This window comes from Chiloscyllium plagiosum, unplaced genomic scaffold (genome assembly GCF_037043375.1).
Source record: "Chiloscyllium plagiosum isolate Xiang-an unplaced genomic scaffold, Cpla_swu_hap1 HiC_scaffold_35, whole genome shotgun sequence".
NCBI classification, from domain to species: domain Eukaryota; kingdom Metazoa; phylum Chordata; class Chondrichthyes; order Orectolobiformes; family Hemiscylliidae; genus Chiloscyllium; species Chiloscyllium plagiosum.
In genome coordinates this window covers 11133379-11205467 of record NW_028270173.1, presented here as the reverse complement: position 1 = coordinate 11205467, position 72089 = coordinate 11133379, and the positions used below count along the sequence as shown (strand labels likewise).

The 72089-nt window shown below is 45.7% G+C and overlaps 2 protein-coding genes across 2 annotated transcripts; both read left to right on the top strand.

Annotated features, from left to right (window-relative positions):
- Window positions 1-4756: 4756 nt before the first annotated feature.
- LOC122541556 (nuclear factor 7, brain-like) lies at window positions 4757-15587 on the top strand. The gene is made up of 6 exons (XM_087979228.1): window positions 4757-5418; window positions 5509-5604; window positions 5695-5928; window positions 6808-6830; window positions 6928-7052; window positions 14883-15587. Exons 1-6 carry the CDS (start codon window positions 5008-5010, stop codon window positions 15395-15397), a joined length of 1404 nt encoding a protein of 467 aa, XP_087835354.1. The 5' UTR covers window positions 4757-5007; the 3' UTR covers window positions 15398-15587.
- Window positions 15588-46375: 30788 nt separating this feature from the next.
- LOC148140058 (zinc-binding protein A33-like) lies at window positions 46376-60737 on the top strand. The gene is made up of 6 exons (XM_087979233.1): window positions 46376-46806; window positions 46897-46992; window positions 47085-47318; window positions 47902-47924; window positions 48025-48140; window positions 57615-60737. The coding sequence occupies exons 1-6, from the start codon at window positions 46396-46398 to the stop codon at window positions 58124-58126; spliced, it is 1392 nt and encodes a 463-aa protein (XP_087835359.1). The 5' UTR covers window positions 46376-46395; the 3' UTR covers window positions 58127-60737.
- The last annotated feature ends 11352 nt before the right edge of the window (window positions 60738-72089 follow it).

Here is a 72089-nt window from a genome sequence, read left to right as displayed (position 1 = left end):
ATTAGGGATAGTCAACATGGCTCTGTGCGTGGGAAATCATGTCTCACAAACTTGATTGAGTTTTTTGAAGGAGTAACAAAGAGGACTGATGAGGGCAGAGCAGTAGATGTGATCTATATGTACTTCAGTAAGGTGTTCGACATGATTCCCCATGGGAGATTGGTTAGCAAGCTAAGATCTCATGGAATACAGGGAGAACTAGCCATTTGGATACAGAACTGGCTCAAAGATAGAAGACAGAGGGTTGTGGTAAATGGTTGCCTTTCAGAATGGAGGCCTGTGACCAGTGGAGTACCAGAAGGATTGGTGCTGGGTCGACTACTTTTTGTCATTTACATAAACGATTTGGATGTGAGCATAAGAGGTATAGTTAGTAAGTTTGCAGCTGACACCAAAATTGGAGGTGCAGTGGACACCAAAGAAGGTTACCTCAGATTAAAATGGGATCTTGATCAGATGGGCCAATGGGCCAAGAAGTGGCAGGTAGAGTTTAATTCAGATAAATGCGAGGTGCTGATTTTGGGAAAGCAAATCTTAGCAGGACATATACACTTAATGGTAAGGTCTTAGGGAGTGTTGCTGAACAAAGAGACCTTGGAGTCCAGGCTCATAGCTCCTTGAAAGTGGAGTCGCAGGTAGATAGGATAGTGAAGAAGGTGTTTGGTATGCTTTCCTTTATTGGTCAGAGTACTGAGTACAGGAGTTGTGAGGTCATGTTGCGGCTTACAGGACATTGGTTAGGCCACTGTTGGAATATTGCATGCAATTCTGGTTTCCTTCCTATCAGAAAGATATTGTGAAACTTGAAAGGGTTCAGAAAAGATTTACAAGGATTTTGCCAGGGTTGGAGGATTTGAGCTGTAGGGAGAGGCTGAACAAGCTGGGACTGTTTTCCCTGAAGCGTCGGAGGCTGAGGAGTGACCTTATAGAGGTTTACAAAATTATGAGGGGCATGGATAGGATAAATAGGCAAAATATTTTCTCTCGGGTCGGGGAGTCCAGGAATAGAGGGCATAGAGGGTGAGAGGGGAAATATATAAAAGGGGCAACGTTTTCACTCAGAGAGTAGTACGGGTATGGAATGAGCTGACAGAGAAAGTGGTGGAGGCTGGTACAATTGCAACATTTAAGAGGCATTTGGATGGGTATATGAATAGGAAGGGTTTGGAGGGATATGGGCCGGGTGCTGGCAGGCGGGACTAGATTGGGTTGGGATGTCTGGTCGGCGTGGACAAGTTGGACTTGAAGGGTCTGTTTCCATGCTGTACATCTCTATGATTCAAAGACTCTATAACCCTGTGGCCTGCATGTGACTCCATACCCACAGTAATGAGGTTGGCTGTAAAGTGACTCTGGGATATTAGGGATAGGCAATAAGTGCTGAAAAAGGCAGTAATGTCCAAATCCCAGAAACAAACCTTGGTTCAGTGGTTAGTCCTACTGCTTCACAGCGCCAGGGATCTGGGTTTAGTTCTACTCTCGGGTGGCTGTCTGTGTGGAGTTTGTGTGCTCCACTGTGTCTGTGTGGGTTCCTTCTGGCTGCTCCAGTTTCCTCCCACAGCCCAAAGATGTGTAGGTTAGGTGGACTGGCCATGCTAAATTGTCCAAGTGTCTGGGGATTGCAAGTAGGTGGATTAGCCAAAGGAGATACTGGGTTACAGACATGGGGTGGGTTTAGGTAGGATGCTCTTTGAAGGGTCAGTGTTGACTTGATGCACTGAGTGACCTGCTTCCATACTGTGGAGATTCTGAGATTCTGAAGGAAACATCCAGGATTTTAACCCTAGGAACTCCTGGAGTTAAACTGATTTGCTGTCAACCACAGCCATCTTTCTTTGTGGGAGCTGTGAGACACCCACACCTATACACGCACACACAGACAGACAGACACACAACACACACAGACACACACACAACACACACAGACACACACACAACACATACACACACATACACTCTCATTCTCAAATGGATAAAAATGGGTGTTCTGGACAGAGGAAGATTGGGAAACCAGTCAGTGTATTCTGTTCACAGGATTTGGTGAGATGACTCTTGTTCTGATCAGAATGCTGTGTCTCAGTCTTTCTTCTCCGCAAGCTCACAATTGTTTGCAGGAGGCACTGGGTGGCTGGTTAATATTTATTAAAAACTCCCTGACTTTTCAGTTAAAAGGCACAGCTTGCAGCAGCTGCTGAAGGAAACTAAGCTGGTTTTATTTCAGATTTAAGTGGCTTTTCCAGCAGAGAACAGAGACAGCTCCTGAGTAGGTGGGTGTCTGTTGGTGTCTCACTATCGTGTTTGCAGCCCCAGCTCTTCCTGATGAAGAGCTTATGATCAAAACGCTGATTCTTCTGCTCCTCGAATGCTGCCTGACCGACTGTGCTTTTCTGGCACCACACGTTTTGACCTGCATTCCCAGGATGTTCAGTGACTTGAGAACCAATCACAGAGTTGTTGTCAGGCAAAATGTCTTTGTCATCAATAGCTGGTGACCAATCTGCAGACCAAATGACCTACTTGTTGCCACCCAAATCTTTATTTAATCAAGCTCCTGGGCTCCTGATTTGGAAGGTAGAGTTAAAGAAGCCTTGGCAAGTATTGCAGTGCATCTTGTAAATGACACACACTGTGGCCATGTACAGCAGTATTGGAAGGACTGAATGTTTATCACAGTGTCTGGATGCTGGTAAGGCAGCCTGCTTGTTCCTGCTTTAAATATTCTGACGTTTGAAGGAAAGATGTTGGAGCTACACTCATCCCATTAATTGGAGAGTTTCCCATCACACTCCTGACTTGTTCCATGTAAATGGTGGACAGATTTTGGGGAGTTTCTCACTGTAAAATTCTGAACCTCCAGCCTGTTTTTGTAGCTGCAGTGTTTCTGTGGATGTTCAGGTTAACTTTCAATGTGATGGTAGGATCGAGGACAGTGGGGGGTATTTTGAAATGATGATGTGGGGGAAAGCCAGATATTCTCCTCTTATGTCAGTCTCTGCCATTTGGTGGTGAAAGTGTGAATTACTATGTTGTCAGTCCAAGCATGAACATTGCCCAGTTCCTGCCACATACTGACACAGGTTACTTCAGTGTCTGAGGGGGTGCAAATGGGACTGAACTCTGTACAATCATCTGTGAACATTTCCATTCCCATCCTGTGACCGAGGGATGTTCATTGATGAAGGGGGTGAAAGTAGCTCTTCGTAGGACACTGCTCTGAGGAACTGATGGGTTCTTCTAGTGGAATGGTTGTGTCCCACCTCTGATCCAGGAGGACTGTGTTCAAACCCTCCAACTGCAGGGGTGTGTAATGATGTCTCTGAACAGGTTGTGTAATAATATCTACTCTGAGGAGGTCCTCAAATTAAATGGAGTGACCTTCAACATCTATTTTCTTTGTGCGAGCTGTGAGGCAGAAGAGAATCTCTCTCCTGATTGCCATGGACTGGATCTCCTTGTACCAGCCTCAGTCAGAAGCTGCCATGACACTGGGGGCAGTTACTCCCACCTTGTGGAATTCTGCTCTTTAGACCAATGATCTAATGAGGTCAGAGGTAAAGTTGGTTTGGTGGAATCTAATCATAGCCTCAGTGAGTAAGATATCACTGAGTGAGTGCAGCTTGCTCTCTCTGTGAATGGTTCCTGCCATCACTTTACTGAGGATCGAGAGGAACCTGATGTGCCGGTGATTATCCGGATGGGATTTGTCATGTTGCTGTTTTATGGACAGGACACACCTGAGAGAAAGAATAGAATAGAAAAGAATAGAATCGATAAGACAAGCCTTTATTGTCACGTGCACCGGAGTGGGTGCAGTGAAACGTTGTAATGTCATCTCTTAGCACCATCTTAGGTACAGGGTACATTAGTACAGATACTTTAAATATTGTTGCAGAATTGAAATAGTGAAAAAGAGTGAACATGGGAATACAGGGTTTAAAAAGTCCAGAACGTTAATAAAAAGTATCTTTAAAATACTCAAGTTATAGTCCTTTCTCTCTGAGTCTATGCCCACCAGGATTCAGACCACAATGCCTTGCTGCCTCCACACATTGGTGTCTTGTCCTAGACTCATCTCCAGGACTCATCCTCCCAGCCAGTGTAAACACCATGGTTACAAGAACGTGTCAGAAGCTCAAAACAAGCTTCTCAAAGCCTGCCCACCATCTACAAGGCACAAATCAGGAGTGTGATGGCACACTCCCCACTTGCCTGGGGACAACACTCAACAAGCTTGACACCATCCAGGACAAAGCAGCCCATTTGAAGAGCATCACATCGACAAGCATCCGCTCCCTCCACCACAACACTCAGTAGCAGCAGTGTGTACTATCTACAAGATGCACCACAAACATTCACTAAACGTCCTCAGGCAGCACCTTCCAAACCCAGAACCACTTCAATCCAGAAGAACAAGAGCAGCAGGTACATGGGAACAGCACCACCTGCAGGTTCCCTCTGAGCCTCTCACCATCCTGTATCGCTGTTCCTTCACTGTTGCCTGGTCCAAATCGCAAAATTTGCTTCTTGATGGTGTTGTGGGTAAGCCCACTGCACATGGACTGCAGCGGTTCAAAAAGGCAGTTCACCACCAACTTCTTCAGGGCCCAGCCAGCAATGCCCACATCCCACACGTGAATTAATAAAAGAAATCACTGAGAGGTGTTAGTATGTGAAAGACAATTGTGGCAATCCTGTCACTTACAGGGTTAAAATATAAACTCCTCCCCTCCTTCCAGCCCCTCCCTCTACCAACATTCCTTGGACTTTTATCTCTATGGATTTTCACCTTCCGTATCTTCTCCTTCAGAGTTCTCACTATGTTTTTCCTGATCTCTACCCTACATTTCACGTTGACAAAGAACAGTGAGTGGGAAATAGATTGGTGCTCAATAATAATTTCTTGAGTCTTCTGTCAAATTTCCTCAGGAGTCACTGAACTGAACGTGTTCACAAAAGCAATAACAGCAAAGTAAAAGTGGTTGGAATCAGGAAGTGCTGAGGGTGGACATGGATTCCAGACAGCAGGTCCAGAGTTTGACCGAGGAGGTAATCTGTCCCATTTGTCTGGATTTCTTCACCGATCCGGTTATACTGGAGTGTGGACACAACTTCTGCCGCTCCTGTATCACCCAGAGTTGGGAAAAGCAGGAGAGAATCGTCTGCCTGGAATGTAGACAGGAGATTCCGGACAGATCCCTCAGAGGCAACCGGGCCTTAGCGAATCTGGCCGAGAAAGCTCGAACATTAAATCTGAATCCACAAGAGAAGGAAAGTAACCATCACTGTGAGGAGCATCAGGAAAAACTGAAGCTGTTTTGTGAAACTGACAAGAAATTGGTCTGTGTGATTTGTAGAGATTCCCGGGAACATAAATCTCACAACTTCATGCCGATTAAAGAAGCTGTTGGAATCTACAAGGTAAAAGGAAACAGATTCCACCCCCTGATTATTCCACCATATTTTCATGGTCTAACTCTTTAAGTTTCTTATTTTCTCTCCCAATCCCAGGATCGGGTGAAATCTTCCTTAGATTCTCTCACAGGGAAGAAATCAACGGCTCTAGGAATGGAGCAGCAGCAGAAACAGAAGATCTCCCAAATTCAGGTAAAATCTCCCTGGGTTCGGCTTCAACATTAGATTTGACCATTTGTGTTTTTTCATGGAAAAATATTGTGTTGATGTTTCATTTCACAGGAGGAATCCAGAAATCTTCAGAGCCACATCACATCTGAATTTGCTCAAATGCACCAGATGCTGACTGAGAAAGAGCAGAGTATACTCCAAGATCTCAGGGAACAAGAGGAAAACATTCTCAAACCAATGGAGGAACATCTTCAAGAAATTCAAGAGAATTTAAAGTCTATTCAGCAGAAACTCTCAAAGTTGGAGAAACAGCTGGAACAAACAGACGGAGTGATATTTCTGAAGGTGAGGGATTATATTTCAGTGAAAGTGTGACTGTGAACAGTCCCAACATGATGCAGACACCCATCCTCCTTCATTCCCCTGTCACTATCTCCCTCTGCTCCTTTCTCCCTCATGGGTTTCTCCACATTCCTGTTCAATACATTTGTCTCAATCACACTGTGTCAGTGGATTCCACATTCTCATCACTTTCTTGACAAGAATTTGGTTCTGAACTTCCCTTTGGATTCATTTGTCCCATGATTACTTTTACAGATCCGTATTTTCAGATTCCCTCCAAGTGGCATCATCTTAATTGAATCCAGCAAATCCACTCTGTCATCTTTTCAACATCTGAATCAGATCTTCTGTTTTATCGAGTCGCTTAATATCACCAATTAACTTTTGCACTTGTTGCTTTTTAAAATATTTTCTCCCAATCTTCAATATCCTTAATGTAATATCCTCTTTCTATTCCATGTTCGCAATGAGAACAGGGGAGATGGTGGGTGTAGTGGTAATGCTGCTGGACTAGTTTTCACAGATGGTGAAAGTTAACTTCACCAAAAAATACCTGACATTTTTTAGAAAGGATCACCTAATGGTGACCATGTAAACATTGTCGATTGTTGTAAAACCATTTGATTCACTAACATCCATCAGGGAAGACAATCTACTGTCCTTCCCTGGTCTGGTCTCCATATGCCTCCAGACCCACAACTTAGATCACTTTTGGGATGGGTAAGGAATGTTGGTTAAGCCAGTGACACTCATATCCCATGAATGATTTTTTTTTTAAAATGATAGCTCTTAATAAGATGTAACAATGTGAGTGTAATTGCTGCTTGCTGGATATAGACAGTCAGTCTCTGTCAACTCAGATTGGTGTTTGGTTTATTTCAGGAGGAAGTTTCTCGGAGGAGGAGGTAGGACAAGCACTTTACTGAAACTGATTGAAAATTGATGAAATTATTCAGGAAAGTCTTTCTGGTGAATTTATGATAAACTGTTTAATATTTACAGGATTAGCGATGAGCTTGGTCATGACCTGTCACGAACAGACAGTGTCCTGTCGACTGAAAAATCCAACATGCTTTTACCTTTTACAGTGTGGACAGAAATAGTGGAGGCCATTAAATTGAATAAAGGTCAGATAAGTTCCTTTGTGCTGATTATAATTTATAATTTAAATTGTTATGTATATAAATATCAAAGAGAGTATATTTAAGCACTCAATTATCCAGAAACCTGGATTAATCTGGCCTTGAATGTCATTGACATCAAGGCAGCATGTGACCAAGTGTGACACCAAGAAGCCCCAGTGAAACAGGAGTCAATGGGAATCAGGCGGAATTCTCCATTGGTGGGAATTGTACTGAACACATTGGAAGATAGTTGTGATTATTTGGAGGTGGATCATCTCCACCGCTGGCCTTCACAACAGCAGCTCCTCACGCCTGTGTCCTCGGCCCAACAACCTACTTCAGCAGGAATGCTCCCCCCAGCATCATGTCAGAGATGGGGCTGTTTGATCATGATGCATTGGTCAAATGGGCAGATCAATAGCAGATGGAACTTAATCCTGAAAAGTGTGAGATGATGCTCTTTGGAAGAAGTAACAAGACAAGGGGGTAGTCAATGAATGACAGGACACTGTCCAGCTCAGAGGGATCTAATGGTGCTTATCCATAGATCAGTGAAAATGGCTGTATATGTTAATAGGGCAGTTAACAAGGTGCTCCCCTTTATCAGTTGAGGCACAGATGATAAGAGCAGGGAGGTTATGTTGAAGCTGTACAGGATTTTGGTTTGGCCACAGCTGGAGTACTGTGTGCAGTTCTGGTCTCCTCACCAGAAGGCTTGAATGGTGAAAAATTGCAGCATGCTGCTGTGCAGAGGGATCTGGGTGTCCTTGTGCATGAACCACAGAACGCTGGTGTGCAGATGTAAAAGGTAATTAAGAAGGCAAATGACATTTTGTCCTTCATTACTAAAGGGATTGTCTTTAAAAGCAGGAAGTTTAAGTTGTAGTTGTATAGGGTATAGGTGAGGCCACATCTGGAGTACTATGTGCAGTTTTGGTCTCCTTATTGGAGTAAGGATGTACTGACACTAGCGAGGTTGCAGAGGAGGTTTACCAGATTGTTTCCGGATTTGAGCGAGTTGGCTTATAGGGAGACACTGAGTAGACTCGGGATTATATTCATTGCAATTTACAAGAGTGAGGAGAGATCTTATAGAAATATATAAAATTATGAAGGGAATAGATAAGATAGAAGTAGAGAGGATGTTTCCACTGGCAGGTGAAGCTGGGACAAGAGGACATCGCCTCAACATTAGGGAGAGCAGATTTAGGACTGAACTGAGAAGCAACCTCTTCACCCAGAGGGTTGTGAATCTCTGGAATTCCCTGCCCAATGAAATAGATGTGGCTTCCTCAGAAAATGATTTTAAAGCTAAGATAGATAATTGTTTGGACAGAAAAGGAACTAAAGATTATGGTAAGAGGGTGGGCAAGTGGAGCTGAGACCACAGAAAGATCAAGCCATGATCTGATTGGTTGGTGGAGCAGGCTCGAAGGACCAGGTGGCCTATTCCTGCTCCTAGTTCTTATTTTTGTAAGTCCCCAGAACATTACCTGGGAATCTGGGTTAACAATCTGGACTACCTCCTCCCCTCACAGGAAACTCAGTGTCGATCAGTTCATGGATGGATCTGTGATAGCTTTGTCCTGGAGCTACCACACATCCTCAAAATACTCGGTTTAAATAACCTCTCCTTGGGTTTCATCCCAATATTGTGGGTCTGGGACTGAAACTAACTTTTCACTCCAATATAATGTGACTTACAAAGTGCACTATTCACTTCTCAGGAGCACTGCTGTACACAGCCATCCTGTTCCAAGGTCTTCTCAGATCTAAAATACAACCCAAAGTTAAAACGAAAGCAATAGGTTGTTCTTCCTCAGTCAGGGGGTTGAGCAATGGTGTCATCCGCCCGAACCACAGTGGGTAGCACTTGTCCCCTAGGAACCAGCTTGTAGGGCACCTGGACCCTCAGACACAGCAGGGACATGAGAGTGCTCCAGGGTGTAGAAACCATGGCAGCTCCCACGGTACTGGGGACACAGCTTCAGGAAGTGGAACGGGTGATTCCAGACAATCTGCATATTAATGGTTTGGAAGCACTTCCTATTGATGAACTCCACTGCATTGTCATATCGCCCTCTCAATGGAAAATAGCAACAGCTGATGGTTCCCTGTACCTGGGGGAAGACAGTGATGTTCCTGAATCCTACTGCCTGGGGCTGAAAGACTGACCTTGACATGGGGAAACGAGAGGAACTGCTGAGATCTTGTACAGATAGTACTGATCCATTTGTGGGTGGGTGACTGAGAGATCCCGCACAGATCCCCAGTGGCTCCCTGGAAGAAGCCAAACACATCACGGCTCCACACAGCTGTCCCCTTCTCAGACACCAGAAGAGGATGGGCCCCCACTTCCTCAGCTCTCAGGGCCCGATCCAGCAGCTGGGACAATTCAGTCACGAGGTCCCAGGACAGACAGAGGCTGCATTGTCAGGTTCCAGGCCTCACAGATTGTTTGGAAGTGGTGCCAGTCCTGTATCGATTATGACCATACCCACCTTTGCTTTGCCCCTGCCTGCCTTGACTATTTGACTTGCTCCTTACCTCAGCCTCAGATGGATCCTTCTTCTCATTCTCTGTCTGGCTCTCACACACAGTGCGCTCCCCAGCCCCCCCCCCCCCCACCCTTAGTTTAAACCCTCCCAAATTGCTCGGATTGAGTGGTTTTGAAGAACTTACCGAAATGATTAATGAAGGCTGGACAGTGCATGTTATCTGTGTGGACGTCAGTGAGGCATTTGACAAGACTGCGCAGAGTAGACTGGTTAACAAGGTTACATCATGTGGAATACAGGGACAAAAAAGTCAAAACAACAGCAGTTTTAAAAGGGAGAAGAACAAACAAAGGAAGCACATGGTGAAGTCATTGAATTAGAGAGAGAGAGAAAACCTGCACAGTTACTGCCTCTGCAGTTTGAATTCATGTATTGCTGGACATCGGAGTGCATCTGGGAAAATTAACAAACAGTGAAATTCACAACTGATCTTAGAGGAACTCTTGGGCGAAGTTCACAGCACAGAATCAGATAAGTTAATTGTTGTTTTAAGTGTGGCCTACAGAGAATCTGCAGTAGTAAGTAGAGTGGGTTCTTTCTTGATTATATGTTTTTGGAGATATGTCTCTTGATTAAACTTAAAATATAAACCATAACTATTTACCCATGGTCGGCATGGACGGGTTTGACTGAAGGGGCTGTTTCCATGATGTACATCTCGATGACTCTATAACTCACTTTTTGGGTACAAAATTGGCTCAATCTGAGGAGACAGAGGGTGGTAGTGGAGGGTTGCTTTCCCTGTAGAGGGCAGTGTATCGGGAATCTGCAATCTGCTGCTGCTGTCATTGGAACTTGAGGCTGGAGTGGTGACACTTGTTGTAACTGAGTGCAGCTGGGTGAGGCCGAGAGCCTGGGGCCTCTGGTGCTGCAGCCTGCCTGCCTGGAGGGACTCAAACCTGGGATTCTGTTGCTGCTGTCTTTGGGAGCCTGGTGGTTTGTGTTTCTTCTCAGTGAGTTGAAGACTGATGTAATCACACCTGCTGTTCTGGGGAGAAGGTTTTTTTTAAATTTATTTGTGGGACTTGTGCATTGCTGGCTGGGCCCAGCAATGATAGCCCATCGCTATTTGCTCTTGAGAAGGTGGTGGTGAGTCCACTAGCTGGGGGTTGACCCACAATGGCAGTAGGGAGGGAATTCCACGATTTTGACCTGTCAACTGTGAAGGAACAGCGGTATATTTCCGAGTCAGGCTTGATGGGGAACTTGCAGGTGGTGGTGTTCCCAAGTACCTGCTGCCCTTGTCCTTCCAGTTGGAAGTGGTCGTAGGTTTGGAAGGTGCTGTCACAGGATCTTTGGTGAATTTCTGCAGTGCATCTTGTAGATAGTACATACTGCTGCTACTGAGCGCTGGTGGTGGAGGGATTGAATGTATGTTGATGTGGTGCCAATCAAGTGGGTTGCTTTGTCCTGAATGGTGTCAAGCTTCTTCAGTGTTGCACCCATCCAAGCAAATGGGGTGTAATCCACCACACTCCTGACTTGTGCCTTGTAGATGGTGGATAGACTTTGGGGTGTCAGGAGGTGAGTTGCTCGCTGCAACATCCCTAGTCTCTGACCTGCTTTTGTAGCCACTGTGTTTATGTGGTGAGTCCAGTTGAGTTTCGAGTCAATGGTAACCCTAAGGTTGTTGACAGTGGGGGATTCAGTGATGGTAATACCATTGAATGTCAAGGGGTGGTGGTTAGAGTGTCTTTTATTGGTGATGGTCATTGTCTGGCATTTGTGTGGTATGGATTTAACTTGCAACTTGTCATCTCAAGCCTGGATATTGTCCAGATCTTGTTGCATTTGAGCTTCAGTATCTGAGGAGTCTCGAATGGTGCTGATGACAGAGGGAAGGGCATTGATGAAGCAGCTGAAGATTGTTGGGGCTAGGACACTACCCTGAGGGACACCTGCGGAGATGTCCTGGAGCTGATATGACTGACCCTTCACACCACCACCATCTTCCTTTGTGCCAGGTATGACTCTAACTGCTGCGGAGGATTGGGGCCCAGTGCCTGTGGACTCAGGTACTGCAGCCAGCCTGACTGTCTGGAAGGATTCAGCTTGGTACATGCTGCTGCCGTAGCCCTGAGAATTGTGGTGGCCTGCACTTCTGTTCGGCCGTTGCCCAGGAGGCCTGTTCCTGGAGCCTGGACTTATACTTTCAGTTGGGGGATTCAGGCCTGGACATTAATTGTTGGGTCCAGAACACTTGCAGTGAGTGGCGGTATTTTGGAGTCTGTGTCCTGGAACTGTTCGGTGCCTGGGCCATCTCATTATTATTAAGCTGTGACTATTTGCTGTCAGTGACTATTGCCACTGGGTATTGGGGATCTCTTGTTTTGGACCTCTGGGTTGGAATGGGGGGGGGGGGGGCGGGGGGCGGTGGGTAGCGCAGTGATGTCTGAGGTGATGGATTGGCAGGTGAGGTCTTACGGCTCTCTCTCAGTTTTCTTTACCTACTATTTGTGTGTGGGGGTGCAGGGGTGTGTTGGTCCTGGTCTGGGAAGGAAGATAGTAACTGCAGGCAGTTGAAACTAACTTCCGAACTACCACCTTCACTCTGTGGGGGAGGGTTCAGGGGTCAGATGTGATGACCTGGAGGAGGACTGGGCATTGGTCAGGAGCAATGCCGAGTTAGACAGGATGGAGGGAGATGTGGTGCTCACGGACAAGATCCCCCTCATTCCCATTGGAGAACTCCAGGAGTTTTTCAAAGTGGTGCTCTATCAATGAGACAGAGTCCAGTTGGATATGGACTGGTGGACTTCTCTACTGTTGCTGGTCATGTCTCCCTGGCAGCTGTTGGCAGCTCCAGGAATGGACAAGAACACGAAGAGGCTGTGCGTGGGATTCCTTTGCATTGTCCTCAGGGAGTGAAAGGGAAAATGAGTCCCTCCACCCCGCTCACTACGTTGGGTTTCATTATTTTAACTGGTAGTGGCAGCCGTGAAGACATCCATTGCTAACCTCAATGTTAACGGTAGTGGGAAGGCTCAGCACAGATTCTGTATCCTCTCCCTCCTCAGGGAACAGAGGTACACGGTGAGCCTCCTGCAGTAAATCCAGACCGTTTCAGGAGACGAAGCTATGTTGCTCCTGGATTGGCGGGGAAGGGTCTTCATGAGTCACCTGACCTCTAATTCTGACGAGTGGCCATCTTGTTGACCCCTTTTTTCCAGCAGGAGATGGTGAGGGTCAAGGAGCACGTGCCAGGCTGTGTGCTCCAGCTCACAGTTTATTTCGGAGGCACGGAGCTTCACTCTGGGAACGTATACGCACCTTGGATGGGCCCTGAGCAGACCTGCTTCTTCGGGGAAGTCTCTGTTCTTCTTAGCTCCATCAGTGAGGGTGAACCCATCCTTCTCAGGGGGAGATCTCAGATGTATCCTTGTGGGGTGGGACCAGGGTGGTACCCAGAAGAGATCAGTGTGGGTGGGGAGGTTGAGGGACTTGGTTAAGACCTTTGACTTGGTAGTTGTCTGGTGATCTCTCCATCCTGATTCCATTGCCTTCCCCTTTGTGACGCCTGGGGTCGGAGTGACCAGAATTGACCGTCTCTATATTTCCAGGGTGTACGCCTCCCGTGTTCCGAAGGTCTGCATGTGACAGGAACTGCTCTCTGATCACAACCTACCGTTCAGCGTCAGGGTTGGGTCGGAGGTGTACTGGCCCTTTAACAACGTGCTGATGTAGGACAAGCGGGTTCAGGACTCGTTTTGTCACTTCCAGACCAGCTAGAGAAGGAGAGTGGTGGGGAGGGCTTCCTCTCCCTGAGGCTATAGTGGGATGTGGGCAAGGCTCATGCCCGTCTCTCTGTCAGCAGTTCACGTGGGGGGTCAGTGAGGAAGAGGTAGAAATCCAGGATTGAGGGGTTGGAGAAGGAGCTGCTCAACCTGGAATCATGTCTCAGTCAGTCTGATGTGGACCCGGCCCTGTGGGGGGTTGTATGAAGAGAAGAAGGCTGCGCTCCGGGATCTACAGCTCACTGTGGGAGAGGAGTGTGTCAGGTCTGGCCCCTGTCCACCCAGCTTTATTCTCTCTGTGTGGAGCCATTCCTGTGCCTCTTGTGTAAGCAGCTTTCGGGTTTGGCTCTGCGCAGGCCGGGGCTGGAGGGGATTTTTCCGGCTTACACCGACACCGTGTTCCTCGTGGTCACAGACCCAGCTGACCTGCGGAGGATGTGCGAGTGCCAGGAGGTCTACTCTGCAGTGTCCTCCACAAGGATCAACTGGAGCAAGTGTTTGGGAATTCTGGTCGATCCGTGAGGATGGAATCTCCTGCCGGAGGAGTTCCGGTGCTTCACGTGGAGTCCCCCTCCCCTCCTCTACCTGGGAATCCACCTTCACCGTGCTGAGGAATCCTGGCCGGGAATTGGCACGTGTTGGAGACTAAGATGACCACTCCCCCAGCTCGCTGGACAGGAGTGCTCCGAGTGATGTCCTACAGGGCGCGAGTGCTGCTCAGAAACCAGCTGGTGGCCGCCATGTTGTGGGACCGGCTGGTCACTTTGGGCCCTCCCCCGGCTTTGTCACCGCCATTCAGAAACAGCTCCTCGGGTTTTTCTGGGACAAGGGGCAACACTGAGTTGCTGCTGCGGTTCGGAGTCTCCCGCTTGAGGAGGGTGGTCAGGGGCTGGTGTACCTTCACACCCAGGGAGTGACTTTCCACCTTCAGACCCTGCAGCGATACCTTTCCATCGAGCCTCCTCCAGGGTGGGGCACCTGATGACATATTGCTTCCATCAGGTGCACGGCCTCCATTACGACACACAGTTCCTGTTCATGGAGTGGTCCCGGCTTTGTGTCTTCTTCCAGGAATTGCCTGTCTCCTACCTGGCCCCCAAACACACATCCCCCTCCCCACCCCCACACACTCCCCCACACACACTTTCCCCTCCCCCCCAAAACACACATTTTCTCCCCCCCACACCTACACCCCCTCCCCCTGCACGCACATATCTCCCTCCCCCTTTAACACACACACACACATCCCCATCCACACACACTCCCCCCACCCACACACATCTCCACCCACCCCCACGCACACATCCCCCTTCTCCCCCCACACACATTCTCCCTTCCCCCGCCGCACACACACATCCCCCCCGCACACACACACCCCATTTCCCCCCCCACACACATCCCCTCTTCCCCTCCCACCTCCCACCCCCACACATGTCCCATTCCTGCCCTACTCCCACCCCCTACCACACGCACATGCACACGCACGTCCTCACACTCCCAGACCCAGGGACTGTCTCTAATTCTCTGCGTTTTTCTCCCAGTCTCAGTGACCCTGGATGTGGAAACAGCCAATCCCTGGCTCGAGATCTTTGAGAATCTGAAGAGTTTGAGACGGACCGAGACTCGGAGGAATCTCCCTAATACTGGGAAGAGGTTTACAACCCGTCTCTGTGCCCTGGGCTCACAGGGATTCACATCGGGGAGACATTACTGGGAGGTGGACGTTGGGGGGAATCAGTGTTGGGGTCTGGGAGTAGCCTCAGAGTCTGTCCAGAGGAAGGACTGGGTCAGTGTGATCCCAGGGAATGGATTCTGGACCATGGAGCGGAGTGGGAATCAATTTTATATAAACTCCTCTCCTCGATCCCCTCTCCCTGTTGGTCAGATCCCTAGGAAGGTGGGAGTTTATCTCAGTTATGAATGTGGGACAGTTTCATTTTGCAACGCGGACACCAAGTCCCATCTCCACACCTTCACTGGGAATAAATTCACTGAGAAACTTTATCCTTTTTTCGGGACTTGGGATTTAAACCAGTTTCTGAGAATCAGCTGTTAAAGGGGCGGGGCCTCCCTGACGTCACAATGACCCCCGGGTTTAGGGTCTGGGTCAGGGATTGGGGTCAGAAACCTCCCATTGACAACAGGATGTTACTGAATGTGTCATTGAATTCTGAGATTATACTTTGTAACATCACAACCAAACTGTCAATAAATCAGATACAAATGTACACCTGAGATAGTGAAAATAAAAAGTAAATTAAATATCTTGTGTCTCTCCTTCATTCATAGGAGTTCAAAGAAGGCTTATTAAGCAGGCTTATAGGAATCTTGGGCATAGAGAAATGATGCTACATCTCTACAAATCATTGTATTGTGCTCAATTCTGGGCACCTTATTTAGGGCAGGATGTTAAAGCTTTGGAGGGAGTGCAAAGGAGATTTTTGAGATTGATTCCAGGAATGAGGGATTTTAGACATGAGAAAAGATTAGATAAATTAGGCTCCTTCTCTTTGGAACAGTGAAGGTTAAGAGGGGACACATTGAGATGTTCAAAATTATCAGCAATTTTGACAGGAGGAAGACGGATAATCTGTTTTCACTAGTTATTATGTCAGTATGTAGGGCCCACAATTTCAAGATTGTCATCAAGAAAGTTTGGAGTGAGATGAGGGGAAACTTCTTTCCACAGAGATTTGTTAGGATTTGGAATGTGCTGCCTCAGAGAGCGGTGAAGGCAGAATCCATAGGACGTTTCATGAAATCTGGAAATCGAGTTGAAAGGAATGAATTTAGAGACAGGACTGAGAATGGGACAAGCTGGGTCGCTCTTTCAGGAGCCAGTACAGACACGATGGGTCAAATAGCCTCTTTCTGGACTGTAATAGTCTATGAACATAGAACATAGAACATTACAGCGCAGTACAGGCCCTTCAGCCCTTGATGTTGCGCCAACCTGTCATACCAATCTGAAGCCCATCTAACCTACACTATTCCATGTGCGTCCATATGCTTGTCCAATGACAACTTAAATGTACTTAAAGTTGGCGAATCTACTCTCGTTGCAGGCAAAGCATTCCATACCCTTACTACTCCATGAGTAAAGAAACTACCTCTGACATCTGTCCGATATCAATCACCCTTCAATTTAAAGCTATGCCCCTCGTGCTCGCTGTCACCATTCTTGGAAAAAGGGTCTCCCTGTCCACCCAATCTAACCCTCTGATTATCTTATATGTCTGTTAAGTCACCTCTCAACCTTCTTCTCTCCAACGAAAACAGCCTCAAGTCTGTCAGCCTTTCCTTGTAAGACATTCCTTCCATACCAGGCAACATCCTAGTAAATCTCCTCTGCAACCTTTGCAAAGCTTCCACATCCTTCTTATATTGCGGTGACCAGGACTGTACACAATACTCCAAGTGTGGCCGTACCAGTTTTGTACAGCTGCAGCATAACCTCATGGTTCCGGAACTCGATCCCTCTATTAATAAAAGCTAAAACACTGTATGCCTTCTTAACAACCCTGTCAACCTGGGTGGCAACTTTCAAGGATCTGTGTTCCTGGACACCGAGATCTCTCTGCTCTTCTACACTACCATGAATCTTACCATTAGCCCAGTACTTTGCATTCCAATTACTCCAACCAAAGTGAATCACCTCACACTTGCCCGCATTAAACTCCATTTGCCACCTCTCAGTCTCGCTCTGCAGCTTATCTATGTCTCTCTGTAACCTACAACATCCTTCATCACCATCCACAACTCCACCGACCTTTACTAACCTACCCTTCTACACCCTCATCCAGATCGTTTATAAAAATGACAAATAGCAGTGGACCCAACACCGACCCTTGCGGTACACCACTGGTAACTGGAATCCAGGGTGAACATTTCCCATCAACCACCACCCTCTGTCTTCTTTCAGCAAGCCAATTACTGATCCAAACTGCTAAATCTCCCACAATCCCATTCCTCTGCATTTTGTACAATAACCTACTGTGGGGAACCTTATTGAACACCTTGCTGAAATCCATAGACACCACATCAACCAGTTTAGTCTCATCTACCTGTTTTGTCACCTTCTCAAAGAACTCAATAAGGTTTGTAAGGCATGACCTACCCTTCACAAAACAGTGCTGACTATCCCTAATCAAATTATTCTTTTCTAGATGATTACAAAATCCTATCTCTTATAACCTTTTCCAATACTTTACCAACAACTGAAGTAAGGCTCACTAGTCTATAATTACTAGAATTATCTCTACTCCCCTTCTTGAACAGGGGAACCATATTTGCTATCCTCCAGTCTTCTGGCACTATTCCTGTAGACAATGACAATTTAAAGATCAATGCCAAAGGCTTGGCAATCTCCTCCCTGGATTCCCTGGGTATCCTCGGATTAATCCCATCTGGCCAAGGGGACTTATCTATTTTCAAACTCTGCAGGATTTCTAATACCTCCTCCTTGTGAACCTCAATCACACCTAGTCTAGTAGCCTGTATCTCAGTAATCTCCTCGACAACATTGTCGTTTTCTAGAGTGAATACTGTCGAAAAATATTCATTTAATGCTTCCCCTAACTCCACACACAACTTCCCACTACTATCCTTGATTGGTCCTAATCTTACTCTCGTCATTCTTTTATTCCTTAAATACCTATAGAAAGCCTTAGGGTTTACCCTGATCCTATCTGCCAACAACTTTTCACGTCTCCTCCTGGCTCTTCTGAGCTCTCTCTTTTAGGTCTTTCCTGGCTACCTTATAACCCTCAAGTGCCCTAACTGAGCCTTCACATCTCATCCCAACATCCCAACTTCTTCCTCTTGATCAGAGATGCCAGTTCCTTCGTAAACCACAGCTCCCACGCTCTACAGCTTTCTCCCTGCCTGACAGATACATACTTATCTAGGACACACAGTAGCTTTTCCTTAAATAAGCTCCACATTTCTAATATGCCTATCCCCTGCACTTTCCTTCCCCATCTTATGCTTCCTAAATCTTGCCTAATTGCATCGTAATTGCCTTTCCCCCAGCTGTAACTCTTGCCCAATGGTATACACCTATCCCTTTCTATCACTAAAGTAAACATAACAGAATTGTGATCGCTATCACCAAAGTGCTCACCTACTTCCAAGTCTAACACCTGGCCGGGCTCATTACCCAGTACCAAACCCTTGTTGGCCTGTCTACATACTGTGTCAGGAAGCCCTCCTGCACACAGTGGACAAAAACTGACCCATCGATAGAACTCATACTATCGTGTTCCCAGTCAATATTTGGAAAGTTAAAGTCCCCCAGATAACTACCCTGTCTCTCTCACACCTATCGAGAATCATCTTTGCTATCCTTTCCTCTACATCTCTGGAACTATTCGGAGGCCTGTAGAAAACCCCCAACAGGGGGACCTCTCCTTTTCTGTTTCTAACTTCAGCCCGTACTACTTAGTTTACGAGTCCCCAAACATCCTTTCTGCAACTATAATAGTGTCCTTGACCCAACAATACCACACACACCCCTCTTTTACCATCTTCTCTGTTCTTACTGAAACATCTAAATCTTGGAATCTGCAACAACCATTCTTATCCCTGCTCTATCCATGTCTCCGAAATGGCCAGAAACATCGGAATACTAGGTACCAACCCATGCTGCACTTCACCCACCTTATTCCAGATGCTCCTGGCATTGAAGTAGACACACTTCAAACCAACTTCTTGCTTGCCGGTGCCATCTTGCGTCCCTGAAACTTGATTTTGGACCTCCCTACTCTCAACCTTTTCTGTACTTGAACTACAATTTTGGTTCCCATCCCCCTGCTGGATTAGTTTAAACTCACCCCAATAGCTTTAGCGAAATTCCCCCCCAGGATATTGGTACCCCTCTGGTTCAGATGAAGACCATCCTGTTTGTAGAGGTCCCACCTACCTCAGAAAGAGCCCCAATTATCTAAGAATCCAAAACCCTCCCTCCTGCACCATCCCTATAGCCACGTGTTCAACTCCTCTTTCTCCCTATTCCTTGCCTCACTAGCACGTGGCACGGGCAACAAACCAGAGACAATAACTCTGTTCGTCCTAGCTCTAAGCTTCCATCCTAGCTCCCTGAATTTCTGCCTTAAATCCCTATCTCTCTTCCTACCTATGTCATTGGTGCCTATGTGGACCATGACTTGGGGCTGCTCCCCTTCCCCCTTAAGGATCCCCAAAACATGATCAGAGCCATCACGAACCCTGGCACCTGGGAGGCAATACACCAACCGTGTGTCTGTCTCGTCCCCACAGAACCTCCTATCTGTCCCCCTAACTATGGAGTCCCCACTGATTACTGTTCTGCTCCTCTTCCCCCTTCCCTTCTGAGCAGCAGGGACAGATTCTGTGCCAGAGCCCTGTGCCCCACTGCTTTCCCCTGGTAAGTCTCCCCCCGAAACAGTATCCAATACTTATTATTGAGGGGAATGGCCACAGGGGATCCCTGCACTGCCTGCCGGTTCCCTTTCCATCCCCTGACTGTAACACATCTGCCTTTCTCTTGTACCTTAGGAGTGACTACCTCCCTGTAACTCCCCTCAATAACCCCCTTTGCCTCCCGAATGATCCGAAGTTCATCCAGCTCCAGTTCCAGTTCCCTATCGCGGTTTTCGAGGAGCTGGAGTTGGGTGCACTTCCCGCAGATGTAGTCAGCAGGGATACTAGTGGTGACCCTTACCTCCCACATTCTGCAGGAGGAACATTCAACTGCCCTAACCTCCATTCCCACTATTCTAAATTCCCAAAGAGACGTTGAAAAAATAAGGAATAGAAAAAAACTCGTTACCTTACCAATCTGGCGCACAGGTCCTTTTTTTTGGTGAGAGGAGGAGGAGAATGGGTGGGAGACACTACCCAAGTAGTGTTTCGGATAACACAACCACACAAATATATGCCTTCCCAGAAGTCCTTCGCCCCTCCCTCGCACCTCTCAGCAAATGGAGGCCCGACTCCCAAGGTAAGTCCCTATGATTTGATATGAAATTGGAGGTCAGACTTGATGGGCTGAATGGTCCTATCTGCTACTTTATCAATGAATCTATTGATCTGCTGGATATGAACAGGTGACAATGTCTTTGCTCAACTACAGCAGTGAGAGGGAATGAGTTTGATCGAAATGCTGGAATGACAGGGACCAGTGAGTGCAGGACAACTCAGGGCCTGGCTGGGGCAGAATCAGAAAGCAGACTGTTGTTTAAATAGGCCGAGGCTCCAATAAAGTACAGCATCGAGGAGTCTGAGAGGACATGTGCATGAAATGGAGAGAGTTAGCATCCAGCTTCAGCAAGGAGCAAGAATTTTGGCCTTTGTTGTTGGGGGCAGTTTTGGAGTTTAAGAGTAGAGATATCTTGTTTACACTGTACAGCGTGTTTATGAGGCTACATCTGGAATATCGTCTACAGTATTGATCCCTGTGCTGAAGGATGTAAATGCATTGGAGAGGTTTCAGGGAAGGTTGACCAGACTAATAGCTGGAATCAGTGGATTGTCATCTGAAGGTTGTCATCGAGTCATAGAGTCATAGAGATGTACAGCATGGAAACAGACTCTTCGATCCAACCTATCCATGCCGACCAGATATCCCAACCCAATCTAGTCCCACCTGCCAGCACCCGGCGCATATCTCTCCAAACCCTTCCTATTCATATTACCATCCAGATGCCTCTTAAATGTTGCAATTGTACCAACCTCCACCACTTCCTCTGGTAGCTCATTCCAGACTCGTTCCACCCTCTATGTGAAAAGGTTGCCCCTTAGGTCTCTTTTACATCTTTCCCTCTCACCCTAAACCTATGCCCTCTAGTTCTAGACCCCACATCCCCAGAGAAAAGAAAGACTTTGTCTATTTATCCTATCCATGCCCCTCATAATTTTGTAAACCTCGATAAGGTCACCCCTCAGCCTCCGAGGCTTCAGGGAAAACAATCCCAGCCTGTTCAGCCTCTCTCTATAGCTCAAACTCTGGCAAAACACTTGTAAATCTTTTCTGAACCCATTCAAGTTTCACAACAACTTTCCAATAGGAAGGAGACCAGAATTGCATACAATATTCCAACTGTGGCCTAACCAATGTCCTATACAGCCGCAACATGACCTCCCAACTCCTGTACTCAATACTCTGACCAATAAAGGAAAGCATACCAAACGCCTTCTTCACTATCCTATCTACCTGCGACTCCTCTTTCAAGGAGCTATGAACCTGCACTCCAAGGTCTCTTTGTTCAACAACACTCCCTAGGACCTTACCATTAAGTGTATAAGTCCTGCTAAGATTTGCTTTCCCAAATGCAGCACCTCTCATTTATCTGAATTAAACTCCATCTGCCAATTCTCAGCCCATTGGTCCATCTGATTAAGATCCTATTGTAATCTGAGGTAACCTTCTTCACTGTCCACTACACCTCCAAATTTAGTGTCATCTGCAAACTTACTAACTGTACCTCTTATGTTCGCATCCAAATCGTTTCTCTAAATGACAAAAAGTAGAGGACCCAGCACCGATTCTTGTGGCACTCCACTGGTCACAGGCCTCCTCCAGTCTGAAAACCAACCCTCCACCACCACCCTCTGTTTTCTACCTTTGAACCAGTGCTGTATCCAAATGCCTAGTTCTCCCTTTATTCTGTGAGACCTGACCTTGCTAACCAGTCTCCCATGGGGAACCTTGTCAAACGCCTTACTGAAGTCATATAGATCACATCTACCGCTCTGCCCTCATCAATCCTCTTTGTTACTACTTTTAAAAACTCAATCGTTTGTGAGACATGATTTCCCACTAATCAGTTCTTGCCCTTTCAAATACATGTACATTCTGTCCCTCAGGATTCCCTCCAACAACTTGCCCACCACCGATGTCAGGCTCACCGGTCTATAATTCCCTGGCTTGTCTTTACTGCCCTTCTTAAACAGTGGCACCACGTTAGCCAACCTCCAGGCTTCCGGCACCTCACCTGTGACTATCGATGATACAAATATCTCAGCAAGAGGCTCAGCAATCACTTCTCTAGCTTCCCACAGAGTTCTTAGTACACCTGATCAGGTCCTGGGGATTTATCCACCTTTATACATTTCAAGCCATCCAGCACTTCCTCCTCTGTAATATGGACATTTTTCAAGGTGTCATCATCTATTTCTCTGCATTCTATATCTTCCATACCCTTTTCCACAGTAAATAGTGATGCAAAATACACAATTAGTATCTCCCCTATTATCTGCGACTCCACACAAAGGCTGCCTTGCTGATCTTTGAGGAGTCCTATTCTCTCCCTAGTTAGCTTTTTGTCCTTAATATATCTGTAAAAACCCTTTGGATTCTCCTTAATTCTATTTACCAAAGCTATCTTATGTCCCTGTTTTGCCCTCCTGGTTTCCGTCTTAAGTAATATTCCCCTGTCCACAAGAATAAACATTCCGTATTCCCTGTACACCCAGTCTAACACCTCAAGCTGAGGTCAAACTAAACATCCCACTGGGAATGGAACAGATCAGATCCCTGTCACTGTATTCTCAGACGGGACACAATATTCACCCAATACCCTCATCTCTCACGGAGCTGTTTCATTCCCCGAATCATCTCAACACTTGGTGTAGCATCAATTCTGCAATGCCCATGTTTCATATTGACACTGTGGGAGTGTCCCTCTATCCCCCAAATTCCTCATTTCCAGCATTACCTGGTGGGGCCCAAGGGGAGAGAGGCCCATTGGGGTGGAAATAACAAACAACACGTTCTCTGGTCCCAGTGACTGGGGAGGGCATCCAACAGCCTTTGGTTCCTCTTTATCTCTCACCCTGGAGACTACCTGCCTCTATTCCTGATGAAGAGCTTTTGCCCAAAAAGTCGATTTTCCTGCTCCTTGGTTGCTGCCTGACCTGCTGTGCTTTTCCAGCACCACTCTGATTTAAACTACAAATGATAAATACTCTTTCCCTACTTAATGTTCCCTAACTGTGTTTGTGCTGCTAAAGACATTTTACTTGACAATTTCTAGTCAGCTCCCCAGTGTAATCTCCCTTCTCGTACTCCACCAATTTAACCCACTTGTCCCCACTCAGATTCCCAATGTATCCCCCTGGCCTGACCCTCAGGGTTTCAATGGGATCGGTGTATCAATCACTGACCCTGCATTATTATTCTCCTTCTGATTCTCTCCGGACAAGGTTCCCAGTCGGGAATCCCAGGATCATCACCGTCTTCATGGTTCTGTAATAATCCCCAAACTCCCTGCTCTGGGAGCCGGATTGGTCCCAGGAGCATGTTATGGACCAGGCCAGACCCCCCTCAAAGCAGTTTAAGAAGGTAGCCCAGACTCTCACCTTTCTGGTTGTTTTAAGCAGGTGTGTAGTGGATATTCCAGGAGTGATGCAGTTGGCCCAACCACTTAGTTTTTAACAAAACAGAATTTATTTGCAAGATCATCAAGTGAAACAGAACAGAATATCGAATAACTTAACTAGTTAAAAACATAGTTGACTTTATCACAACTTAATGATACTGTTTCAAATACAGTCCCCAAAAAACACCCCCTTGGCAAAAAATCTAAATCAAATACAGGATCTCACAGGGGAGATGTCAGAGAGAGAGAAAGAGAGAGAATCAGCATGGAGCTGCTTCTTTGACCAGCAGCCTCAACAAGCTGCCATCTTGCTAAAACCAAATCAAACTAGAGAGAAGATGAGCTGGGAGAACTGGGCACTTTCCTTTCACTGTACACATGTTGTTTTAAAAATAACACCTTGAAAGCCTTTTGCCTGAGGCATTATTTGTTGGCTATAAGCAAGTTGGCCCTAAAACCCAGCCAAACTAGACACATCGGAATCTATGTATTTATGACTCCTCTGAAAAAAAGGACAAGCTAATCTTTTCAAAGGAGCAGCAATGTTCCAGGATCATTATTCCCATCTCCAACTGTATGGAATGCTCCATGAGCTGAGGATCCATGTGGGTCTCCTGTCCCTGTTCCCCTTTCTTGGGGTTGCTGTTGCAGTTCTCTGTCCTGGGGCTGGCTTTGTCCATGATAGACTCTGCGTCCCTGTTGAGTGGGTCAAACATTCCCATTCCAGTGTCATTTCCCACCATCTCCTGATCTCCCACAGCCATTCCTGAATAAAATGTGTTTTGCTTAAAGCATCGCAATGGACCAATCAAATCACATCTGCAACGCAGCACATTGCACATCCCTATAAATAAAATGAAGAATTAGGGTCTCGGCTATCTCCTTTATCTCCTTGATGAGGTTTGGTCTGGTCCATAGCAATACAGGAAACACAATGCCTGTCACAATTAAGCTGTAAATTTATCTTTGGTCATTTCCCTCATCTGTGACTCAGACAGGGTGGGCACCAATACCCACAACGACATTCTCATCTGGTGCCCAGTGGTCAGTTTGTGATGGCATCAGCTGGTCTCTCTGGCTTCTTGTCTCTCGGGGCCCGATGAATATCAATGGGAGGGTCTCATCCCACTTCAGTTCCCGAGGGACGAGGATCTCTGCTTTTGCTGCACAGACACATTTTTCTCATTTGACACCGAACATTTACATTTATTTTATACCTCTAATTCTCGTTTACACCATCATCACTCCATTTGTCTTTTGTTCTGGGCACCCTCACGATCTATTCCCCCTCTCCTCCTCCCCCTCTGTCATCAACACAAGGTACCACTATTTTCCAGCCCCTTTCAGCTCTGAAGAGGAGTCTTTCTGGACTCGTACCATTAACTCTGCTTCTGTCTCCATAGATGCTGCCAGTCCTGCTGCATTCAATCTGTTGCAATCTCCTGCATTTTTAGAGACATTTCCTCAGTTTCAGTGAGGAATCCCGTTTCCTGGCTGATTCCATTTGAAGAATAAGCGGTGCAATAGTACCATCCTCTGGCGGCGAGCGGTACTGCAGGCCACAGACGTCGCTGTAATTTCTCAACGGCGATGACATTAGTGGTGTAGGATTGCCATCAACTGGCAGTGACCGGTACTGCAGCCAAATATCATTCATACACGATCATAGCCCAAAACTAAAATACTGCAGATGCTGGACATCGAAATAAAATCAGAAAAGGTTTGCAATTGCTCAGCAGGTCAAGTAGCATCTGGGAACAGAGCTAACTTTGCAGATCTGTGACCTTTTGCCAAAAGGTGAAAAGGTGAAATATAGATCAGATTTGAAGCATGACAGAGACGGGGAAAGGTGAGAAAAGTAACAACCATAAAGGGGAGGATTTGTGATGTGGTGGAAGGATCCGTTCCAGTGCAGCCTCCCCCATTGGATTGTGGGATTAACCCAACTGTTGTCTCTCGCACCATTCCCACTGCAATGTGCAGGCTCCTCCCGCTAATCCGAGGGATATTCCAAAGGAATGGACCACCTGAAAGTATTTGTCTTTCTCCTGAGTTCCTGCAGGTTTCCCTCTTGCTGTCCTCTTGAGGTCGAAGCTTTTGGCACATTGAGCCTGCATCGTGGCAGAGAAGTTTAGTATCTGCACTGTTACCCAGAAGGACATCAGACAAACTGGAGGAAATCAGAAATTGCTGGAAAAGCTCAGCAGGTCTGGCGGCATCTCTTTGGATTGTGGAAGGAGACTGGAGAATTTCCCGGATGCTGTCAGACCTGCTGAGCTTTTTCCAACAATTTCTGTTTTGGTTCCGATTTACAGCATCCGCGGGTTCTTTCGGTTTTTATGAAAGTTCATCTGAGTCTGGAACAGGACAGGAAACAGCTGCTGGTCCGTTCAGTTTGTCCTTCCCAACTGATCCATCCTGTGTATCACAATGTATTATCCCTCTCCCCGCCCCCACACCTAAAGCCACGTGATCTCCTCCTGTTGGATAAATTGTTCTTTTTAAATCTGAAAGCGATGCATTTTTTGTTCAAAAGTATTACGGGATTCGGGCTAAAGTCAGGAACATGGACCTGGGACAAGCTCAGCCATGATCTCATTGAATGGTGGAACAGACCTATGGGCCGAATGGCCTATTCCTGTTCCTGTGCCCCTGTAATGGGGAGATGGCGGTGCAGTGGGAACCTCACTAGAGCAAGAATTCCCGAATGGACACGGGTCCCAATCCATCACGGTGCCTGTTAGAACTTCAATGCAAAGTCTCAGTCTGGAATGGAAAGTGATTCCCGTTAAAGTGGCCCAATGTTGGAAAGCCCCCTCCCTCACTCCCCCCCTCCCCCCATTAGTGTCAGTGCTGCCCTTTAGGGAAAGCAATCTGCCCTCCTCACAGGCAGGGCGGGGCCGAGAGGGGGCGCTCGCGGGCGGTCGGTAACCGGGGGGTAATGCGGGGGGAGAGAGGGAGGGACAGGAATTGGACAGCACCGGTCACCGTTCATCCTTCACTAAACCGTTCAGGCAGATTGTCGCTCTCTCATCACCCCTCCCCTTTCTCCGGGGGCGGATTGAAAGAGACTGGGATCTTCCTGCACTCTGATCCTCCTCTTCCCCATTTATTTAAGGGAGGGAGGGGGCAGGTGGGGATTGTGTGAACTGACCCCCCGCGGGGGCAGCATCATGATGGAGTGTCGAGTGGGTTTGGGAAGTGGGGCATCTGGAGCCGGAGCTGCCTCTGGGCTATTTCTCTCTCTCACACACAGACACACTCACATAGACGCACAGGAGAAAGGCTGTGAGCCAAGATCGGGCGGGAAACAGGAATCTGCCGGAAACAAGACGTGGGCGATGAGGCTGAAAGGAAGCTGCTGGAGCCCGCGCCCCTGAGTCTGAAATGGAGAGGTCTCTGAGCTTGCCCAAGGTGAAGGGTTACAATCCCAGGACTGAGGGGGCACCGTGTCTTCATGGAGGGTCTTGGGAGGAAATATTGCCAGATGACAACGGATTGAAATGTTATTCATCACTGCTTCAGGACGTCATGTTGAGTATAAGGGTGGCTCAGTGGTTAGCACTGCTGCCTCACAGCGCCAGGGGCCCAGCCTCGGGTGAGTGTCTGTTTGGAGTTTGCACATTCTCCCCGTTTCTGCCTGGGCTTGTTCCGGTCTGCTTCCCACAATCCAAGGACGTCTAGGTCAGGGGAACAGGCCGTGCTGAATTGCCCATAGCGCTGGGTAGATGTAGGGTCTGGGTGGATTACTCTTCAGAGGATCGGTGTGGGCTAGTTAGGCCGAAAGGCCTGTTTCCATACTGTATGTAATCTAACCTTGAAACTGAAGAGATTGGGACATTTTTCACTGCAGTTTCGGAGGCTGAAGATTTATAAATTTATAAAACATGGGTAGGGTGAGAGCAAAGCTTTTTTTTCCTGAGGGTGGTGGAGTTAATAACTAGAGAGAGGTTTAAGGTGAGAGGGAAAGATTGCAGAGAGACCTGAGGAAAAACATTTTCACACAGAGTGAGGGTCGTGTATGGAACGAGCTGCCAGACAAAGTGATACAACGACAACAATTAAAAGGCATTTGGACAGGGACATGAATAGGAAACGGTCAGAGGGTTATGGAGCAGACACAGTTGTTTAGTTTGGGAAAGTTGGCCGGCATGTTCGAGTTGCTGTATGTGTCTCTGGCGAGATTAAAAACGGAAAAAATGATGATGGGAAACGGGAAAATGAGACAGAAACTGTATAAATACAACCAGAGAATGCTGGAGAAACACAGCAGGTCTGGTAGAGAGAAACAGAGACTGAACGCGGAATTCTGAACAATAGCCACATTGGCCTGAAATATTAATTCTGTTTCTCTGTCCACTGAACCTAATATACCTGCTGTGTTTCTCCCGCACTTAGTTAATACTTTACATCACCAGCATCTGCAGTATTTTGCTTTAATATAATTATAGTAAGTTAAATGTCATGAAAAGATGCATCAACAAGAGGTTCGAATGGAAACCGCAGAAGCATTCAGACAAAAAAAGGGGGAACATAGAGCACGATTTCACAATTCTAAACTAGATGTTGAATCTGGAAGACTGCAATATTCCTAAACCAAAGATAAGGGACTATTCTCTTCACCTTACATTCTCATTGGAACGAGAGGATTCGGAGGGGAGTGGTAAGTGGAGCAATAGCACGACCAAGTGATGGAAATGGGCAGTGCAGGGAAAAATAAAAATGTGGTATCGCAATAACAACCACCAGGTGGCGATGATGGTCCATGGAAAACATTATTTGTAACAGATGGCCTTCGTCAATTTCTTCAAAAATCATTGATCGACATTTACTCCGCGATGTATTTCAAAGACGACGTTATTTGATTTGGTGGGCAACCTAGAGGCAGGATTAGCTGACAGAGCTAAGAAGGCAGAGCAAATGGAAGGATCAGCACAGCACCTGGGTTTAGAGGAAATGCAAAGAAGTGGATTCCCCAGGGAGTGAAACAGTGGAACCAGGTCAGATGCAGTTCCAGTGAAGGCAGCTGGAGCAGACAGAGAGAATGAAGAAACTGCAGAAGGCAGATAAAGATAAAGTGGAGCTGAAATTGAGGAAGATAGAGCAGAGAAAGTTAATGCTAAGGAGATGGAATTAGGAAGCTATGAAATCAAACTGAAAAGACAGGAAATGGAAAAGACAAAACTAGGTTTAGAAGTGAAAGGGAGAAAAAAGTGAAATAATATGAATATCACTTTAACACAATGCATTTGGAACAAGAGACATCAAATACTAATGTAGTCCTGAGAGCTGTGGAGGCGCCATCACTGAAAGCGTTTGAAGTGGAGGTTGATAGATGTTGAAATATCTGGGAGTTCAAAGTTAAAAATCACACAACACCAGGTGAATGTCCAACAGGTTGAATTGGAAGCACACTGGCTTTCAGAGCGTAGCTCCTTCATCACTATCACCTGGTGTTGTGTGATTTTTAACTTTGTACACCCCAATCCAACACCGGCATCTCCAAATCATATCTGGGAGTTAATGGCTATGATGAACTGCCATTAAAATGGAGCTGAGCTCTGGGGCAGGTTACCCATGATCCTGTTGAATGGCAGTACAGACCTGAGGGGCTGAATGGCCTATTAACTCTCCTATTTCTTATGTTCTTATTTTCATATATCAGGTCCTCGCTTTTCAATCCCTCTTCACGCATCAAAACAAAATATCTTCATTTCCTGCCGTAGTTGTGGATATATTTTGTTTCTAAGGAGACCCTAAATCTCCTGTCTTTTTTTCTTTCTTTTTTTTTGAGGAGACCTTAAATCTCCTAGTTTTATGTTTTCCCCAGCACCCATGTTGTGTGTGCAGGTGTGAGACACAGTGACAGACAACAGGTGTATAAATCTTTATTCTATTTCCACCATCAGGAAGAAAAGAAAACACCAGGGTGGTCAGTGACAAGCAGTGCCCTTCGCCTCAAAGAGCAATGCTGGGTGATCAAAAAAGTGAAGGGAAGGGTAGGGATTAAATCTAAATAGAGTTGGAGGGGGAAATAAAGCACTCCACTCTGTGCGGTGCACATCTTTCCCTGAACAGCTCGAGGGAGTTGGTAGACACCACATGCTCCCTCTCCAGGGACACCCTGGCTCAGACATAACCATCTGTTTCTCCTATATAATGCTTCATGCAGTCTTTGCATGCAACCTTGTAATGATGCAGAGACTGCATGGAACACTGTACACAAACAGAGAGACAACAAGCAATCCACATTCACGAACACCAACTAGCTACTAAATGCCACAACCAGCTGTCCCTGATAGCCATACACACAGATGACAAAGACTGCAAATTCGACTGGGACAACACAACAATCACAGGACAAGCTAAACAGAGGACAGCCAGAGAATTTCTAGAAGCATGGCACTCATCCCTGGACTCCATCAACAAACACATAGACCGTGGCCCAATATACCGGCCACTACAACAAACAACCGGAAGGAGGAACGGAACCAAATAAATTCCAGAAGACACAGCACAGCAGCGCTTCACAGGAGGATCCAAAGCCCTGAAGATGTCCCCTAGACAGGGGAGGAAACATCTGCAAATCCAGTTCCTACCTCGGTGAACATACCCACAACTACGGGAACTGGCACCCGAGCTACAAATCTACACACAAACCTTGATCTTCATTTCCTGTTTTGGTTCACACTACACACTTCAATTCAATAATAAAAATGTACCATCAAGCATAAACATAGACAAGAAGGGACAGGGTGTCTGAGCCAGACAGGAAGCTGAAGTTTCAAGTTTTTTGAGTTGTGAGAATTACCTGAATCCTGTCTGTTTTGCTGTTGTCTTGTTTGTTTAGCAGTAGAAAGGTTTGTAGATATCCTGGAGTTCTTGGTGAATGGTTGTTTTTTCCAAGTTGCTTTTCCACTGGAATTTACGAGTTTGGATGGAGGATTGGCTGACAAACAGAAAGCTGAGAGTTGGGCTGAATGGGTCTTTTTCTGGTTGGCAAGATGTAACCAATAGTATGTCACAAGACCTAAGTATTCACAATCTTTATGAATGACTTGGATGCAAGGATAGAAGGAATTATGGACAAATTTGCAGATGATGCTAAAAGAGGTGGGAAAATATATTGTAATGAAGAAATAAGAAATATAAAAATGGATCTGGATCAATGAGGTGAATGGGGCAGAATCTGATAGCTGAAACATGAATACGTGTGAGGTAATCCACTTTGCTCAGAGGAAGAGAAAGGCAACTTCTTAATGAAATGGAGAGAAACCTTTGAGTGCTTCAGTGCAGAGGGATCTGGATATCCTTGGGTGTGAATCACAGAAAGGTCGCCTTTAGGTACAGCAAGTAACAAGGAAAACAAATGGAATCCTGACATTTATTACTAAAGGAATAGAGTATAAAAGTAGGTGAGTGTTGATGTAACTGGACGAAGCATTAATGAGACCGCACCCTGAGGATTGTGTACAGTTTTAGTCCCCATACTTGAGGAGAAATATAATTGCACTAGAGGCAGTTCAGAAGAAATTCTCTGAAGGTAAGAAGTGAGAGGAGATCTAAGTGAGTATATAAGATGCTAAAGGGGATTGAGAAATTCAATGTAGAGAGGATGCTTCCTAGAATGTGAGTGCATAATGTTTAGGACAAGTTTTAAAACAAAAATGAGGAAACATTATTGCTTTCAAAGGGTTGTGAACATATGGAATTCACTATCCCAGAGTACAGTGCATGCTGGGACATTGAGTAAAGTTAAGGTGGGGACAGATTTCTAATTAACAGGTTAAAGGGTAAGAAGGAGGAGGCAGGAAGTGCAGTTGAGGCTGACATAGGACCATGACTGATCTCATCAAATGGTGGAGCAGGCTTGAGGGGCTGAATGGCCTATTCCTGTTCCTAGTTCTTATGATCTTTCTGACAATTCCAGTTTCCTTCTCTCTGCTCTACTGCAAAAACTTTGATCTTTCAGTATAAATTCTGTGTCCTGTGATCCTGCCCCACTAGCTACCTGACAAAGGACCAGTGCTCTGAAAGCCTGTACTTCCAAATAAACCTGTTGGACTGTAACCTGGTGTTGTGTGACTTTAGGCAATAAACAATGCTGTTGAAATATAGTTCAGTGTGTGTTCTAGAGTGTAGATCCAGCAAGTGAATGTTATCAAATATCAGACTAGTGTCAATTTTGGGAAGTGCCGTGGATGGTATTTTTCTGTGTGTGTTAGTGAGGTTTTCACATAGTTCTCCAGAGCTCACCTCATCAAAAATGGACCGTGACTCCAAATTGTCTCACTCGCACTATTGTCCCCTCACACTGGTGAAGGTGCTCCCCACTCACTGGTGAAGGTGCTCCCCACTGTTGGAAGCTCCCAGGATTCCCACATTAAAGCTGGGCCATGCATCAGACCAAGTGCTGCCAGCCAGGAGCTGGTTTTCACAGTGCATGTAGTGACAGGGTAATGAAAGAAATGTTTCTGCGTTCCCACGGTGATTCTTCATTACAAACTCACATTTATAAATGTATTGCTGTTATATATCAACTTGTTTCTGATTGATTCCTGTACCTACAGCGACAATGACAGTTACTCTACACAGGCTGCACGCCCTGAACACCAAACCATCTTTTAACTCTGTCTAATGGAATGTTAATCTTCCCCTAACACACAGCATTGCATTACATTATCTCATAGACATAGAAACATCAAAAAAAGGAGGAGGCCATTTGATCTTTGAATTTTCTGCAGCATTCCATTGAACCTTGGGTGGTCATTCAACTCAGTCCCCTGTTCTCACTTTCTTCCCACATGCCCTTTGATCCCTTTAGCACCAAGACCTATGTCTAACTCGTTCATGGAAATATTGAATACTTTATCTTCAACCACATTGTGAGGCAGAGAACTCCCCAGGCTTAGCCTCCTCAGGATGAAGAAATTTCTCTTCATTTCAGACCAAAGAACAATACAGCACAGGTACAGGCCCTTTGGCCCCCCAAGCCTGCACTGACACATTTTGCCCATTCACACTAAAACTGTCTTCACTTACAGGATCCATATCCCTCTCTTCCCTTCCTATTCATGTATTTGTCCAGGTGCTTCTCGAATGCTATTGTTGTGTCTGCTTCCACCACCTCCTCTGGCAGTATGTTCCAGGCACTCACCACCCTTTGTGTGAAAAATGTAACTCGCACATCTCTTCAAAACATTCCCCAAACCCAGCCCCTTCATCTTGAATCTGTGCCTTCTAGTAATTGATCTCTCCTTTCTGAGAAAAACCCTCATATTTTCCATTCTATCTGCCATTCACAATCTTATAAACTTCCATCAGGTCACCCCTCAACCCCTACATTCCTGTGAAAACAAACCCAGTCTATCCATCCTTTCTTCATCGCTACAATCCCCCACACCAGGCAATATCCTGGTAAACCTTCTCTGTACTCTGACTGTGACTCACGAGCTGCATTTTTGATCATCATCCTTCCTGTATTTATCCTGTCCACTCCTGTTAGAATTTTATATGTTTCTATAACATGCTTCCTCATCTGAGCTTCAGGGAATATCACCCTGACTGATCCAGTTTCTCTTCACATGTCCATCCTGCCAACCCAGGATTCAGTCTGGCAAACCAGATTTCAATGCTTCCATAGTCAGAACTTCTTTCCTCAGATAAAGAAACCAAAACCACACAGATTACTCCAGGTGTGGTCTCACCAAGGCCCTGTACAGCTGCAGCAACTCATCCCTGTCCCTGTACACTATCCTCTCACTATGAACGCTAACTTATCATTTGCCTCCTTCACTTCCTGCTGCACCTGCACACTTACTTTCAGCGATGGGTGTACAAGGACATCCAAGTCTCATTGCACATCCCCTTTTCCCTGTCTATTGCCATTCTGAAGATAAGGTGCCTTTCTGTTTATGCTATAAAGTGGATAACCTCACATTTATCCTCGTTATATTTCATCAGCTGTGCATTTTCCCATTGACTGAACTTGTCCAAATCACACTGAAACATCTCTGTATCCTCCTCACAGCTCACCCTCCCAACCAAGTTCTCACTGTTCAATATGAGGGCTTCACATGGTGGAAAACCTTTCAATGGTTACTAAGTTAACTTTTATTCAACAACAACAAAAACAAAGATAAAACAAAGAAAAACAAGGAGGTTGGAGATGCTCAAATCGAGGCATCGGGGGGAACCCTATCCCCAGGACAGAGGACAACAACAGCAGCCGCGAGAAAGAGAGACAGGGATGGTGTGTCAATCACTGACTCTGCATTATTATTCTCCTCCTGATTCTCTACGGACAAAGTTCCCAGTCAGGAATCCCAGGATCATCACCGTTTTCATGCATCTGTAAAAATCCCTGAAGCCCCTGCTCTGAGAGTAGGATTGTCCCCAGGAGTATTATTCCCATCTCCAATTGTACAAATGCTCCATAAGATGAGGATCCACCTGGGTCTCCTGTCCCTGTTCCTCTTTCTCAGGGCTGCTGTTGCTGATCTCTGTCATGGGGATGGGGTTCCCATGGACACCTCGATTTGAGCATCCCAGCCTACATTTGGTAAAAGCGTTTGGGAAGTCCAGGTGGCCACAGTTGTAGAGTTACCCATTGGAGAGTCATCTGTCACAGCCCAGTCCCTGGCCCTCTCCCACTTTGTCCCAGTCCCTCAGCATTGGATCCCAGGGCTACCTGGAGCCAGCCTTGCTCACACTGTGAGGCTCTGGGCCTGGGGTTATCACTTGGGGAAGCTCCATCTGATGAATGTGAACCCACTTGATCCACTTGGGCAGCTGGACTGCAGACCCCACAGGGCTGGCTTTGTCCATGATAGACTCGGGGCCCCACTCCCATTCCGGTGTCATTTCCCACCATCTCCTGATCTCCCACCGCCCATTCCTGAGGTGGCAGTTCAGAGCTCTGGTTGTTGTGCTGTTGACGTACAAGGAACAGAATGCTGTCCACAATTCTGCTGTGAATTTATTTTTGTTCACTGCCCTCATCTGTTTCTTGGTCAGGATGGTCACAAGTGCAGAGTGATAGAATCATAGAATCCCTGCAGTGCGGAAAGAGGCCATTCAGCTCATTGTATCTGCAATGACTCTCTGAAGAGTATCCCTCACAGAGCCACTGTACCAACCTCTCATTGTAACCCTGCATTTACCTTGGCTAATCCACCCACCAACAGATCCCTGGACACTATTGGGCAATTTAGCATGGCTATCTATCTAATCTGCATCAGTATCCAGACTGGCATTCTCCTCTGGTGCCCAGTGACCAGCTCCTGAGGGGAACAGCCCGTCCCTCTGGATTCTGTTGCTCGGAACTCCATGAGCATCAGTGGGAGGACCACATCACCATTTCAGCTCCTGAAGGAGATCTGTCCACTGAGGAGATTTGAGGGTGCGGTTCCTATTTTCCTGTAGACTTGGGGGGTTGTGAGCAACCTGGCATTTCCCCTCAATTCCTGATTGTTTCAAACTGGCCTACATTCCCTGTCCTGTGAAGGGCCTGCCCTGATCTGACTCCACCTCCATCAGGGAAACTCCTCTCCCACCCGCGGGGAGGTGGGGGGGCCTTTCCAAAGTGGGTTATTGAACTTATTATGTGCAAGCTCCCAGACTGAGTTACCATTAATTTGGTTACTTATTAGGAAATATCACAGATAATCAAGTAATGAAACAATTGCTTCAACTTTATTGCCTGGAGCAACCAAAGTAAGAACCCTCAAGTTCACAAGTTAAACCCCACAACTCAGTGTATCTATTAATATATCCCAATTAATGGTGGAATTTAGCTGTGATTCTAACCAGCAATGTCTGTCTCTGGGTGTCCAGTGTGTGAACCTTATGCCGTGTTCATCTCTGAAGTTCTTGGACTGAAAGATCCTGAAGATGAATCTTGTGGGATTTTCTATCTTGTCGAGTTCCTGGTGTGACATCATTGATAACCATTTCGATCCATTCATCCACAACATTGATCCCCTTCTGGAGACATCGAGCCTGTAGGTTGCCTTCTGAGCAGGAGTAGCTTCTCTGTTCTTTGTTATGTTTAGTTTTAAATTGTCTGTTCAAAACACAACTTTCCTGCACCTAACCCCATTACCTCAGGATATTCCTTCTGCAGGAAATCTTAATCACACACTCGTCATGAGGCAGCAGGTTATCAAGCAGTGTTCCCTCCTCTCTCTCTCTCAGGAAACAGTATGTTGCTTTGTTGCCTTCCTCCCAGGGCTGGTTAATCAGTTTGTTGTTTTTAGTTCCTTTATTACAGTTTCTCCTTGTGCCTTTCAGCTCAGGAAACAGTTTCCTCCAGGGAGAATTATTGCTGATTCTTTCAACCTCTGAACACCTGTTAAAATGTTGAAGTTTACAGTGTCACAAAATGACAAGCAACTGGAAGCTCAGGGTCATCCTTCCAGACAAAGCAGAGGGGTTCTGCAAAGTGGTCACCCAGTCTGTGTTTGGTCTCACCAATGTGAAGGAGAACACATTGTAAACACAGATAGAACATAGACCATAGAAGATTAGAGCGCAGTACAGGGTCTTTGACTTTCGATGTTGCGCCGACCTGTGAAACCAATCCGAAGCCCATCTAACCTACACTATTCCATTTTCATCCATATGTTTATCCAATGACCATGTAAATGCCTTTAAAGTTGCTGAGTCTTCTACTGTTGCAGGCAGGGTATTCCACACCCTTACTACTCTCTGAGTAAAGAAACTACCTCTGACATCTGTCCTATATCTATCATCCCTCAATTTAAAGCTATGTCCCCTCAGGCTAACCATCACCATCCAAGGAAAAAGGCTCTCAGTGTCCACTGATCTAATCCTCTGATCATCTTATACATCTCAATTAAATCACCTCTCAACCTTCTTCTCTCTAATGAAAACAGCCTCAAGTCTCTCAGCCTTTCCTCATAAGACCTTTCCTCAATATCCTCGTAAATCTCCCCTGCAGCCTTTCCAAGGCTTCTATGTCCTTCCTAGATTGGGACGACCAGAACTGTACACAATATTCCAAGTGCAATCGCACCAGAGTTTTGTACAGCTGCAACATGACCTCATGGCTTCGAAATTCAATCCCTCTACCAATAAAAGCTAACATCCCATACGCCTTCTTATCAATGGCTGACTGTAATGAAATAGTATATTTTCAAAGCCGATTAATGAATTTTTAGACTAAAAATCATATCACTGAGTAAAGTGCAGCTGGACTAGTTAACCACACATTGAGAGAGCTGAGAAATTATATCTTGGGAGTTGTTATGACAACAATATACTGTAGCAAGAAGTAAATCCATTGGGCACAAAATTCCTGGATCCTCGAGGGAACCCTGGGAACTCCCATCAGCCATGTTTGATATTTTGTAAAAAAATGAGTCACAGGGTGTGGCCATCACTAGTTGCCTTTGGGAAGGGGGCAGTGAGCTGCTTTCCTGAACTACTGCAGTCCATTTGGTGGGAGATGGACCCATAAAGTCATTTGGGATGGAGTTCCAGGAATGGTGCTGTATTCTCAATCAGTTGGAGAGTGGTTTGGAGTGGACCTTGTAGGTGGTGGTGTTCCCATGTATCTGCTGCCCTTGTCCTTCTCAATGGAAGTGGTCATGGATTTATAAGGTGCTATCTCAGGATCTTTGGTGAATTTCTGCAGTGCATCTTGTAGATGGTACACACTGCTGCTCCTGAGTGTTGGTGCTGGAGGGAGAGAATGTTTGAAAATGTGATGTTGTTTGAGTGAGCTGCTTTGTTCTGAATGATGTCAAGTTTTTTGAGTATTGTGGGAATGGCATCGATCCAGAGAAGTGGAGAATATTCTATTACACTCCTGACTCCTGTCTTATGGATGATAGACAGGCTTTGCAGAATCAGGCAGTGAGTTCCTCACAGCATGATTCCTAACCTTTGACCTTGTTCATGTAGCCACAATGTTTATAAGAATAGTTCAGTTCTGTTTCTGGTCAAAATATGAAATAAGAACCACTCCTGCCACATTCCCATTCCAATATCCAAAACCAATTATGCAGATCAAAAACACAGACATTTGAGCCAGTTTTCAAAGGGGAAGGCAATGTTGATGTTACTGAAAGTGTAATCCATGAGCTCAGGCCAATGATCAGATTAGATTAGATTCTCTACAGCATGTAGAGCAGCAGTGTGTACCATCTACAAGATGCACTGCAGAAATTCACCAAAGATCCTGAGACAGCACCTTATAAATCCATGATCACTTCCACTGAGAAGGACAAGGGCAGCAGATACATGGGAACACCACCGCCTTTCAGCCCAACAAGTCCACTCCGACCCTCCGAAGAGTAACCCACCCAGACCCATTCCCCTACCCCATGTTTACCCCTGACTAATGAACCCAACACCATGGGCAATTTAGCATGGCCAATGCATCTAACCTGCACATCTTATTCTAGCTAATGTGTCAGACATCCCTGAACCCTCCCACTGCAGAAAACACCAACAAAGAATTAAATCAGATGGACCACTGGCATTAATCCAGCCACTGGAAATGACGCTGGCACACACAGTCCTGTCAACAAGTGAAACATTCCTTACTAATGACTCAGGGCTTGTGCCAGAATTGGGAGAGCTATTCCATGGAGTCATCGACCAATAGCCTGTTAATCCTCTGTCCAAGACAGCAACTTCCTCATTCAATAGGACACATCACCAGAGGTTACAGTGCAGTGGTATACAGGCAGGAATGAGTTGCCCTGGGGATCTTGGCATTGAATTGGGACCCCATGATGTCTCATAGGTACAGGTTCAATCTGGCCAAAGAGTAACTGGAACAATCACTGAGGGTGGGAAATGTACAGAAGGTATTCTAGGTCTGGGCTTCAATGTCCATCACCAAGAGCTGGCTGGTGAGCACCATTATCCATTGAACCGGCTCAGTCCTAAACGATCGAACAGTTTGACTTGGTCAGTGACAGATGGTGAAGGAACCAGCAAGAGCAAAACAGATAGTTAACCTCATCGCCACTGACCCAGCCTCAGAAATACACCTGACCATGGTATTATCAGAAGAACACAACTCTTTTGGAGAGAAAATCCAGTCATCACATTGACAATTCCCCCTGTTGTGCTGTGCAGCACTATCACTGTGCTGAATGGGATCGCTTTCCAAAAGATCAAAGAACTCAGAACAGGGAATCCCTGAGGTGCTGTGGGCCATCGGCAGCAGCAGAATTATATCCAGCTCCAATCTGTGACCTCATGGCCAAACACAATCCCCTCATATTTCCTGAATTTTCTGGTTTTATTTCTTGAATGACTGTGAGTGATGAAATCACCAGGATTTGTTATGAGGATGTGAATGTATTTGTTAACAACATGTTCATTGCAGCTTAAGAGGAGGCAGGAGATTCAAATGAAATGTCTGGGCTTTGCAAAAGTTTTACTTTGTACATGCTGAGTTAGATATTTTTTTGTTTATTGGAGTCTTGTAGTGTTTTAATGTTCAAATTAAATGTTAAAAGCTACATGAAGAAGGTCAAAGGTTAGGAATCATGCTGTGAGTAACTCACTGTCTGATTCTGCGAAGCCTGTATACCATCCATAAGACAGGAGTCAGGAGTGTAATGGAATATTTTACCCCAAAACTGAACATGCAAAATATCCAAATATAACAATAAACTTGAATTTTCTTGCAATGATTTCTTTGTTGATTTAAATACAGATATAAAGCTGCGATTGTGCTGAAGGACAACTCCCCCGCCCTGAGAGTTTTCCACAAGTAACCTGCTCCTTGCTGCTTCCTGCATTCTTCAATGTAAAGACATTGCAGACCTGGTTTGTTTTAAAGTATCAGCTCCAAGTAATGTCAGTCATGCTCAGTCCTGTGACTGTTCTTGTGGAGCACGTTGTTACAAGTTAGGGAAATTGAGATGACAGATAATGATAACTTGTGGGAGAGGTGATAAACAAAATATGAACCGGTTCAGGAATGGAACAGAAAGTCCACTTCTCAAAGTGATCAGGCTCAGTGGAAAAAGGCAAACTGAACAATTAAAGTATGTGAGAGACCACAGGACAGTAAGATAGGAGCAGAATTAGACCACTCAGCCCATCGGGTTTGCTCCACGACTGTTATGTTTATGAGCCCCATTCGACTGCCTTCACCCCATAACCTTTGACTAATTATGAACCTACCTATCTCTGTCTTAAACACACTCAATGACTTGGCCTCCACTGCTGTGGACCGTGCTGTGCAATGAGTTCCACAGATTAACCACTCTCTGTCGGAAGAAATTCCTCCTCATCTCAGTTCTAAAGAGTCATCCCTTTTCATCTTCAAAACTCTCCCCCTTTCACTTCCTCCACCCCCCCCCCCAGGCAGTACACACCGGGCCTGAGCCACTCACTGAGTCAAAACCTTTCCTCTCACTTTGAATTTGCTTGTTTTGCAAATTCCTTTAAAACAGCGGCCCCTGGCTCTTCGTCCATTCAAAGCTGGGACCAGTGTTCCTTGTCTACTCTTTCCAAACCGTCCATGGTTTTGAAGACTTCCATCAAATCTCCTCTTCGATTTCTGCCCCCCAAGGAAATTAGCCCCAACTTGTTTAATCTTTCTTCACAATTGAAGGTTCTTGTTTCAGGAACTATTCTTGTCAATCTCTTCTGTACTCTGTCCAGTGCATTCCCATTCTCTTCATTACATGGCACCCAGAACTGTACTCACCACTTCAGCCGAGCACTAACTCCTGTCGTATACAAGCTCAGCATCCTTCTCCTGCTCTTGTACTCTGTGTGTTTTTTCTTGGGTTAAAGTAAGTTGTTGCCCAGCTTGTGGTTTGCGGGTTATTGCTCAAAACGAAAGTTGTGTTTTTGTGCTGTGTTTCAAAACCTTCAGCTCACTGGCCCCGAGTTTCCTGCTCTCTGTGAATATTCTTCCTTGAACAGAGATGTCACATTAGTGATGTTCCAATCTACTGGAACCTTTCCAGACTCTGGGAAAGTTTTTGGAAGATTCACACCCATCACATCCACTATCTCTACATCCACTGCCAAACTTCAGTTTTCATAGTTTTCCCAGTATCTTTTGCCCAGTCATTGGGATTGTCATCAGTTTCACCCTCCCCCAAACCTCTATCAAGGATTCAAAATATTCTTGAGATTTCAGTTGTATCTTCTCCAGTGAAAACAGACACACGTATTCTCTGCCTCCACCAGTTCCTTGTTGCTGACGATCTATTCACCAGACTCACCCTCTGAGGGACTTCAATCCCTCTCAATGAACAGAGTGAGGTGACCAGTTGGACGTTGGACTGGAAGAAGTTGACAGTATTTTAAACCAACACCAGACACAGGCTTTTTTTGTTCAAACATCAAGCTGTCTATATGTTCCAGCAGCGGGAACACAATCTCAGTAAGGAATCCAGGAGGATTCTTCAACGAGAGAGTGTTTCAGGTGGTTTATATAATAGTCATAGAGATGTACAGCATGGAAACAGACCTTTCAGTTCAACTCATCCATGCTGACCATATATCCTAAATCAATCTTGTCCCATTTGTCAGCATTTGGCCCATATCCCTCTAAAACCTTCCTATTCATATACCCATCCAGATGCCCGTTAAATGCTGTAATTGTACCAGCCTCCACCACTTCTTCTGGCAGCTCGTTCCATACATACACCACCCTCTGTGTAAAAATGTTGCTCCTCAGGTCCTTCTAAATTTTTCCCCTTTCACCCTAATCCTATGTCCTCTAGTTCTAGACTCCCCTACCCCAGGGAAAAGACCTCATCTGAGATCATGAACAAAGGACAATCGAGGACAAGACAACAATGAGACATGATCAGCATCATTGGATCATAGAGTCACAGAGATGTACAGCACGGAAACAGATCCTTTGGTCCTACTTGTCCATGCTGACCAGATATCCCAAACCAAGCTTGTCCCATCTGCCAGCACCCGGCCCATATCCCTCCAAACCCATATACTCATCCAGATGCCTTTTAAACGTAGCAATTGTACCAGCCTCCACCACTTCCTCTGGCAGTTCATTGCATACACATAGCACCCTCTGCATGAAAAAGTTGCCCCTTATTTCTCTTTTATATCTTTTCCCTCTCACCCTAAACCTATGCCCTCTAGTTCTGGACTCCCCCACCTCAGGGAAAAGACTTTGCCTATTTACCCTATCTATGCCCCTCATGATTTTATAAACCTCGATAAGATCACCCGTCCAGGGAAAACATCCCCAGTCTATTCAGCCTTCCCTATAGCTTAAATCCTCCAACTCTGGCAACATCTTTGTAAATCTTTTCTGAACCCTTTCAAGTTTCACAACATCTTTCCAATAGGATGGAGACCAGAATTGCACACAATATTCCAACAGTGGCCTAACCAATGTCCTGTACAGCCGCAACATGACCTCCCAACTCCTGTACTCAATACTCTGACCAATAAAGGAAAGCATACCAAACGCCTTCGTCACTATCCTATTTCCCTGCGGCTCCACTTTCAAGGAGCTATGAACCTGTACTCCCAGGTCTCTTTGTTCTGCAACACTCCACAGGACCTTACCATTAAGTGTATAAGTCCTGCTGAGATTTGCTTTCCCAAAATGCAGCACCTCACATTTTTCTAAATTAAACTTCATCTGCCACTCCTCAGCCCATTGGCCCATCTGATCAAGATCCCGTTGTAATCTGAGGTAACCTTCTTCACTGTGCAATACACCTCCAATTTTAGTGTCATCTGCAAACTTACTAACTATACTTCTTTTACTCACATCCAAATCATTTATTTAAATGATGAAAAGTGATGGACTCAGCACCAATCCTTGTGGCACTCCACTGGTCACAGGCCTCCAATCTGAAAAACAACCCTCCACCACCACCCTCTGTCTTCTACCTTTGAGCCAGTTCTGTATCCAAATGACCAGTTCTACCTGTATTCAGTGAGATCTAACCTTGCTAATCAGTCTCCCATGGGGAACCTTGTCGAACTCCTTACTGAAGTCCATATAGATCACATCTACTGCTCTGCCCTCATCAATCCTTTTTGTTACTTCTTCTAAAAACTAAATCAAGTTTGTAAGGCATGATTTCCCACGCACAAGGCCATGTTGACTATCCCTAATCAGTCCTTGCCTTTCCAAATACATGTACATCCTGTCCCTCAGGATTCCCTCCAACAAATTGCCCACCACGACGTCAGGCTCACTGGTCTATAGTTCCCCAGCCTGTCCTTACCACCCTTCTTAAACAGTGGCACCATGTTAGCCAATCTCTAGTCTTCTGGCACCTCACTGTGACTATTGATGATACAAATGTCTCAGTAAGAGGCCACGCAATCACTCTCTAGCTTCCCAAAGAATTATAGGGTACACCTGATCAGGTCCTGAGGATTTATCCACTTTTGTGCATTTCAAGACATTCAGCACTTCCTCCTCTGTAATATGGACATTTCTCAAGATGTCACCATCTATTCCCCTACATTCTATGTCTTCCATGTCATTTTCCATGTAATTCTGATGCAAAATACTCATTTAGTATCTCCCCCATCTCCTGCGGCTCCACACAAAGGCCGCCTTGCTGATCTTTGATGGGCCCTATTCCCTCCCTAGTTACCCTTTTGTCCTCAATGTATTTGTAGAAACCCTTTGGATTCTCCTTAACTCTATTTGCCAAAACTATCTCATGTCCCCTTTTTGCCCTCTTAAGTATATTCTTTCTGCATTTATACTCTTCTAAGGATTCACTCAATCTATCCTGTCTATATCTGACATATGCTTCCTTCTTTTTCTCAACCAAACCCTCAATTTCTTCAAGTCATCCAGAATTCCCTATACCTACCAGCCTTTCCTTTCACCCTAACAGGAATATACTGTCTCGTTATCTCATTTCTGAAGGCTTCCCATTCTCTAGCCGTCCTTTTTACCTGGGAACATCTGCCCCCAAACTGCTTTTGAACGTTTTTGCCTAATGCCATCAAAATTAGCCTTTCTCCAATTTAGAACTTCAACTTTTAGATCTTCAACTTTTAGGTTATTTCTTTCAGAAATGGAAGAAGTCATTGTCACAATCAATAGCCCAGACAACATCCACCCCATCATGGAAGTAGATACATCCTTCTAAATTCGGATCGATTTGGGAACCAGGGAGACCATTTCCCCTAAATCCCTTACTGTTTCAGACCCGCCTGCATTCCCCGTCCTGTGAAGGGCCTGATCTGACTCCACCGCCTGTGGGAGCCCCTATTGGGAAAACTCCTCTCTCACTCCGGTCTGGGCAGCCTAGACAATCCCCCCAATGATTCCATGTGGCAGTCATGCTCTGGGAAAATGCGGTGCCCTTTAAAGAGAAGGAGACTCTCATGGAGACTCCCCCGCCGCCTCTCCGGGAGAGGGAGATACAATCTGACGGAGAATTGTTGCCGTGTACCCAGTTTGATGGAAACTCTTGGGGTTGAATATCCCCAGGATGGAGAATTCCCTGGACTGCCCACTGTAATCAGTGGGAACCAGCAGTGAGCCTGGAGAAATGGTGGAAACGACACCAACAGGATTCCCACTGGTCTCCCGCCCAAGCTGCAGCCAATTCTGGGCCTGCCCTTTTGGAAGGATGTCAAGGTCGAAGGGATGGTGCAAGGGGAGATTTCCCAGAATGGGACCAGGGATGAGGCTGTTCAGTTCTGTGCAGTGACTCCCAAAGTGAGGATTGAGAGGATCCTGGTAGATTGTAAAGGAGAGGTGTGGAGGCGCTGGACAATACGTTTCAGCTTGTGTTTCCCACAAAGTCAAACACAACTTGGCCATCCATGCCTGGGGTAGCCATGGGCACATGTATGGGCCCCAGCTATGCCTGTCTCTTTGTTGGCTACGTAGAGCAGTTGATCTTCCATAATTACACCGGCACCACTCCCCACCTCTTCCTCCGCTACATTGATGACTGCGTTGGCGCCACCTCGTGCTCCCGCGAGGAGGTTGAGCAATTCATCAACTTCACCAACACATTCCACCCTGACCTTAAATTTACCTGGACCATCTCTGATACCTCCCTCCCCTTCCTGGACCTCTCCATCTCCATCAGTGACGACCGACTTGACACTGACATTTTCTACAAACCCACCGACTCCCACAGCTACCTGGATTACACCTCTTCCCACCCTACCTCTTGCAAAAATGCCATCCCGTATTCCCAATTCCTCCGCCTCCGCCGTATCTGCTCCCAGGAGGAGCAGTTCCACCATAGAACACACCAGATGGCCTCCTTCTTTAGAGACCGCAATTTCCCTTCCCACGTGGTTAAAGATGCCCTCCAACGCATCTCGTCCACATCCTGCACCTCCGCCCTCAGACCCAACCCCTCCAACCGCAACAAGGACAGAACGCCCCTGGTGCTCACCTACCACCCTACCAACCTTCGCATAAACCAAATCATCTGCTGACATTTCTGCCACCTCCAAACAGACCCCACCACCAGGGATATATTTCCCTCCCCACCCCTCTCCGCCTTCCGCAAAGACTGTTCCCTCGTGACTACCTGGTCAGGTCCACGCCCCCCTACGACACACCCTCCCATCCTGGCACTTGCCCCTGCCACCGCAGGAACTGTAAAACCTGTGCCCACACCTCCTCCCTCACCTCCATCCAAGGCCCTAAAGGAGCCTTCCACATCCATCAAAGTTTTACCTGCACATCCACTAATATCATTTATTGTATCCGTTGCTCCCGATGTGGTCTCCTCTACATTGGGGAGACTGGGCGCCTCCTAGCAGAGCGCTTTAGGGAACATCTCCGAGACACCCGCACCAATCAACCACACCGCCCCGTGGCTCAACATTTCAACTCCCCCTCCCACTCTGCCGAGGATATGGAGGTGCTGGGCCTCCTTCACCGCCGTTCCCTCACCACCAGACGCATGGAAGAAGAACGCCTCATCTTGCGCCTCGGAACACTTCAACCCCAGGGTATCAATGTGGATTTCAACAGCTTCCTCATTTCCCCTTCCCCCACCTCATCCTAGTTTCTAACCTCCAGCAACACAATCCCCTTGACTTGTCCGGACTTGTCCTACCTGCCTATCTCCTTTTCCACCTATCCACTCCACCCTCTCCTCCCTGACCTATCACCTTCATCTCCTCCCCCACTGACCTATCGTACTCTATGCTACTCTATCCCCACTCCCCCCCTCCCTCCCCCCCTCCTCTAGCTTATCTCTCCAGGCTTCAGGCTCTCTGCCTTTATTCCTGATGAAGGGCTTTTGCCCGAAACGTCGATTTTGCCTGTCCTCGGATGCTGCCTGAATTGCTGTGCTCTTCCAGCACCACTGATCCAGAATCTGGTTTCCAGCATCTGCAGTCATTGTTTTTACATCCGTGCCTGGGGCTGCTTTGGGACTGAAGGATATGAAGGAGAGCAGCAGGCTGCCAGTCACTCCCAGGACAACATCCCCATCCCCTCCCATCCTCTCTCCACCCACCTACCCCACTCCCAACCGACCTTCCCTCTCACCTCCCGGCTTCAGGGATTCCCTGTCGCTGCTCTAACGCTGTTTATTCCTCATTCTGCTCTGGGGGCTGTCTCCGCCTCTCAGGGTGGGCGGGGCCGAGAGCAGCCAATAACAAGAATTCCTTGAGGATTGCACTGACCTCCCTGAGGGAGTGACTGAAACACTGTAGGAACACTGAAACTGAAAGGGGTTTGAATCAGGAAGTGTTGAGGGTGGACATGGATTCCAGACAGCAGGTCCAGAGTTTGACCGAGGAGGCAATCTGTCCCATTTGTCAGGATTTCTTCACCGATCCGGTTATACTGGAGTGTGAACACAACTTCTGCCGCTCCTGTATCACCCAGAGTTGGGAAAAGCAGGAGATAAACTCCTGCCCGGAATGTAGACAGGAGTTTCCGGACAGATCCCTCAGAGGAAACCGGGCCTTAGCGAATCTGGCCGAGAAAGCTCGAACATTAAATCTGAATCCACAAGAGAAGGAAAGTAAACATCACTGTGAGGAACATCAGGAAGAACTGAAGCTGTTTTGTGAAACTGACAAGAAATTGATCTGTGTGATTTGTAGAGATTCCGGGGAACACAAATCTCACAACCTCATCCAGATCACAGAAGCTGTTGGAATCTACAAGGTAAAAGGAAACACATTCCATCCCCTGATTATTTCATCACATTTTAATGGTCTAATACTATTATTTTCTGAATATCTCTCCCAATCCCAGGATCGGGTGAAATCTTCTTTGGAATCTCTCACAGGGAAGAAATCGGCGGCTCTAGAAATGGAGCAGCAGCAGAAACAGAAGATTTTCCAAATTCAGGTAAAATCTCCCTGAGCTCAGCTTCAAATTCTATTTGTTCATTTGTTGTATGTTTTTGCAGAAACATATTGTGTTTATATTTCCCCTGACAGGAGGAATCCAGCAACCTGCAGACCCACATCAAATCCGAGTTCACTAAAATGCACCAGATGCTGACTGAGAAAGAGCAGAGTTTACTCCGAGATCTCAGGGAACAAGAGGAAAACATTCTCAAACCAATGGAGGAACATCTTCAAGAAATTCAAGGGAATTTAAAGTCTATTCAGGAGAAACTTTCAAAGTTGGAAAAACAGCTGGAACAAACAGGCGGAGTGATATTTCTGAAGGTGAGGGATTATATTTCAGTGAAAGTGTGACTGTGAACAGTCCCAACATGATGCAGACACCCATCCTCCTTCATTCCCCCGTCACTATCTCCCACCGCTCCTTTTTCCCTCATGGTGTTCTCTTCTTTCCTGTTCAATACATTGGTCGCAGTCACACTGTATGACAGGGGTTCCACATTCTCATCACTTGTTTGAGAAAGACTTTTCTCCTGAACTCCCCCCTTGGCTTTATTTGTGACTGGAGATGTTCACAGACTCATATTTTCAGATCCTTAGACGTTGAAGCATCTTCACTGAATCTATAGGATCGATCTCTTTCTTTATTATAGTTTAAAAATCCAAGTCAGATTGTTATTCCAGTAAAATATATTAATGTTTTCATCAATTCTTTGTAATTATTCAAATTTTTTATTTGTTTTTCTGGTTTCAATATCCTTTGTGTTACATCCTCTTACTAATCCATGTTTGTAACAATCAGAATTGGTAATTCTCAGCAGCTTGTAACAATGTGAGTGTAATTGTTGCTTTCTGGGTGTAGACAATCAGTCTCTGTCAACTCAGACTGGTGTTTTGTTTATTTCAGGAGCAAACATCTCGGAAGAGGAGGTAGGACATGAACTTTACTGAAACTCAGTGCAAGTTGGTGAAATTTCTAGGGAAAGTGTTTATGGTGAATTTCTAATCAATTAATGTTTAATATTTACAGGATTAGTGAAGAGTTTAATATGCTCTCGCTGACGGATGGTATCCTCTCCACTCAAACATTCTACAGCCTCTTCCCATTTCTTGTGTGGAAAGAAATGCAGGAAGCCACTCAACCTGGTAAAGCTCAGATAAGTTCCTCTTTTGCCACGAAAGATATTTTATAATTTAGATTTTTGTGCATGCAAATATTAAAGACTATAATGAGCAAAATTGTAATCAACAAAAATCAAGTGAAAACTCTCCACTGGTTGGAGTCATACTGAGCACAAAGGAAAATGGTTGTGATTGTTCAAGATATTCTGAGTTCCAGGACATTTTTGCAGGAATTTTTCAAAGTAATGTCTCAGCCTCAGCATGTTCAGCTGATTCATGAACAGGGAGAAAGTGAGGATGGCAGACGCTGGAGATCAGAGTCAAAACATGTGGTGCTGGAAAAGCACAGCCATTCAGGCAGCATCCGAGGAGTAGGAGAGTTGATGTTTTGAGCATAAGCTCTTCATCTGTAATTCCTGATGAAGGCCTTATGCTTGAAACATTGATTTTCCTGCTCATCGGATGCTGCCTGACTGGTTGTGCTTTTCTAGCACCACACTCTTCAACTCTGCTTCATGAATAGACTCCGCTCCATCATACTTTCATGATGGAGGTGATGAGATATTCACTGATAATTGCACAATAATCAGCCACATTTCCATCTCCTCGATCCTGAAACATTCCATGTGTAAATGCAGTGAGGCAAGGACAATACCCAGGTGTCCAGGTTTGGGCTGACAATGGCAAGTAACATTAGTGCCACACAAGTGTTAGGCAATGGACATTTCCAACAAGAGAGTCTCTAACAATCGCCACTTGCTTTCAATGGTAATTCATCACTACATCTCCCACTCTCAGCATTCTGGAGGTTACCGTTGATCAGAAACTGAACACATCAGCCATATGCACATCACAGCTACATGAGCAGCCAACAAAATCACTTGCTGACCCCTAATGCCCGAGATCCATCTGCAAGGCACAGGTTTGTGTGTGACAGAGGACTCTTCACCTGCCTGGATTAGTGCAGCCCCAATAGTACTCAAGAAGCTCAACATAGTCCAGGAGAAAACAGGCTATTTGACTGGCATTTCATCCCTCACCTTAAATATTCATTCCCTGGACCAGCAACACACTTGCAAAAATGTGCACTGTTTATAAAACAGTATTATGGGAACTCACCAATACTCCTTAGACAGCAATTTCCAATACAGAATCTCGACCATCTAGAAGGGCAAGGACAGCAGATGGAATGGGAACACCACCACTTGCAAATTGTCTTCCAAGCCATAGACCATGCTGAATGGGCTTAAAGTGCTAGAAATTACCCCACCCCACTAACTGTGCAGTGGGTGTCCCTACACCACATGGACTACAATAGGTTAAATAGGAAGCGCCTGGACAATTAGGTTGGAACAATAAATGCTGGCCCAGACAGTGGTGCAATAATCTCCTGAATGTAAAGTGTAACCTTTAGCTGGTCAGCTATAACTGCCAGATCCCAGAACCTCACCAACACAGGAACTCTCAGATACTCTTCTGTCTCCACAATGTGAAAAAGGGAGGTTCATCAGAGTATGATCATACTCCAATTTTCTCACAGATGACTCGAGACTCTGTTCTTAGTTTTAGTGGTTTTATTCATGCAAATATAGGGGAGAAGGCCATTCAGTTAGGTTGTTCAGTTAACAACCTCCCTGATTCAATGACAAAGAAAGGCTTTATACTTTATTCTTATCATAATGGACAACATTGATTATGTTATCAACTAGTCCACCTTGACAGCCATTCAATTGAGACATCGTTGAAACATTAAGAATCTGCACACACTGTTGATGCACTAATTACATGATCACTGACCAATCCCCTCCATATTCACACTGACCAGTTGTAGCCTCAAGAATTTACTGATATCATCAGTTTGAACACTCTTGTGACATCTCCTAGGGTCAGCTGACACTGTCCCGTTGTACCAGACAGCTCCCTGTTAAACCCATCAATACTTAATAATCTTCATCAAATGGAAACCTCACCCTTCCCAGCTGAATTGTTCTGAGGAAGAGTCACTTGATCCAAAATGTTCACTCTGATTTCTCTTCACAGATACTGTCAGACCTACTTACCTTTTCCAGCAATTTCTGTTTTTATTTCTGATTTCCATCATCTGCAATTCTTTCAGTTTTTATTCAGTCTTGAGGGGGATTTTGATGGCCCTGCAGCACATGAATAACCACCTTCACATGTGGCCCCATGTTGACTGTTATTTGTTTCCATGAACCAGATGGAAATGACTGGACATTAATATCTTGACCAGTATTTTCTGGTCAATATTGCTGAAGAAATGAGTGGATCCATTCATTATAATGAAGCCACTACTTTTCCAAATTAAAGCGTTGCAGTTTCTGGAAATCTGAAAAAAAAGCAAACAATAATCATCAAATACTTGACAGATCATTCTTTATCTTTGGAGAAAATAAACATTTCAATCAAACTGAAGTGGAGTTGAAGACCTTAAGACAGAGGAGTAATTCAGGCCAATGAGGCCCCATCGCCATTCAATGCATTCATGGCTGAGTTGATAATCCTCAACTCCACTTTCCTACCTGTTCCGACCTGTATTATACTTAATGACCCATCCTCAATAGTGCTCTATAGTAAAGTTCCCACAGATTAATATTCTCTAAGTGAAGTAAATTCCTCCTCATCCCTGTCTTAAATGTGCAGCTCCTTATTCTGAGATTATGCCCTGAAGTCCAAGACTGTCCCACAATGGGATCCATTCATTCCGCATTTACCCTGTCAAGTCCCCCAAAAATCTTGCATGTTCAATGATTATGAGTCTCATTCCTCTATATTTCCAACAAATGTAGGGAGTAAGACCCCTCAAAGATCAGCAAGACAGCCTATGTGTTGAACCACAGGAGATTGGGGAGATATTAAACGAGTATTTTGCATCAGTCTTAACTGTGCAAAAGGACATGGAAGATATAGAATGTGGGGAAATAGATGGTGACATATTGAAAAAATGTCCATATTACATAGGAGGAGGTGCTGGTTGTCTTTAAACACATAAAGGTGGAGATTGAGACTTTTGAGGAAGTAACATAGAGAATTGATGAGGGCATAGCAGTGAATGTGATCTAACTGGACTTCAGTAAGGTGTTCGACAAGGCTCCTCATGGTGGACTAGCTAGCAAGGTTCACTCATGTGGAATACAGGGAGAACCAACTATTTAGATACAGAACTGGCTTGGAAATAGAAGACAGAGGGTGGTGTGGAGGGTTGCTATTCAGACTGGAGGCCTGTGACCAATGGAATACCACAAGGATCGGTGCTGGTTCCACTGCTTATAGTCATTTATGTAAATGATTTGAATGTGAACATATAGGAGATATAGTTAGTAAGTTTGCAGATGACACCAAAATTGAAGGTACAGTGGTCAGCAAAGAAGGTTACCTCAGAGTACAATGAGATCTTGATCAGATGGGCCAATGGGCCGAGGAGTGGCAGATGGAGTTTAATTTAAATGTCAGGTGATGCATTTTGGAGGGACAAACCAGAGCAGGACTTATACACTTAATGGTAAGGTCCTAGGGAGTGTTGCTGATCAAAGAGACCTTGGATTGCGGGTTCATTGGGGATCTGGGGTGGAGAGTGCTTTACATGGCGATCCTGTGTAGCCAAGACTGAGCAAGTTTACCGGATACCAGACCACAGGCCTGTTCTGTGGCCTGGAGGAGGCGATCTTTCACATTTATGTTGAGTGTGTCTGCTTTTAGCCCCTTTTTAGTGTTTTGAAGGGGCTGCTGTTAAAGTTTTGGTTGCACTTCAGCCCCACACTCCTGATTTACGGATACCTGGTGAGGGGAGGGGCAGACAAGTCTATGAGTATTCTCATGGCTTTTCTCCTGAGCCTGGCCAAGGTGGTCATTAACAGGCCCAGGCAGCGGGACGAAGAGGGCTTTGTTGTTCCTGATGGTCTGCCCCTCTTTTGCGCTTACATCTGTGCTCAGGTGTCCCTGGAGAGGGAGCACGCGATGCTCACTGGCATGGTCAAGACCTTTCAAGACCGCTGAGCACTACGGGGGCTGGAATACAGTATCGGATTGGATAATGATATCCTGATTGAGTTAATTGCCTCCGTCATATAAGTTTCCGTTTTACCTTTTGAGTTTGTGTTTGTTTTTGGTTTGGTTCCCCAGGAAGAGGGCTCTCTCATTTCCCCTTTGTTCTGGTTTTGGACCCCATGGAAGAGCCAAGGGGGCTTCTATTTTAGTCCAGGAATGTCCCTGACTCAGATGTGCTCAATAGGGGAATTTTATCTTCAGGTGAAATGAGCTGGGGAACTTTCTCTGGATTTTAAACCCTTGAGGTCCCTGTCTCAGGCATGTTTGATGGGGACAGAGCAAAGGGGATTTATTTATTTAGTTGGGTATTTGTTTTCTTTGATTTTGCTTGAGTTTATTTTTACGTATCCCCCACGCTTCCTTCCCAAAAGAGGTTGGTGGGGACGGAGTCAAGGCACAGGCATTTTATTTGCTTGTTAATTGGTTTTTGTTTTTCCCCAGAGTAACAGCATATTTATTGCTGTTGAACAGAGACAAGGCAGCTTTACCTTTTATTTCAGAAGAGCAGAGTGTGGCTTTGCTCCGTGTTTCACCCAGTGCTGTCCGTGTCCCGGAGTGTCTGATGGGGGCAGTATTGGGGAGTATTGGTTTTTTTTCTGTCCATACCTTTCATTTAAAAGGTGGAAGGTTGCTTTTCAGGCTGGAGATCTGTGACCAGCGGTGTGCCGCAAGAATCAGTGCTGGATCCCCTGCTTTTCATTATTTGGAGAAATGATTTGTATGGGAACATAAGAGGTATGGTTAGTAAGTTTACAGGTGACGTCAAAATTGGAGACGTAGTGAACAGTGAAAAAAGGTTACAACAGCGTACAACATGGGCCGAGGAGTGGCCGATGGAGTTTAATCCAGATAAATAAGAGTGCTATATTCTGGCAAGGTCCTGGGGAGTATTACTGAACAAACAGACCATGGAGTGCAGATTCACTATTCCTTGAAAGTGGAGTCGCAGGTAGATGGGGTAGGGAAGAAGGCATTTAGTACACTTGCCTTCATTGCTCAGTGCTTTGAGTAAAGGGGTTAAATGGACATGCTATGGTGTACAAGCCACTTTTGGAATACTGCGTTCAATTCTGGTTTCCCTGCTGTAGGAAAGACATTATTAAACTTCAAAGGTTTCAGAAAAGATTTACAAGGATGTTGCCAGAATTTGAGGGTTTGAAGTACAGGGAGAGGCTGAATAAGCTGGGGCTATTTTCCCTGGAGCATCAGAGGATGAGGGGGTGACCTTAGAAAGGTTTATAAAATCATGAGATGCACGGATAGGGTAAATAATCAAGGCTTTTCCCTAGGGTAGGGGAGTCCAAAACGAGAGGGCATAAGTGTAAATTGAGAGGGGAATTATTTAAAAGGGATTTAAGAGGCAGTCTTTTAACATACAGGGGTGACTGTGTCTGGAATGAGCTGCCAGAGGAAGTGGTGGAGGCTGGTACAATTACAGCATTTAAAAGGCATTTGCAGTAAATGGGTATATGGATAGGAAGGGTTTAGAGGGATATGGGCCAAATGCTGACAATGGAATCAGATTAATTGAGGATATCTGATTAGCAGATGTTTGTTTCTGTGCTGTAAACTCTATGACTAAATTCTTCAGTCTATGTATTATTTCTGTTTTTAGAGGGGAAGGGAGTTTGTGAGTGTGAAAATGAGTTCTTCACTTATTTTTTAACACACAGGAAGGAAAGAAATTCAAAAGCTGACAACTCAAAGCAATGTCCATGTGAAAATCCCATGTGAACATGGTACATCAGAAACAGGAGCAGGAGTGACCCCGAGAGCTTGCCCTGTCATTCATAAAGATGGCGGCTGATCTGATTGTGACCTTAACTCCATTTTCCTGTCTGACTCCCACAACGTTCAACTCCCTCATTGATCCAAAACCTGTTTAACTCAGCTTCCAATATATTCAATGAACTGGGCTCCACTGCTCCCGAGGGGGAGAGAATTCCAAAGATTAATGATCCCGAGACACAAAATCCCTCCCCATCTCCATGTTAATTGGCAGGGCCCTTATTTTGAAACTCTGTCCCTGGTTCCAGGTTCCCCCATGATGGGAAACAGCCTCTCAATGTCTCCTCTGTCAACACCTTCACCATCTTATACATTTCAATAAGAACCTCTCGTTCCGCTAAACTCCAATGAGTACAGCCCCAGCCTGAAACCTTTCATCACAAGGGAACTGCTTCATCCCAGGAACCCACCGAGTGAACATTCTCTGACCTGTCCCCACTGTTTCAATAAAGCTCTTTCTCAATGGCCCCAACCTCAGTCTAACCAGGGCCAGCTGAATTCCTTTCGATGACATTGGATTTCAGGAGATTTAATTGGTAATTTGAGATCAGATTCAGCATTTCCGCTTCCAATTTTGTGAAAACCCATCTCACTCCCCCATGATATTGGAAAATAATGAATGACAGTGGGACTCCCACAAACAGGAGCTTGTTCTCACTGAGGCAGCTGGAGCTATATCCCATTGGGTGTAAACGGAGAGAGAAATACTGCACCAGGCTGGAATAACACAAAAGCAGTGGATTTAGAAATGTTTTGAGACACGAAAGACTTGAATTTGAATAATTTATGCTTTAAAAATTTGCAGGTTTTTGGGATCACCCTCAAGATCCACATTTATTACCCACCTCAAACTGCACTTCACAATATGATGCTGTCCCACATTCATGTGCTCAATGCATACATCCCTCCCACGCACCACCGCGCCCCACCACACACACTAAACCTCACACCTAAAGCTCACATAAACACAATCGCTGCCCCCCCGACACACACACCCACAATCCCCAGCATTTACTCACTCCCACATCCTCACCTCATACCTGTGTTCCACACACAACCTGCAGTGTGTTCCCCCCTGCCCAACATCCCCACCTCCCCACACACATTCCCCACTCCCACACATATCCCTCATTCTAACACACACAAATACCCCCTGCAGTGCACATACAGACACGTCTACATCCCTCATCACACCCACCACTCGCAACACTCAACCCCCCCCACACACACAAATATCCCCCATTCACCCACACATTTCCACCCCCAAACACATACACCAGCAGCCTCTCCCCCAAACACAGCCTGCCCTCCAAACACAATGCAGCAGAGCGACACCCCTGCATTCATTCATACATCTCCACCACACTCACACATTCCCATCCCCCACACAGACATTCCCCTCCCCCATATACACATCCCTGACCATGCTACAAACATACCTCCCACATAAACACACCCCTCCCCCAGACTCACACACCACTCCTCCCAACACACATTCCCCTCTGCTCCCACACACTCTCCCCCACTTACACATCCCCCTCAACCACATATACATCCTCCTACCCCCAAACACATCTCCCCACGTACACTTCCCCTACCCCGACACACACGTCCCACTTCCCCACACACTCACATCCCCTCCACCCCACAAACACACTGTACCCTCACATGTATCCCACGCATCATTCTGCCCCCACACACACATCCCTTCCCCCAACAGATACACGTTCTTCCCTCACACACATACACATTCCATACCCCCCACATCCCTACACCCATCCCAAACCGAGACACCCTCCACCGCACACATATTCCCCCCACACACACCCTCCTGCCCACACAGAACTCTCCCCATCCCACAACAACCACGCCCCTCCCCAACATCCCCACACACATATACATTCCCCCATTGTGCGTACACATCCCCCTCCCCATAGACACACATCCCACACACACATTCCCCTCCCCCACACCCCCTTATCCAATATACACACCCCTCCATACACATGTCCCACTCTCCCTCACACACATTTCCCTTCTCTACACACACAACCCTCCCTAATCCGACACATACATCCCCCTCCCCTGCACAATCCCTCCTCTCTCTCTCTCACACACGCATACACATTCCCCTCCACACACACACATATCCCCTCCCCACACACACATCCCCCTCCCCCACACACATATTCCCCCCCCGACACATCCCCCTCCCCCACACAGGTAAACATTTCCCTCCTACACAACCACATCCCGCCCCAAGTATATATATACACATACACACACACAAAAGCACGCGCACGCGTGCACAAACACACACACATACACATTCCCCCCCGCACACACACCGTCCACTAATACCCCCCCACACAGATTTCCCCTTCACACACACATGTCCCCCAACACACACCCTTCACATAATCACATCACTGTTTATGTACTTCCTCCCTGCACACCCCCCCCACACAAATTCTGCCCACACACTTGCTCCTTCAAAGACATGCCCAATCACCAAACCCACATTCCCACCTCCCCAAATATATACAGATATACTCCTCCCACATAACCACAACAACCTACACATATCCCCCTTCCACACACACAGACACACACTCACACACATTATTCCCCCCCACACACCCACATCCCCTCTCAAAACACATTCCCCCCTCCACACACCAGCACCATCCCACACACACACCCTCCCCACACACACAAACACACACACACAAAACATACCCCCAAAACACACACTCACTTCCCCTTCCTCCCACACTCAGGCCCCCCTCCCTACATACACACACACACACACATCCCGTCCCCACAATGCGCACATCCCCTCCCCCACACACAGACCCCTCTCAGCCCCACAAAGACACATGACCCCCTTCAGCCAAGACACACATCCCCCTCCATCCCACACATACAGCTCCCTGCACCTCATACATACACACTCCATCTCCTGCAGACACATTCCCCTGCCCCCACATACACACCCTCCACACACATACACTCTCACACATATCCTCCCCACCCACAAACATTCCCTACCACCACACACGCAGCCCATACACACAAACCCCACACATACAAGTTCTCCCCACACCACTCTCCCCACCAACACAAATACACCCTCCCAGTCCCCACAAACATCCCTCCCCAAATCTACACAAACATTCCCTGACCCCCCACACACTCCTCTCCCCCACACACAGGCTCCCCTACACACACATGAGAAAGTGAGGACTGCTGATGCTGGAGATCAGAGTCAAGAGTGTGGCGTTGGAAAAGCACAGCAGGTCAGGCAGCATCCTAGGAGCAGGAGAATCGATGTTTCGGGCATAAGCCCATCATTAGGAATGGATGAAGGGCTTATAATTCGTGATGAAGGGCTTATGCCCAAAACATTGATTCTCCTGCTCTTAGGATGCTGCCTGATCTGCTGCGCTTTTCCAGCACCACACTCTCCCCCACACACATCCTCCTCCCTACCCACATACACATGCATGAACATCTCCCCCCACCCCCGCAGATGCATACATTCTCTCATACACAATTCCTGAACTCCCCCCCCCCCCCCTCCCACCCAAACCACCTAGCCACAGACCCAGGGACTGTCTCTAATGCTTTGTGTTTTTCTCCCAGTCTCTGTGACCCTGGATGTGGAAACAGTGAATCCCCAGCTCGAGGTGTCTGAGGATCTGAAGGGTTTGAGATTGACCCGGAGCCGAAGGAGTCTCCCTGACACCAAGAAGAGGTTTACAAACTGTCTCTGTGCCCTGGGATCAGAGGGATTCACATCGGGGAGACATTACTGGGAGGTGGAGGTGGTGAATTGGGGCTGGAGTCTGGGAGTAGCCTCAGAGTCTGTGGAGAGGAAGAGAGGCGTCAGTCTGATCCCGGAGAATGGATTCTGGACCATGGGGCGGGATGGGGATCAGTTTTATATAAACTCTTCTCCTCGATCCCCTCTCCCTATCGATCAGTTCCCCAGGAACGTGGGAGTTTATCTCAGTTATGAATCTGGGGCAGTTTCATTTTACAACGCAGACACCAAGTCCCATCTCCACACCTTCACTGGGAATAAATTCACTGGGAAACTTTATCCTTTCTTCTGGACTTGGGATAAAAACCAGTTTCTGAGAATCTGTTGTTAAAGGGGCGGGACCTCCCTGACATCACATTGACCACCTCCCTGGAAGTAGAACATAGAATAGTACAGCACAGAACAGGCCCTTCAGCCCACGATGTTGTGCCGACCATTGATCCTCATGTAAGGTAAACCTAATGTACGAACCCTCAAATTTCTGTGACCATATGCATGTCCAGCAGTCTCTTAAATATCCCCAATGACCTCGCTTCCACAACTGCTGCTGGCAACGCATTCCATGCTCTCACAACTCTCTGTGTAAAGAACTCGCCTCTGACATCCCCTCTATACTTTCTTACAAACAGCTTAAAACTATGACCCCTCATGTTAACAATTTATGCCCTGGGAAAAAGTCTCTGGCTATCAACTCTATCTATGCCTCTCATTATCTTGTACACCTCAGTTAGGTCCCCTCTCTTCCTTCTTTGTTCCAATGAAAAAAGTCCGAGCTCAGTCAACCTCTCTTCATAAGATAAGCCCTCCATTCCAGGCAGCACTCTGGTAAACCTCCTCTGAACCCTCTCCAAAGTATCCACATCTTTCCTATAATAGGGCGACCAGAACAGGACACAGTATTCTAAGTGCGGTCTAACCAAAGTTTTATAGAGCTGCAACAAGATCTCACAGCTCTTAAACTCAATCCCCCTGTTAATGAAAGCCAAAACACCATATGCTTTCTTAACAACCCTGTCCACTTGGGCGGCACTTTTAAAGGATCTATGGACCTGCACACCAAGATCCCTCTGTTCCTCCACACTGCCAAGAATCCTATCTTTAATCCTGTACTCAACTTTCAAATTCGACCTTCCAAAATGCATCACTTCGCATTTATCCAGGTTGAACTCATCTGCCACCTCTCAGCAATCTCTGCATCCTGTCAATGTCACGCTGCAGCCTACAACAGCCCTCTATACTGTCAACGACACCTCCAACCTTTGTGTCGTCTGCAAACTTGCTAGCCCATCTTTAAATCTCCTCGTCCAAGTCATTAATAAGAATTACAAAGAGTAGAGGCCCAAGAACAGAGCCCTGTGGAACACGACTCACCACTGACTTCCAGGCAGAATACTTTCTTTCCACTACCACTTGCTGTCTTCTGTTGACCAGCCAATTCTGTATCCAGGCAGCTAAATTTCACTGTATCCCATTCCTCCTGACCTTCTGAACGAGCCTACCATGGGGAACCTTATCAAATGCCTTGCTGAAGTCCATAAACACCACATCTACTGCTCGACTCTCATCAACTTGTCTAGTAACATCCTCAAAGAACTCAATAAGATTTGTGAGGCATGACCTGCCCCTCACAAAGCCGTGCTGACTGCATTTAATCAAGCCATGCTCTTCGAGATGGTCATAAATCCTATTCCTCAGAATCCATTCTAACACCTTGCAGACGACAGACGTGAGACTGACTGGTCTGTAATTGCCAGGGATTTCCTGGTGTTAGGGTTTTAGTCAGAGATTAGGGTCAGAAACCTCCATTGACAACAGGATGTCACAAAACAGAGTCATAGAGGTTTTTAGCACAGAAAGAAACCCTTCAGTCCACCTCATCCATGCCAAACAGATATCCTAAATTAGTCCAGTTTCATTGGCCAGCATTTGGCCCACATCCCACAAAACCCTTCCTATTAATATACCCACCCAAATGCCTTTAAATATTGCCATTGCACCAGCCTCCGACATTTCCTCTGGCAGCTCCTTTCGAACATGCAACACCCTCTGCTTGAAAAAGTTGCCCCTTCGGTCCCTTTTAAATTTTTCCCCTCTTACTCTAAACCTACGTCCTCTAGTTCTGGACTCTGTACCCCAGGAAAAAGACCTTATTCATTTACCCTATCCATGCCCCTCACGATTTTGTTAACCTCTATGAGGTCTCTCTTAGTCTTCAATGCTCAGGGAAAACAGCCCCAGCCTATAGCTCAAAGCCTCCAACCTGGCCAACAAGTTTGTAAATCATTTCTGAACCCTTTCAAGTTGCACAACATCCTTCCTATAGGATGGGAGACCAGAATTGCACACAATATTCCAAAAGTGGCCGAACCAATGTCCTCTACTGCTGCAACATGAGCTCCCAATGTACTGGCCAATAATGGAAAACATATCAAACACTTTCTTCACTATCCTATCTACCTGCAACTCCACTTCCAAGGAACCATGAACCTGTACTTCAAGGTCTCTTTGTTCAGCAACACTCCCCAGGACCTTACCATTAAGTGTATAAGACCTACCCTAATTTGCTTTTCCAAAATGCAGCACCTCGCATGTATCTAAATTAAACTCCATTCCTTGGCCCATTGGCCCATCTGATTAAGAGCCCATCACACTCTGAGGTAACCTTCTTCACTGTCAACTGACCCTTCAATTTTGGTGACATCTGCAAACTTGTGAACTGTACCTCCTGTGTTCACACTTAAACAATTATATAAATGATGAAAAGCAGTGGACCCAGCATCAAACCTTGCGGCACACCACTGGCTACCGACCTCTAATCCCTGCAGTCAATTGCTTCTGAAATATAATATAGGATGCTCCAAATCAAAATGTGTCTTTAAATTCTGAGATTATACTTTGTAACATCACAACCAAATCGTAAATAAATTAGATACAAATCCTGACCTGTGGAGGATTTTGTGATTTTATTTCTGATTTCCGGCATTCCCAGGATATTATTGTGTGACTGTACCATCAGCTCGATATAATTATGACTGAGATTTTGGGCTGCAGTACCGTCCCTCGCCAACCGGTGGCGGTCCTGTACCGTGTGCCTGAAAAAGCTCCGAGGGTCATCGCTCTATTTGTAAATTCACTGAAAAGTGAAAGTTAATTTTTCAGGAAGGAGCTGTTGTTGTGAACATGTTTACTCTTTTCACGTCTGTTGAAGAAAGAAATGGAAAGACTTTGTAACAGAAACCTCCCGGGTATAGGGAAGGGGAGGAGTCAATGGGAGCTCCATGTGCCAGACTGTTGGAAGCCTGTGGAATTCTCTGTCATAAAGTGGGTGAGCCTAAAACATTGAATGATGTCAAGAAGATAGAGATGTCAGCCACAGAGATAGAAAAGTTCAAAGATTAGATTTGGGGATGCCGGTGTTGGACTGGGGTGTACAAAGTTAAAAATCACATAACACCAGGTTATAGTCCAACAGGTTTAATTGGAAGCACTAGCTTTCTGAGCGTCGCTCCTTCATCGGGTGGTCAACCACTGCTCCAAAAGCTAGTGCCTCCAATTAAACCTGTTGGACTATAACCTGGTGTTTTGTGATTTTTAACTTCGAAGGTTAGAGTGTGGAACAGGAAGATAGCACAGTTAAGTACATCAATTAGTGAGTTTTGAGAAGATTTGTAGCTCCAGTTGAGGTCCTGGATGTAGGTTTGCTCGCTGAATTGGGAGGTTCATTTCTAGATGTTTAGTTACCCTATTAAGTAACATCTACAGTGGGCCTCCAGGTAAAGCACTGCTGCTGATGCCTGCTTTCTATTTATATGTTTGGGTTTCTTTGGGTTGGTGGTGTCACTTCCTGTGGTGATGTCATTTCCTGTTCTTTTTCTCAGGTGGTGGTACATGGGTTCTGACTCGATGTGTTTGTTGATAGAGTTCCAGTTGGAATGCCATGCTTCTAGGAGTTGTCGTGCGTGTCTGTGCTTGGCTTGTCCTAAGGTGGATATGTTGTCCCCGTTGAAGTGGTGATACATACAGATTACAGGGGAACCTCGATTATCCGAACGAGACGGGCGGGCACCAGAGCAATAGGTCAACATGTAAAATGGCAGTAATGCTAAGTGGAAGAATGGACAGAGAGAGGTTCCTGAACATGGTAGGAAAGGTGGTCCACTGGAGATATTCTTGTTTTCATGTGAGGAGTATAAGGCAGGTGACCTTAGAGCTTGGATTAATACAAATACAAAATACTATGATGTTGTAGCTATTACAGAAACTAGGTTTGAGAGAGAGACAAGATTGGCAGGATTTCGATAGATGTCAAATGTCAGTATACCTTTCCTTTGATAAAAGGGCCAAACCTGTTCACAGCATTCCAGATGTGATCTGACTCATGCTTTTAAGCAAAAACTTCCTTGCTTTCACATTCTCTTGGCAATATTCCAATTGACTTCCCATTGAATTTGAATGTTAGCCTTTTTGTGATTCCTGCCCAAGGTCTCTGAAACCCCTGTGTGCTGTTGCTTTCTGCAGTCTATTTTTTTCCATTTAAGAATAATATTGAGCTCTTCTATTCTTTCTACCAAAGTGCATGACCTCACATTTTCCCACACTATATTCCCTGTGACAAGTTTTGCCTACTCACTGAACTTCCTCTATCCCTGTGCAAGTTTTTTATGTCAATCTCACCACTTGCTTTTCCACCTACTTGGCAACATTACATTAATTTTCCTCAGCCAAGTCATTGATATAGATTAGTAGTTGTAGCCCATCAGTAATTCCTATGGTACTTCACTAATATCCATTTTGAAAATGTCCCTGTTATCCCAACCCTCTGATTTATTAGGCAAAAGTGAGGCCTGCAGATTCTGAAGATCAGAGTCAAGAGTGTGGCACTGGAAAAGCACAGCAGGTCAAGCAACATCTGAAGAGCAGGGGAATCGACATTTAGGGCAAAAGCCCTTCAGTAGAAATGAGGCTGGGAGCTTGGGCATGGAGAGATAAATGGAAGGGGGTATGGGGCGGAAGGGCGGTGTGGGATATAGATAAATTAATGTTACTTCTGCAATTATAATTGCTTATACAAAGTAAATGAACTCACACCAGTGTGTAATTGTTTCAGCCAAGAGCTGAGTCAACAAGAATAGAAACTATATGGAGAAATACATAATTGTTTTTTTGTATTAGCTAAAAATGTATGCAAGAAAGAAACGGGACTGCAAAACAATGGTAGATATTACAGGCGACTAGATAAGATGCTGTGAAGAGAGGCAGTTAAGCTAGATACGCCTGTACAAACAGTAGGTATAAATATCTGTTCCCCACTTTTACAGAAACACAGGAACAAACCCCAATTAAAAGAGTCTTAATGATAAGATGCTGTGAGGGGCGGCACAGATGGAGGGAGTAGATAATGGTAAGCAAAGGATATGCTTAACAATGACCTACAGCAGGATGAGGTCAAACGGCCTTGTGAGCCCAAAAATAAGCATTTTGTCACGGACAAGGCCGGATAAGGCAAGAGATAAACAGGAGTAATGGGTACCGGTCTTAGGGAAGTGGAGGATGTAAACGGGACGGGGGGGGGGGGGGAACAATGAAATTAAAAAAAAAGGAACCAAATTATATAAATATCGAGTATTTTTTGAATTCGGTGTGTGAGTCCCTTGCCTTGTACAGAGAGACAGACAGTGGACTTCACACCCTCTTGCAAGAGTTAAATGAAGGACACTACTGATTCAGATTTTGTCTCGGACTGAAATTATTGAAGTGAGTGAGCTTTGTTTCTCACAGGCGGGAAGGAAGATGGACAGGTGGGACAGGTCATGAGGGCGGTGCTGAGCTGGAAGGTTGGAACTGGGATGAGGTGGGGGAAGGAGATGAGGAAACTGGTGAAATGCACATTGATGCCATGGGGTTGGAGGGTCCCGAGGCAAAAGATGAGGCGGTCTTCCTCCAGGTGTAGGATTTTAAGGGTGTAGCAATGAAGCATGCCCAGGACCTGCACGTCCTTGGCAGATTGGGAAGGGGAGTTGAAATGTTCGGCTACGGGATGGTGGAGTTGGTTGGTGCTGGTGTCTCAGAGATGTTCTCTGAAGTGTTCTGCAAGTAGGTGTCCTGGCTCCCCAGTGTAGAGGAGACTGCATTGGGAGCAACGGATATAGTGAATAACATGTATGGATATGCAGGTGAAACTTTGATGGATGTGGAAGGGCTCTTTTGGGGCCTTGGACGGAGATGAGGGGGGAGGTGTGGACGCAAGCTTTGTAATTCCTACAGTGGCAGGGGAAGGTGCTGGGACGGGAGGGTGGATTGTTGGTGGCGGGGGGGAGGTAGACTTGGAGAGGTAATCGGGGAGGGAATGGTCTTTATGGAAAGTGGATGGGATGGGGAGAGAAATATATCTCTGGTGGTGGGGTCCATTTTTGGACAGCAGAAATGGCAGAGGATGATGTGATGTGTACGGAGGTTGGTGGGGTGGAAGGTGAGGACCGGGGAGGAGGGGGGGCATGGAGTGGTTCTGTCCTTCTTGTTGTTGGAGGAGTGGGGTTCGAGTGCAGGGGTATGGGAAGTGAAATTCAGGTAGCTGTGGGAGTCGGTGGGTTTATAGAAAATGTCAGGTCCGATGCCTCCTCCATCACCACTCTCTTACCACCCAACGCCTGGAGGAAACATGCCTCATCTTCCACCTTGGGACCCTCCAACCCATGGCACCAATGTGGATTTCCTTATTTCTCCTCCTCCAACCTTATCCCAGTTCCAAACTTGCGCTCAGCACCGCCCTCAAGAACTGTCCTACCATTCCATCTTCCTTCCACCTATCCACTCCGCCCTCCCCTCTGACCTATCACCATTACCCCCACCTCCATCCACCAGTGCACTCTCAGTTACCTTCTCCCCAGCACCACCCCCTCCCATTTGTCTTTCCTCCTCTGATTTTCTAGTTTACCGATCGTCTATCCATTCTAATATACTATCTCTATCTGATGAAGCTGCTTAACCTGTGGCACCTTACAAAATACCTTCTCGCAATCCAAGTTTAATTCCATTATCTGCTTTCCCTTTATCTATCCTGCATATAATCGCCTCAAAAAATACGAGTAAACTTGTCAGGCATAATTTCCCCTTCATGAAATCAAGCTGACGTTGCTTGGTCATATTATGCTTTGCCATTGCATCTTTTATGGCTGATGCTAACATTTTTCTGATAGCAGGTTTTAAACTAACTGCCTAAGAGTGACCTGTTTTCCATCTCTTTCCATTTTAAAATAAAGATCTTATGTTTTCCCATTCTCTGGAACTTTTCCAGAATCTAAGATTCCTGGAAGATTAGTGCCAAAGCATCTTCTATCTTGGTAACTACCTCCTGCCATATTCCAGGCAGCACCCAATTGGGTCAAAGGGCTTTATCAATCTATGATTATGATTCTATGTAGCATTTAGCTCCATTAAATTCCCAAGCAATGTTTCTCTAGCGATAGTTATTGTATTTATTTCTTCTCCTCTTGTCCTTGAATATTTAATATTATTTTGAATGATATCAGTGTCTTCTAACATGAAGACTCTTTAAAATGTTTTTTTCCCACTCAGCTGCCATTTCCTAATTCCCGTTTATTCTTTCCCCAGCCTCATTCTCTAAGGGTTGTATCTTCACTTTTGCTTCTTTCTTCATTTTTATATATTTGAAGAAATCCTTGCTGTCCATATTGATATTATTTCCAAGATTTCTCTGAACATTTATTTTCTCCCTCTTTAGATTTTAGTTTGTGATTTTTAAAACTTCCCAACTCTCTGGATTGCCACAGACCTTTGCCACATTAAATATTTTATTCATTTCATTTGATGCTATCCTTAATATCCCGGGATAAACATAGTTTGCTTATCCCTCTCTAGATACTCTTCTTCACTGGAATTTATCTTCCTGTCAGCCATTGGCCATTTTCTTCAATGTCTGCCATTGTTTCTCAACCACTCTTTCTGCTAGATCTCCTTTCTCAGTCCACTCCAGCCGGCTCTGCTCTCATTCCTTTGTAATGACTCTGACAGTTGTTTTCAACCCATGTTCCTCCCTCTGACACAAAGATTATGTGCAAGCAACCAGAAGTTACCATTAATTTGGTTACTTATTAAGAAATATCACAGATAATCAAATACTGAAACAATTACTTAAATGTTATTGCTCGCAGGAACCAAAATAAGACTCCTCAAGTAAGCACATTAAACCTCACAACTCAACTTACCTATTAACATATACCAATTATTGGTGGAATTTAGCTGTGATTCTCCCCAGCAATGTCTGTCTCTGGGTGTTCAGTGTTCGACCCTAATGCCGTGTTCATCTTTGAAGATTTTGGACTGACAGATCCTGAAGATGAATCTTGTGGGATTTTCTACCTTGTCAAGTTCCTGGTGTGACATCATTGATAACCATTTCGATCCATTCATCCACAACATTGATTCCCTTCTGGAGTCATTGAGTCTGTAGATTGCCTTCTGAGCAGGAGTAGCTTCTCTGTTCTTTGTTTCATTTAGTTTTAACTGTTGTTCAAATCACAACTTTCCTGCAATTAACCCTGTTACCTCAGGACATTCCTTCTGCAGGCGATCTTAATCACACACTGAGCACTGAGCATTAAGAAACACCAATGTTTAACCTCCCTACAGTTTGAAAAGTAACCAGTTATCAAAGGGGAAGGCAGTGTTGATGTCACTGAAAGTGTCATCCATGAGTCCAGGCCAATGCTCTGACGAATGTGTCAGACATCCCACTGCAGAAACGACCAACAAAGAATTAAATCAGATGGACCACTGGCATTAATCCAGCCACTGGAAATGACACAGTCCTGTCAATAAGCGAAACATTCCTTACTAATAACTCGGGGCTTGAGCCAGAATTGGGAGAGCTATTCCATGGAGCCATCGACCAACGGCCTGTTAATCCTCTGTCCAAGACAGCAACTTCCTCAATAGGACACATCACCAGAGGTTACAGTGCAGTGGTATACAGGCAGGAATGAGTTGCCCTGGGGATCTTGGCATTGAATTGGGACCCCATGATGTCTCATAGGTGCTGATTCAATCTGGCCAAAGAGTCAATTGGAACAATCACTGAGGGTAGAAAATGTACAGAAGGTATTCTAGGTCTGGGCTTCAATGTCCATCACCAAGAGCTGGCTGGGAGCACCATTATCCATTGAACTGGCTCAGTCCTAAAGGATCGAACAGTTTGACTTGGTCAGTGACAGATAGTGAAGGAACCAGCAAGAGCAAAACCGATAGTTAACCTCATCGCCACTGACCCAGCCATCAGAAATACATCTGACCATGGTATTATCAGAAGAAGGGACCAGAACACAGCTCTTTTGGAGAGAAAATCCAGTCATCACATTGACAATACCCTCTGTTGTGCTGTGCAGCACTATCACTGTGCTGAATGGGATCGCTTTCCAAAAGATCAAAGAACTCAGAACGGGGAATCCCTGAGGTGCTGTGGGCCATCAGCAGCAGCAGAATTATATCCAGCTCCAATCTGTGACCTCATGGCCAAACACAATCCCCTCATATTTCCTGAATTTTCTGGTTTTATTTCTTGAATGATTGTGTTTGATGAAATCACCAGGATTTGTTATGATGATGTGAATGTATTTGTTAACAACATGTTCATTGCAACTTAAGAGGAGGCAGGAGATTCAAATGAAATGTCTGTGCTTTGCAAAAGTTTTATTTTATACATTTTGAGTTAGGTATTTTTGTTAACTGGGGTTTTGTAGTGTTTTAATGTTAAATGCACATTTTACTCCCAAAATGAACCTACAAAGTGTATAACAACAGACTCGGATTTTCTTGCAATGATTTCTTTGTTGATTTAAAAACAGATGTGAAACTGCGATTGTGCAGGAGGACCCCTCCCCCGCCCTGAGAGTTTTCCACAAGTAACCTGCTCCTTGCTGCTTCCTGCATTCTTCAATGTAAACACATGGCAGACCTGGTTTGTTTTACAGTATCAGCTCCAAGTAATGTCAGTCATGCTCAGTCCTGTGACTGTTCTTGTGGAGCACGTTGTTACAAGTTGGGGAAGTTGAGATGACAGATAATGATGATTTGTGGGTGAGGTGATGAACAAAATGTGAACAGGTTCCGGAATGGAACAGAAAGTCCACTTCTCAAAGTGATCAGGCTCAGTGGAAAAGGCAAACTGAACAATTCAAGTATATTAGAGACCACAGGACTGTAAGATAGGAGCAGAATTAGACCACTCAGCCCATCGGGTTTGTTCCACCAGTCGATCATGACTGTCATGTTTATCAGCCATATTCGACTGCCTTCACCCACTGACCTTTGACTAATTATGAACCTACCTATCTCTGTCGAAAACACACTCAATGACTTGGCCTCCACTGCTGTGGACCCTGTTGTGCAATGTGTTCCACAGATCAACCACTCTCGATCTGAAGAAATTCCTCCTCATTTCAGTTCTAAAGAGTCGTCCCTTTTCCTCTTCAAAACTCTCCCCCTTTCACTTTGTGAATGTGGTTAATTACAGATTCACAGAATTGTTCCAGTGCAGGAAGTGGCCATTCAGCCCATCATATTTAGCACTGCTCTCTGAGCATTTTAACTCAGTGTCGATACCTTCTCATTTCCTCATAACTCTGTACATTGTTTCTATTTGAATAATCATCCAATTATCCAATATGGAAATGTAATCTTTCTCCACCACCCCCCCAGGCAGTACACACCGGGCCTGAACCACTCACTGAGTCAAAACCTTTCCTCTCACTTTGAATTTGCTTGTTTTGCAAATTCCTTTAAAACAGCGGCTCCTGGCTCTTTGTCCATTCAAAGCTGGGACCAGTGTTCTTTGTCTACTCTTGCCAAACTGTTCATTATCTTGAAGACTTCCATCAAATCTCCTCTTCGATTTCTGCCCCCCAAGGAAACTTGTTTAATCTTTCTTCACAACTGAAGGTTCTTGTTTCAGGAACCATTCTTGTCGATCTCGTCTGTACTCTGTCCAGTGCATTCCCATTCTCTTCATTACATGGCACCCAGAACTGTACACATCACTTCAGCCGAGCACTAACTCCTGTCGTATACAAGCTCATCATCCTTCTCCTGCTCTTGTACTCTGTGTGCTTTTTCTTGGGTTAAAGTAAGTTGTTGCCCAGCTTGTGGTTTGTGGGTTATTGCTCAAAAAGAAAGCTGTGTTTTTGTGCTGTGTTTCAAAACCTTCAGCTCACTGGCCCCTAGTTTCCTGCTCTCTGTGAATATTCTTCCTTGGACAGAGATGTCACATTAGTGATGTTCCAATCTACTGGAAACTTTCCAGACCCTGGGAAAGTTTGGAAAGGTTCACACCCGTCGCATCCACTATCTCTGCAGCCACTGCATTGAAGACCCTGGGAGACAGACCATCAGGTCCAGGGGACTTGGGATATTCGGTTTTCATGGTTTTCCCAGTACCTTTTGTCCAGTCATTGGGATTCTCAGCAGTTTCACCCTCCCCCAAACCTCTATCAAGGATTTGAAATATTTTTGAGATTTCAGTTGTGTCTTCTCCAGTGAAAACAGACACACGTATTCTCTGCCTCCACCAGTTCCTTGTTGTTGACGATCTATTCACCAGACTCACCCTCTGAGGGACTTCAATCCCTCTCACTGAACATTAGATTAGATTACTTACAGTCGGCCCTACAAGTCCACACCGACCCTCCGAAAAGCAACCCACCCAGACCAATTGCCCTACATTTACACCTTCCCCTAACACTACAGGAAAGTTAGCAGGACTTATTCACCTAACCTGCACATTTTTAGACTCTGGGAGGAAACCAGAGAACATCCAGAGGAAACCCACGCAGACACACGGGAAAATGTGCAAACTCTGCACAGACAGTTGCCTGAGGTGGGAATAGAACCTGGGTCTCTGGTGCTGTGAGGCAGCAGTGCTAACCATTGTGCCACTGTGCCGCCAGAGTAAATTTGGGTTTTGGACTGGAGGAAGTAGACAGTGATACAAATAAAAATCCCATGACAATGAGAGAAATGGTTCAAATGGAGCCTCGATCAAAGTGACTGTTGTTGTGAGTATTTCAAACCAACACCAGGCACAGGCTTTTTTTGTTCATGCATCAAGTTGTCCCTTAGGTCCTTTTAAATTTTCCCCTCACACCCTAATCTGATGCCCTCTACTTCTAGACTCACCCACCCCAGGGAAAAGACCTCATCTATTTACCCTATCTATACCCCTCATGATTTTATAAGCGTCTATAAGGTCACCCATCAGCCTCCAATGCTCCAGGGAAACAGCCTCAGCCTATTATGTCTCTCCCAATTGCTCAAACCCTCCAACCCTGGCAATATCCTTGTAAATCTTTTCTGAACTTCTTCAAGTTTCACAACATCTTTCCTGTAAGAGGGACAATAGAGCTGCCTCCAACAGGGACTGAAATCATGAACAAAGGACAATGACAACAACGAGACATGATCAGCATCATCGGGTCATAGAGTCACAGAGATGTACAGCACAGCAACAGACCCTTCATTCCAACTCATCCATGCTGACCAGATATCCCAACCCAATCTATTCCCACCTGCCAGCACCCGGCCCATATCCCTCCAAACCCTTCGTATTCATTTACCCATCCAGATGCCTTTTAGATGTTGCAATTGTAGCAGCCTTCACCACTTCCTCTGGCAAATGGCTAGTTCTCCCTGTATTCCATGAGATCTAACCTTGCTAACCAGTCTCTCATAGGGAACCTTGTCGAATGCCTTACTGAAGTCCATATGGATCACGTCAACTACTCTGCCCTCATCAATCCTCTTTGTTACTTCTTCTAAAAACGCAATTAAGTTTGTGAGACATTATTTCCCATGCACAAAGCCATATTGACTATCCCTAATCAGTCCTTGCCTTTCCAAATATATGTACATCCCATCCATCAGGATTCCCTCCAACAACTTGCCTATCACCGATGTCAGGCTCACTGGTCTATAATTCCCTGGCTTGTCCTTACCATCTTTCTTAAACAGTGGCAGCATGTTCGCCAACCTTCGGACTTTCAGCACCTCACTTACGACTATCGATGATACAAATTACTCAGCAAGGGCCCCAGCAATCACTTCCCTACCTTCTCACAGAGTTCTAGGGTACTGATCAGGTCCTGAGGATTTATCCACTTTTATGCGTTTCAAGACATCCAAAGTTAAAAATCACACAACACCAGGTTATAGTCCAACAGGTTTAATTGGAAGCACACTAGCTTTCGGAGCGATGCTCCTTCATCAGGTGACAGTGGAGGGCTCGATTGTAACACAGAATTTATTGCAAAAAATTACAGTGTGATGTAACTGAAATTATACATTGAAAAATTGATTGTTTGTTAAGCCTTTCATCTGTTAGAATAAAGTGATAGTTTCACTTCTTTCATGTGTAAATCACAAAACCTTTTTTTGAAAGTTGCATTCTCGGGTTAGCTGTTAACTAGATAGCTAGTGATAGCTAGACAATATGTTGAAGGTGTTAGCCCCCTGTGTTCTCTGTCTATGGCCTGATGTTTAGATTGATTCTAATCTAAAAAGTGAGAAAACAGAGTTTTACATACATGGACATTTACATAGACATTTACATGGACATTTACATAGATGGACACCTTAGCACCACACTCAACCACAAACACACAGACAACCTCACAATGCTACACTTCTCCAGCTTCCACCCAAAACATATTAAAACAGCCATTCCCTATGGACAAGCTCTACGCATACACCAGATCTGCTCAGATGAGGAAGAACGTGACGGACACCTGGAAGTACTCAAAGATGCCCTCACAAGAATGGGGTACGATGCTCAACTCATCGTCCGCCAGTTCCGACACGCAACAGCAAGGAACCGTAATGACCTCCTCAGGAGACAGACACGTGCTGCAACTGACAGGGTACCCTTCGTTGTTCAGTACTTTCCAGGGGCTGAAAAATTACGCCATGTTCTTCGTGACCTGCAACACATTATCAATGAGGATGAGCACCTCACCAAGACCTTCCCCACACCTCCACTACTTGCTTTTAAACAATCGCCAAACCTCAAACAGATCATTGCTCGTAGCAAACTGCCCGGCTCTCAGGACAACTCCATACAACCCTGTCACGGTGGACGCTCCAAGACATGTCAGATTGTGGACATAGATACCACTATTACTCATGGGAACACCTCCCACCTTGTACATGGCAGGTACTCATGTGACTCAGCCAACGTTGTCTATCTTATACGTTGCGGGCAAGAATGCCTGGAGGCATGGTACGTTGGGGAA

Coding starts and splice junctions, on each gene's coding strand:
- LOC148140058 (XM_087979233.1), top strand. CDS start 46,396: ATGGATTCCAGACAGCAGGTCCAGAGTTTGACCGAGGAGGCAATCTGT. Junction 46,807..46,896: donor AAGCTGTTGGAATCTACAAG/GTAAAAGGAAAC, acceptor TCCCAATCCCAG/GATCGGGTGAAATCTTCTTT. Junction 47,925..48,024: donor CAAACATCTCGGAAGAGGAG/GTAGGACATGAA, acceptor TAATATTTACAG/GATTAGTGAAGAGTTTAATA.
- LOC122541556 (XM_087979228.1), top strand. CDS start 5,008: ATGGATTCCAGACAGCAGGTCCAGAGTTTGACCGAGGAGGTAATCTGT. Junction 5,419..5,508: donor AAGCTGTTGGAATCTACAAG/GTAAAAGGAAAC, acceptor TCCCAATCCCAG/GATCGGGTGAAATCTTCCTT. Junction 5,605..5,694: donor AGAAGATCTCCCAAATTCAG/GTAAAATCTCCC, acceptor TTCATTTCACAG/GAGGAATCCAGAAATCTTCA.